A 62152-nucleotide genomic window follows, 5' to 3' on the forward strand; every position below is an offset into this window, starting at 1 on the left:
GTTTTTGGCAACAGTCGGTCTCAATCACAAGTCGCAAACAGTAAGGCTTTAGAACACACCAAACTTATAATTCAATAAATATTTGAGCTCACAATTTATTGACCATAACGTTTTTGGATTTAAACTTTGGTAAATGTTTTTTTTTAATAAATACTTTTAATAACCTACAAAAAATATATTTTACAAAAGACGAATAAAAACTAAAATAATTTAGTTATAATACCTGATCATCGCTGTAAAGTTTTCTAGAAGACTTTTTTGGTGAAAGCCTCGCGTGCTCGACGTTATTGGATCTAAGTAGGAAATGCGTTTGAGCGCGTGCATAAACAATGACAACAAGGCACAGCATGGTCTCGTTCTACGTTCAATTAAAATTATTTCGGTTTCTCTACAGTTTCCCGTGTGTCACTTGTAGTTGGTGCATTTTTAGTCAAGGAAACTACAAATGTAGCTAAATTTTAAATGAATATTAAATTAGGTTAAAAGTTAAAATAGAGTATTATTATTAAAAATTTTAACTGTTCAATATTACCCTACACATAAATTGTTTAGTGTAAATTAAAAGCGCAAATAAAATATTTTTAAATGTTCGATATTACCCCACGCATATTTTGTTACGTCTTAAAGCAATGCGTAAAGAAAAATATTGATTTGTCAAAAGTAGATAAATAATATTTTAATATTTAAAAATTCAGTATTATTAATTATATAAATATTTAAGCATTTATATTGTTTATTTGCAGTGTTGGCCACACTGGGTGCGCCATGTTCGAATAGAGCTGTCAAAGTATCGAACGGTTAAGCCTGGTTCCTCTTTGGCATTTTCACTATGGATACAACAATTAAGGAACTTTTAGACGCAATTGGGTAAAATAAAATAAGATACCGTTTCCCGAATATTGTTATTATATTAATTTTATTAAAATCAAACAATAAATGTATAAATTCAACAATAAAACGTTTGACAGTGGGATGAATACTGTGTTTATTTTATATTATTGTATACACCAAAATACTTTTAATGTGATTTATTTCTAACAATATTACTATAGTTAATCAAAAATTTAAATAAATCTTAAATGCCATACTTTTCTATTAATGTATTTATGTATAAACTGAACAAATGCTCTAGCTACGCAGTATAATTTAATATATTAATAATTAAGTAACTCATAATCTATAAATATACATTTAGTGACAAATGAATGACGTGTTATGTAAAATATTTTTTGTATTCCTTTAGATGTGACATATCACCGGTTATTATTTTTGAACACATAAAAAATAATCCAAACTACAACAATGATGTATATTCATCGAAACAAATTGCTGAGCATGTCGTCAAACTATCGCAGAAATCACCGAATCCTAAATTATTCCTTAAAAAATATGAAGAGATGAAAATCAGGAAGTATGAAATTGTTTCTCTGTACCATATTTTACGATTGAAATTTTAAATACTGTACAGAGTATAAATATATACTCCAAATAATTACTAATTTTGCATATGTATACTTATTATTTGATTAATTTGAGAAATTTCACTTTTAATACGTACTTAATGAGAGAATATATATACATAGATATGTCGTAGAATTTTTACTATGAATTGTATCTTAAATAATACTATTCGTACCGTTATTGTAATTTAGATTTATTATATCGTTTTAAATGATAACTATTGCGCATGTTTTATAATTAGCACATATATATTATTGTTGTAGTGTTGATTCTCTGGGTCCATTGGTATCACTGTTATACATCATTATATACGAAGAGAAAAAGATTAAAAGTCCCAAACCGAAACCAGCGCCAAAACCGACAATAATTGACAATAAGTTATTTATCACCAAAGAGGACTTGCCACAGGTAATATTTTATATATTACAACTTTATACAACATTCTATTGCTACTATCGAAAACATAATATGTTACAGATACGATCTAAAATCATGAAAGCTGTCGACGATGTTCAAAAAGCCAAAAAGAACAACGAAGATCTCATTTACGGCAGAAATGGAGAACAAGGACTCAATTTTCCACCTTGGTTCCTAGATAGAAGCAGTCTATCGTGGGATTTTAGAAATGAACAGTATTCAATCAATTCATCAATTGGTGAGATTTATATATTAAATATGAATCTGTTTAATTTAATAATGATTTGCTATAATGTTTATTTTAATTTATATTTTAGCCGCTATACCGAAAGCTTCTCAAGAAGCCATCCTAATTGATGATTTATTATATTGTTTGGAAGGAATACCTGGAAAATATATTGTACCTTTGCCATTAAAAGATTTTACTAAACCGAGATGCTTTGAGATATCTTCCGAAGTTGATGAAGCACTCCGACATATAATTCAACAACTTTTACCACTAGCTTCTCATTATTCCATAGTTAGGAGATTCATCGAAGGAACAACTTTCAACTCTGGTAGAGTTGTACATGCTTTAGTGAACGCTATAGAGATTCTCTTGAAAGATTATTATGTCAGTTTCATATAAGCTTTAGTATACATCATTGCTTTAAGTTTTTTTATATAAAAAAAATTGTTTTAGGTCGTTGTAGCACAGCTTGAAACTGAACATATCGCCGGAACGTTGAATTTACAAAAGTTGTGGTATTTTTTGCGACCGATTATGCAAACTATGGAGATTCTGTCCAATATATCGTCATCAATAAAGAAGGTTAGTGTTTTAAATATATATTTTTCATAAATATAGTTGTTAATATTAATTTAACTTTAGAATGAAGCACGCAGCGGAGCTGTATTGAGTCTCTTACATGACCAAACAAATGCGTTGTTGGGTAATACTAAATCGCAAGATGTTTGTCTATTCTTAACGCAGAAAGCTAGTGAACCTTATATGCAGATGTTACAGCAGTGGATATATAAAGGAGCAATCGATGATCCTTTTCAGGTAAATATTTTCAAGAAAACTGTTTAATTATTGACATTATTATGATAGTGCATTATTGACTTCAATGTTTTCTTAGTTGTTGTTCTTCCATGTTTTCTTAGTTTTCAATGTTGCTTTATGGGATTCAATAATGAGCTTTCTTTGATGTAATAACATTAGTATTTTCAACCAAACTGTAGACATAAGAATATATTCAAATTTTAACAAATATTTTTCAATAGCAGAAATCTGTGTTTGTGCATCAACGGGAAGGCTTCCTAAATCGATTTTTTTCAAAGCAGATCGCAAATGCTTCAAATTTAGAGCCACTGGTTTTACTGCTTCTAGCTGACTATTTTGTTCTAAATGTTGTTTTAAAATCTCCTATCTTATTAGACTTTCACTAAAATAATCATAAATTTGTTGGACAGTACTAAAGAAAGTTATTGCTTCTTTGCAAGATTCTGCTGAATTCACACCGATAGGATTTAAAGTATGATTTCCACAACCAGAAAATGTACAATTGCTATTTTCGCGCAAAACAACTGTTTGCACACTATTATACTTTCCTACCATATAAACTCCATTATTTTAAATTTTAAAAGTAGGCTAACAATTTCTTGACCCGTTTTATCAGAAAAAATATCAAAGCATATAAAAACGTTCTTCAATTAAAAATTTCAATTTTCTGAACTTTAGATGTAACAAATAATTTAAGTCATTTGTTTCTTATTTTATTTATTTAGATTAAATTAAGACCATCGTAACCTAATAGGTTACCCCAATACGTCACAATGGTCGTATAATTTAATACACAAAAAAAATATATACATAATTAATATAATACACAAAAAAAAGATAAATCCGGAGTCACATCTGCAATAATAGCAAAATATTTAACCTTCTTTACTTCATCAATGATTGCGTTTTAAACAAACGAACCGCAAATATTAGCACTTAACCGACGGGTGAGGTAGTCCCTACTCGTTAAGTTCGCTGATGGTAATTCACGGGACAGGTAGTATCTACCCGCAAAAACTAAAGCTTATTGTGCTGCCATCTATAGAATGAATACTAAATTAAACAAAATATTACAACTTTATTTTTTCTCTTAAATAGAGATCAAAGCGTCTTTATGTACACATAAAAATCTTAGAATAACAATGTAAATTTTAGTTCTCCACTTTTATTTTTAATTTTAATTTGACCCACATTTGCTGTTGTAACCCACCTAGGAACTGAAACTTAAAATGCTGTTCAATTTATTTGTATTATTTTAATAAAAATAAAACACATTTTAGATGACTCACAGATTACCAATACTACTAGTAAAAACTTTGTCTATTTTTTTTTATTATTCCTTTTAATTTAAAAGCTATTATATTTTTTCTTTTATCTTTGTTATGTAAGCGGCTAGACAATGACCCGTCGGCTAAGTTTTAAAATAATAATTTAATGAATTAAGTCCACGGAAAATATAATTTATTTTTAATTCATAATTCAACAAGTATTTAAAAAGTAGGAGTAGAAATACTTATGTAGACATCTATTAACTAACTTTAAAACTATATATAAACAATTATATATAATATAAGACTCAGTGATCTATATGGATCTGGGTGTTTCTTATATTTGTATATCTCAATAATTTTTTTGTATTACCAGTGAAGTTATATTTTTACTGGCGTTACTGGATAGATATTAATTTCTATTTTCGCTAGTTACTAGCGATAATTAAATTGATTAAATTATATGCTGCTCTTTAATGTCTACGAAACTCAATTTGACAACTGAAAAATATCTATTTGCTGCTCAAACCCAAACCTAGTGAAATTATATTGATACTTGTGAAAATATAACTGCACCAGAAAATATAAATTCACTGTAATACATGATTTTTAGGAATTTTTGGTAGAAGATAATGAAGTTATAAAGAAAGAAGACTTACCATTAGATTACTCTGCCGATTATTGGGAAAAGCGATATACAATTCAACGTGAATGCATACCTAAATTTTTGGACAGATTTGGCGATATAATTTTAAGGACCGGAAAGTATTTAAATGTGATCAGTCAATGCGGTACGTATTTAAAAAAAATATATATCATAATGTCAATAAGTTTTATATGATAATTTTTATTATTATTATAGGTAAAAGTGTGTCAGTCACAGACGCCGAAGAAATTAAATACACCCTCCGAGAACAAGAATATCTGACAGCAATACAAAGAGCTTACTCGTTTGCCAGCAAATCATTGTTAGAACTACTGATGAAGGAGCACGATCTGATGGGTCATCTCAAATCGGTGAAGCATTACTTTTTGATGGATCAAGGCGATTTTATAGTGCAGTTCATGGACGCTAGCGAACAAGAGCTTGTGAAGAACATAGATGATATAATTCCAACAAGGTTGGAATCGTTGTTAGGACTGTGTTTACGTTTGTCTGCAGCTAGTCATGATCCATACAACGAGGACATGAGAACAGAACTGTTGCCATATGATCTCAAACATCAAATGTTTAAAATATTGTCGATTCAAACGCAAGACGATAAAGATTATCGCCAGAGCAAAGATAAGTTGATGTTGACGGGTTGGGAGTCGTTTTCATTTGGAATAGACGTGAAGTGGCCCGTTTCGCTCGTTCTCAACAGGAAAGCTATAGCTTGTTATCAGATGATATTCAGACATCTGTTTTATTGCAAGCATGTGGAAAGGATGTTGTGCAAGTAAGATTTCTTCATTATTTAATAACTAGTGTAATATTTGTTGGAAAATTAATGGATAGTCTAATTGCAATGTATGTAGAGGTAGTATAGCTTAGAAGTATTAGAGACTAGCGATTGTACTGAACCTAGCCATGAGAAGAACGTTCTCATATTTCAAGACAATTCTGCCACATTGATAGACTGTCCTTGTGACATTTTTCGTCTTGGCGAAGATAACGTAAACTGGGAATTGAACCCACTTTAAACGAAAAGTCAAATCGCTGGGAGTCAATACGAATAATCACATATAATTTCACAATTAATAACATTCCGTTGTACAGTATGCTAAATCTAAATTCTTAGCAGCATAATAGGGCTACCAACCTGAAAGGTTTGTGGTGTATCAGGGAATTTTAAAATTCAACTTTACACCTTGTAGCTACTTCTTTTTGATTCATTATCATGTCATTTGAGTAAAATTATCATTTCAGACATTCACTTTAGTTGCGTTGACCTATAATTTCATAGCAGGACATTCTGTAAAAATTACTGTACCATTTGAGAACTTTTAATGAAACAGATTTTGCCATAATCTATGTGCATGACGGTTTGAGAACCCTGGTTTTAAATACCATGTATAGAAAATATATATTACACATATGTATAGACATAGGAAAATATAGATATTACAGTAACAATGATTTTATTAGTTGTTTTTCTATTTTGAAGGGTATGGCTTTGCAACAAAGTCGTGAAACGATTCAGCGAAGCTCGACAATATGGCGCTGCATTCGCTCTGAGGCAAAGGATGCTGACATGCTTGCAGAACTTGCTGTACTATATGTGCGTTGAAGTCATGGAGCCCAATTGGTGTGCTTTCATTTCCAGTCTCAATAAGGTAAAATAAATAATTTTAACAATTATACTCATTCTCAAGCATCATATAGGCTGATTAACTTACTGAAAAGTATTCAAAGCTATATAGTAAAGGTTTTAGTAAAACGATTAAATTAAAAATAATGTTACATTTATTTTAAGTAAAAAATACAAACTTGGAATATACATTGTAAAAAAATACTAATTATAAAAATTACATTATAAAAATATGTAAATATATTTAGTACTTGATATTATATTTAAGTTATTAATAATTCTTATTTCTATGGAAGTAAAATATTAAAATTATGGCATCAATTTCTTATAACCAAATTACGGACCTCTTTCAATTCTTTCATGAGTTCCTCCAACTTCATGTGCAGAACTTTAATATCATTATCTTCCTCATCGTCTTTATTAGCGATTATGGATTTAGCAGATTTCACGATTTGGTGTTCCATCTTGAGCTCGACACAAGTCTTTAAGCAGCTCTGTCCTACTTCAACGTTGTCTTCATTCATTTCCTCTTTTCGCATGCTTTCGTTCTTGGTTATCTCAACTTTCGACTGTTGATTGATTTTGATGCTCACTCGAGCCATTGGTAAATAATGCGGGAACAAGCTGATCTTCTCAGCTAACGGTCTGACGCAGATGAACCTTGACTTAATGCACGAATGACCCGGTAGCCAACAGCATCTGTTCTGTGCGTTTGAAACAGCATTCTTATAAGGTTGTGTATCTCCTAAAAGAATGCTTTCAAAATATGAGATTAATTGTATTCGAGATATGACACTGACTAATTCTGCGTTGTCTTTGATCGCTTGTGTGTCACTGACTGCTAAGCCGTTTAATAGATTGAATAACACAATTGGAATCATGAAGACGAATAGTATAAATATAAAATAGCTCATGACGGACTGCTTAAAATCAATGTCCGAAGCTTCCAATTCACCCGTCAGCATTATTATTGTTTTAAATAGTGACATTCCTGGATCTAAAAAGAAATTGTTTTCATCTTCCTTATCGGAGTTGTTTGGATCGAATGGTTTCTTTTCGTCAAATTCATCTTTAGTTTTCTTATTGACTGCTTTGAACAATGTATGGAAGCTCAGTGCAAATGCAATAATCAAAATGCAATACCATAATAAAAACTTGAAGAAGTTCCATGATACAGTTTTCAACATTACTATGTTAGTAGATAATGATGGAAATTGACCTATGAGTAATACCAATTCTGCTGATGATAGTAATATTGCTAATGCGTGAAGCTGTTGCTTTTGAAAGTAATTGTTAAAGAAAAATGTGTAACAAACGACAATCAAGATCACTTCTAACCAATTCTCAATACTTCTCCAGTATTTATTTGGCGATACTAGAATCTGTATGGTTTCTCTTATGGTCAAGAATATAATTCCTATTATTGTTAAGACTTTTAATGTCTGCATTAAGGCAGCTGGTGTAATAGTTGTATCGAATTCTTCGGCGCCCAATAATATGTATAAGTTTAACGATAACCAAAACAAAACGTAGAATAGAAGATTGAAATAAAACATACAACTGATTCGTTCCCATTTCATATATAGAAAGCTTGTAATAATTGGATGTTTTAATAAGCTTTTTAAGTTGGGGTGCTTTGACATGTATAGAAGAATGTCAGTTTCCGGTGCTAGAGTCTCGTTTTTGTTAATCAACGGGGTATCACTAGAATTTTTATTGACTCCAGTTTTAGGCGGAATGAGAAAACTATAATTAAATTGTATTTCATAATTGTCACTGTTTGGACGTTCATCATTAGTAGTCAGACAAGAATCCAGATAAGATTTTAGCGTTTTAGGTGATATGTCCGATAGAGGAGGTTCTCCAAATTTATTTTTAATCCCAAGATAAGCTTTGTTCTTCAGTAACTCCATTACTACATTTTGATCGCCATTTTTAATCGCATAATGTAAAGCCGTGTTTCCAATAGCACCTTTGTAATTTATATCCAAGTTTGCTTTATCAGATTTCAAAAGAATCTGAAGGCACTTTTTATAGTCGACGTTAGCATTCTCTTCTACCTTTTCTTCTCCTTTGATTGTAAACTGCAAGAGGGACTCACCGTCTACTGGATCGAATTCGGTCTTATCATTCGTTCCTAGCAGTTTTAATATCTTATAATATCCGCCACGACATGCGTACGCAACTGGTTTGATTCCATTACCGGGTGCTGTTAAATTTGGATCTGCACCTTTTTCCAATAACGCCTTAACAGCTTCATCGAAACCCTTCTTGCAAGCCCACTGAATAAGGGTGTACAATCCGTTATTTTGAGTCAATACACTATTTAATGTATCTTTTTTTATCTTTTTCAAATCTATAACGAAGTCATCTTCTTTTCCGTCTGATAAATGCGAAAATAGTTTATTTATATCTACAGCATCAAATTTGGAAGATATCGACGAGTGCTTGAGTAAATGAGGGAACGTTTCCTCTAATAGCATTTTAGCAGTCTTGTCGTTGTAATCTTCATACGTTTCTAAATCTACGGGTTTCTTAGAATAATCGAGTATATATTTTATGATATTTTCTAAACCTTGCTTAGCGGCTGAGTATATGGGCGTCACGCCTTTCATGTCAGGAATGTTTACATCTGTTCCGGCTTTGACTAAAACTTTAACGATTTCTTCGTATCTTCTTATGTTATACTCCCGATCATCATCCAAATCCTCTATTTCTTTAATCGCTAAATGTAAGGCAGTATTGCCTTTGCTTAAACAGTTCACATCTATACCTTCATCGCTAACCAATACTTTGATCGTTTCTACATCACCCGTCTCGGCGGCAAAGTGTATCGGAGCTTTGTGATGTTTTTCGTTGAACTTGTTAATATCAGCGTCGTTTTTCAATAATAGCTTAACATATTCAGACATTCCGGGCGTAGAACAGGCAATGTCGAGACATGTTTTGTTATACGGACTACTGTAGAGGTAGTTGGGATTGACTTCCACCAATTTCAAGAGTTTTTCAAACGATTCCTTGTTCCGTTGGCGTAAGGCAGAATTGAGTTGCGTCTGCACATCAGTTTTGAACAGGGAATTACCACGGTTAATCAAGCTCGTTGACTTCAGCTCATAGTCATTGTTCGCCATCTTTGCTAGTGTATCATTTCATCTGTAACAAAAACAAAAATTGGTCAATGTTTTATCAATAGAAACATAGAGCAAACAACTGTTATGGTAGATTTTCAAGAGGTTTAAAATACCAATTAATTGAAGACCTATGTGAATTGATCCGTTAAGTCGAGTCACCAAATATACAATACGTTCGATATAAATTTCTCAACAGCTGTATAATTATGTAATAAAAATTTAGACACTAATCCAATTAGGGCGTTGGACATTATCTAATTACATTGTTCAATCTTGTCAATTGAAATTTTCTATTTTCATTGAAGAAATTTATCTAACATTCTCGTGGTTTAAAGATTACTCAACATGGTAAAGTTAATCGCATTCCTCCACATTCCACTGGTGGTTCACATTAAATGCTATTTAGTAGTATCCTTGTGCCATTGTAATTTATGGTACTTCTAAAGTGAATACAAATTAAGCTACTTTTAGATATATTAACACACACCGACACATCAATTAAATTATTTCATAGACTATTATTAATTTTTGTTGTAAAAAATATATTGATATTATTTTATGTTTATTTACTAAATTAAATATATACATTTATGTTTTTTTATTAAGTCTGATGTAAAAAATAGACATTAATATCGCATTATATATATATTTTTTATACTTATGAGTAATAATTGAGCAGTGATAATTCAGATGCGATTGACTCACTTTGTTAATTTATTAAGTATTATGGCTCATATAATTGATGACTAAAAAATATACACTTACATTATTTATGTAAAATTTTGTGGCGACGACCGATTTAGTTTGTCATTTTATCATTTAATTTAAATTAATATTTATAAATAGTTATGAACAAATATTTTAACAATCCATAGGAAAGTTATATTTATCATCAAGATTTTACAGTTAACCATTACACGTCAAAATATCATTAACAGAATCTGTACAATATTAAATAACTGCTCATCCTTGTTATACACGACGATTCGATACTAGAGATTCATATTCCAGTTTATATTGCAAAAAAATGTTAAGAGTATAAAAGTAACAGATGGTTTATTTGGCAATCATAAAGAGAAAAAAATATATAATCTGTTTTATGTAAAAAAAATTGTCGCGCGATATGTTTTGAAGAAAAAAACTATGCGCGGCTTAGCAATTTGTATTATAAAAAAATATAGATTTTATTAAATAAATTCAATTGGCGTAGTGAAAATATTAATTTTAGTAATTTCATATTATAGCATTGCAATCCACGAATTATCGAGGTTTTACTGTACATCTTTGATTGCGTAGTCATAGAATAAATTCCATAATTCACATATATGAGATTACCATCACCGGATGCGTTCACGGCCATTTAACTGATGCAGAACGTCACGGTTTTGCTTTCACACTTTTTTGATAATTTCCAACTAAAGTTTTTTCACCAAAGCAAAGGTTTACGACCGCTACGTTGGCCGCATTCGCGGCTCGGACCAATTTTTCTTTTTCTTATGCTTTTTCCAGACTCGGAGGTAGTAGTAGTAGGTACATACATATTTGGAAGTAAAAAATTGTAGTTAATTACGGTTCTAATGTGGAGTTGGCCAATTCATACCATTCTATACGAGAGTCGTATGAAACTAATTGATTTTTAGTCTGTGTGATGCGCCTGACTGTATTATACTGTCAACAATGGATGACCACCATAAATGGACATGTTTGATCATTCGGACGCCTCCTCATGAAATTCTGACGAATACGTGGTATATTTTTACCTCTCGTTTAGGAAGAATATAGAGGTAAAGTTTAGTGAAAAATTCAACATAATTTAATATCGCCGCGATTATATTAATATATATTTCATATCTATACATATTATATAATATATATATGTATATATTATATTATAGTACAAGTACTCAAAACTCATTTACATTTTGTATAAATACAGATACTGTACTTGTATATGTTATAGTGAATTTATATTTTCACTAGTATAAATATATTTTTAATTAAATTGTATCAAAAAATTGATATACAATTTCACTGCTCTGTATCAGTAAATCTGTATTTGTTTTCAAACGAATGATTTGATACGTGTTTTTCTACATGATCAGAGATTCACAGAATTGTGGAGTCACATTATTCGACAAAATACTACAATATTTAAAATAAATTAAACCACACCCAAACTTAACCTCAACGAATTAACCCAATGAATGTTCTAAAACTAACTATAGTTTTTAAATCAAATTTGGTTTACTTAATTTGTTTAAGTGAGGTTTGGATTTGAACAGCATGTGTACGATTCACAACTAACCAATTAATTTTTATAGAGCAGCGTATAATTTCACTAGCGCCTCTCAGTTAAGTTATATTCTCGCTGATAGAAATATGTATATGTATATCTACCTCGAATCGGCTTCAGATCCAGACTTCACTCTCTCTCTCTCTCTCAAGTCTTCCTCTCGTCTATTTATTTCTTTCCCTTATATATGCTTTCTTGATATGTGATACAGTTTGTGGTTTTATCGTGTGACAATGTTGCACGATATACGGTGGTAAGATTAGTTATCACATTTACAATTGTCTTTTAAATGTCAAGTTTACATCATCTTAAAACAATATTATGATAGATATACTTAATATATACAAACGTTCATATGACACAATTCTTGTGGTTGACCATCTATAAGAATCATCTGATATAAAAATCCATTCTTCATATTTATGGATTACATATACATTATTAAGCAGAGTATATAACAGGTGATTCGGATATGATTTCGCTGAAACGCCAGTGAACTTGTAATACAAATTCTTTTTTTTTTATTAATCAATAAATTTATTTTTATATTATGTACCTACAAATGGCGTTTCCGCTGTGGGATACCAATTCAAAATAACTTAAAAATCATAACTTATGGTCACACGCGTGTTTGTTCGCGTTGTATCAGTACAGCAAACTACAGGGCGATTATCGAGATGTTTATTAATATTAGTTTCGTTACTTTTTATGACCGTAATAATTATCTCGCTGGTTTTTTCTACTAACAAATAATTAACTACCGTTGTATTAGTAGCTGAGAAGAAGGTCGAATGTCAATTTCAACATTCAGAGAGCGGTGCTTCATTAATCACACAACGCGGGCGTCGGTGTTTATATTGTTAAATTTAACTTTGCTGCAATTAAGGTGTTAAAATTTCAAAAGGAACATAATCGTTTCATTGGTTTTATATCCGTGACTAAACTGATACTTGTGTATGTTTCAATCCGCGTATAAATATCGTAAAATGTTTATTGGTAGCATCTGGCTATTTGGTACTTTGTGTATAAAATTATCATATAACGATCGATATTTTAACCTATGCTTTTATTGGTTTTTGTAGCTCTTTTGTATAGGATACGAAAACGTCGATATAAACATTTCTGTGGTTTGATTTTTCCATTGACGTTGGGGATCGTATGTGCTTCTTTCCGACATATTTAGATTTTGATCGAATTTGATTGATTTTATCTGTAAATATAGTGTTTTTAATTTGATGTCAAAGTATTTTTAAATGTATTTATGATACATGCATATATACATACATATGTCAAAGAATCGTTACAATATTGAAAAATCACATATATATTTATATCAATATGAAACCTCTGAGCTACTTTTGACTGCCACAAAATATTTTTTTTAATTGAGTCATAAACTTCATTAGTATGTACACTATAAAAAATGAAACGAAAACTAACCACTATTATTTTTTTGGGTATCAATAAATATTTTTTGATAAAGTTATACTAAAAAAAGTATCCAATGCCAAATGTATATATTATAATTCCATAATAGAATTATTTTTATAATTGTAAAAGTAAAAAAATAAAATGTTAATAGTATATTATATAATTAACGTTTTTAATCCCATGTTTTTTTGATATTTTTAAATAAAAATGCCGGGAATTATTCAGCCGCGTTGTGCGAATTTTTTGGTTTTTATGCACTTGAACTGATTTTTTATTTTTAAGATATTAAAAATGTATTTGGCCGCGCATCATTAATTTTTTCAAGAAAAAATGCGATGCATCTTTTTATAAATAACTCTTATTTGAAATGGGAAACATAACTGCGTTTAAAAATTTATTTCCAATATTTGAAAAAATTTTGTTAAATTTTACATCATGTAAAATAAAAATAAAAATGGTATTTTACTTAGGGAAAATCCCGAAGCAGATTTGATTGCGTTTTTTTTTTACTGCCATTTCACTCGATAAAGTAATTTATGAAAATAAAATAGTAGCTAAATTATGCCTACTAATTGTGATTTCTGAACAGAATAGTCAGTGTAATTATCACATTCAAAATTGAACAGAAATCTTTCTTGACACTGCAGGTCAAGTATGTAATATGATATTTCACTTGAAGACTGCGTGCTTAATAGTTTTAGCCGATCCCTAATTATATTTATAAAATGTTATAACTATGTATTTTTAATTAAAATTTAAGTAAATAATTATACAAAATTATGGTATTTGCTTCAATTATGATTTTTGAGTCACACTAATAACAAGAGAGCTATGCAATAAAAATGGTTCGGTGATAACTGCGCAAACGAAAATTTCCAACAGCGAAAATTCTGATTAAAGATAATCATTATAAACATATATGTATATTTGAGAATATGTAAAAAAAGTCTGTCTATATCACAGATGACAATATGATTTAAATTTAAAAATATTTTACATTTATATTAGTAATTTACAAGTAGATATTTATTAGTTACACTTACATTTCCTAATTTTACACAATTTTTTACTTAAAAATATAAAAAAATATGAAGCAGTTTGAATTAAAATTAAAATATATTTGACAATCAAACAATCATCTATGTTCAGAATTTTCGTGTGCGCAATTTTCGTTTACGCAATAATCCGGTCATCAATAAAAATACATATCCTAGGTCCAAAACATTCGCATAATATATTGATTGAACTTACACGATAGATACTAAAACTCTATAAAATATATTTGCAATAACCATTAAATGATGATTTTTATACACCCTATAGATAACTGCAATTGTGACATGAATACCTATTGCAGTCTCTCTTACTTTGTGTATGGGCGACTTCCTATTTGGCTACTTTAGGTGGACATCCGTTGAATGATTCGCCTCATTTTGCCTGTATGTAATATGTATTAAGTATGTGTATATATACATACATCATGAACAAAAGTCGCGCTTACACATCGCCATATTTGATTAATTCGAATTAATCCGAGCCACTTTATCGCCGCCGCGAAAAATCTACGCGAAACCAAATATCGCGTGTTTGCGATGGCCGTGTCCGAAGATAAGCATACGTTCTCAAACGTTCCAGTATTTGAAAACCATTAACATAAATTAAAATCACAATGACGCTCGTTGTAAGCGCGTTCGGTTTTCATTTGAAGTGGTTCGGTTATTTTAGAGTTTCGAGTGCCTCTTCGACCAACGAACGAACGTGTGAGGTTATTCTCTTGAAATTATTAAAAAAGTATGTATGGTATAACTATGTAATCGATTAATATTATGTCTTTATATATTAAAATAATCTATACCGGTTGTCATTTTTTTCTATAATATATTAAGATACTTAGACATCTGTAAATTAGTTGTATCTCAACGCTCACATCAAAAAGGCACTAGATACAAATATGAATGTGATCGGTACACCCTCTTTTATATATATTATATCAAGAAGAACTTCGTTTCACTATGATTCACTTTATAAACTAACGTACGATACAGAACGCAATCGCTAACAAGTTGTTAAAACTAGATTTATGGAACCCGTCAAATTGACAAGTTTCTGATTTGATTTGTATCACAGTATTTTTTACGCCGCGCTACGAAAAATGTTTTTTCTGAGTCTAAATATTAGGCCGCGTAGCGAAATAAATAAGCTTTTGCTCCATTTTTACATACATTTTATAAATAAAATATTAACATTTTGCTTTGAAAATTTCAATACGACTTTATAATAAATACGAATTAATAGAATAATTTTAGAATAGCTTTTAATATGGCAGAAATAATGATAAATTAAATTACGAACCACTAACATGATTTATAGTTTTGGTAGTCAATTATTTCTAATACCGTAAATTGGACCACTCAAGCGAAAATTTGCTCATTAGTCACTACGTTTATTCTATTATAAACATCGATATTTTTATTTGTAATGTATATTAAAAATTGTAACTTATATAGATATACTAAAATAATATGTGATAATAAGAAGTGATATTACTTTCATTAAGTGAAAATCCTTAATCTGTAATTCTAAAAAAGGCAATCGGTTAAAACAAAACCATTCATTCATGTATGGGTTATCTTGACCCGGAATTTTAAACAAGATTAAAAGACAAGTTCAATGGTTTGAAAAACAGACAACGTTATCGGACTAGTATCTTGAATACATAGAATCTTGAAACTCTCCGACGATGACTAACCAGAAAAATCGATATTTATTATCAACTGTATACATAACTGGTTATAATTTGTTTTTTTTGCGTAACATTAATGATTTTAGTTCTTTTACAAATTAGATGACTCACATTTATGAAAGGATTTATCTTAATAAATTAAAAATACCACATCTAATCCATTATATATGTGCATAATTATTTATTTTAATTTTATAAAGATAACAACTTTTGTGAATCACAATTAATTTAATATTTTTATATGAATAATAAATAATCAGGTGAGTTAATTTATAAATTAAATTTATTTTTTAATGAGATTTTTAACATAATCATATGTATGAATCGAAATGTATTAAGATTGCCGAATAGAACGGAAACATTAAATTCGAGGTGTATTCGATTTTTGACAGCCTTGGCGTTAAAATCTGGATAGAAATTCTAAATATTCCATAAAAAACGGTTATATGTAAGTAATTTATTCGATTGCGTACATAGTTTATGTCTTAATAATGATAAAAAACGGTTGAACGTAGAGTTATAAAAAATAAGAAAGATCTGGCTGATGAAGCAGCGATTACTCTAAATCACGAAGGTATTCAACATGTAGCACGGAAATGCCCAAAGCATTATTTTTTCATCATTTAGAACTACTGCACGATCGTGATAGATTGTAGAAAAAACGCCGTATATTTCTTCGTTTCGATTATAAGTATTTGAGGTTTTTGCTACGGTTAAGTTTATAGTTAGATAATCATTTGTAACGAGTAACTATTTTGGCCAACATTTGAGGAAAAAATCATTAACTGGCAAATCTATGTTTATTTGTAGAGTAACTGCTTCTTTAAAAACCCGATTTATTGAACTATGTCGGACTTAAAAAATCTTGGGTACCACAAAGTTTATATATAGAACTTTAGACTTATTTCAAATATGTCATTAGATTTATTTATAAGGAGTGGAATCATTGATATTTATTAAATAAAAATAATAATAAATCAAAAATTAAATAAATATTAATATTAGGCATCGTGTTTCGTACATTTTAGAATATTATTATTAATTATGATATACTCCGCGCTTTTCTTTTTAAATATTTACTAGTATAATTATTGTTTGTAAAATAGCGATAATGACGCATTGGGGAAACCTGTCAAATCAACGATGATCAGATTTGTAATAATAAATTTAAAAAATACTTACATATTAAATTCATTTTAAGCTGGGCTTTAAGCTATAGATAGTTACATAATTGTATCTTTAAAAATAAATAATTTTTATAGTTGTAATGATCAGGGATAGGCATGATATCGACTGCGTATATTTGATGGAATTTCCAAAAATATTAGTAAAAATATAAAACAAATTGCGCTGCTCGGCCACTCTTACTTATAAAAAATGATAATTTAGGAAAATCCATTGATAGTTTATTTGAAGAAAGTAACGGTTTTAACATTTAAATTACAGTCCAGTGATTGTATCTTGACATTTTATTTACAGAAAATGTGCATTTGATTCTGAAAATTATTTTATGAGAGGGAGAAATTTAATGTTCCACTACTCACTATTTCACCCCCGAGAACTAAAAGTTTGCCTATTAATGACTGATCTAATTTATTTATGTTTTTTAAATAAAGAAATAAAATTAAAACTGATTAATTAATCGAAAGGTATTCTTTTAAAGTTTTGTTTACATGGATCCTATTGTTTTCGTGTCACATATATGTCCATCTTGGAATGATATTCGATACGTTTTTTTATCGAAATCTCATATGTCGATGTTTCAACAAATCTGTTTTATTTAAATAATAACAGCGTGAGTCATTTTGTATTATATTAAATAATAAATCAATTTAGTTTTACCATGATAAAAAATAAAAATAGTAAAATACGTAGTTTCTATTATCAATTTTTGTTTTATCACGAATTTGCCGTTGCATTTTATTTATTGCAATTTAACATTTTTTTCGCAGTAAAAGGAATAATACACTGACTATGTATATTTGTATAATGAATCATTGAAATAAGCATCTAAAGACTCATACAGTCAATCGATCGATACAAAGCAGATATGATTCTACAAGTAGTTGTGCCGCTATTAGTCAATATATAAATCTTGGATTGTTTCACTATAAAACTGTGGTATTGTAATATATTTGTCTTGAAAGTTTTGGCAAACATTAAATCCCCTTATCTTGAAAAATTATATTATAATAGCTAAATACACATGGACCAGAGAAATAACAACGCCTCCATACTATCCCACGCCGACAGTTTGTATACGAATTGCCCGATGCGAGTCATCTGCTGCTATCTGTTTTATGGGGGAACACTCCAAGGGAACAAGTGTTCCAGGTCCGCCGCAACGTGACGTCATTACGAGCCAATTATCCGCGAAAGAGTGGAATCTTTGGTTCTGGAAACGATGTTTTTTGATATGGGCGTTTACTAACTTGCATAAAACTGCACTGTGCTAATGGCGTGGGAGATGTCCTCTTATGCCTCCTTCAAACTCCCACTGCTCTCGATGAAGTTACGAGCGACACTGTCGAAGGTCCGGGAGTTGGTCAGCGAGTGAGCGTGAGCCTGCTGATGGTGATTTTTGCCTCGACATATTCTAGTGCCGGCGCTACAGTTTCACTCGGATAATGCGTACACAGTGGCAACCCGATATGTGGCGTGTATCAAGAATGAGATATTGTAAAAAAATATCTAGTATTTTTTGCAATTGTGTATTTTATGGTCTGCAGCGACCACTTTTAAAATCATAAATTTGCTATTGAAGATCTCAATGTAAGTAGTACATGGTACTAGTAAAGCGTCAGTAAAAGGTGTTTAGCAGGTATATGATTTACGACAAGAATTTATAACCTCCGCCACAAATAGTAATCATTATTGACGACTCAGTAGTTGTTGCTGTCTTCGTATTGAAAAAATAACTTTTTATAAACACAATTCGTTTTGAAGCTGTATATTAATGGAATGCTTTTTAATTAAAAACATACTGTTTTTTTTTTTTTAAATTATAGGAAAATATAAAGATGCATTTGATCGCGCAGTGCAAATGTTTTAGATATTTCACTATATTTAATAATATAAAAAACTTAAATCGCACAGTAAAAAAATGTTTATAAATTAAATTATTAACAGCTTTACACCAATGTACCATGCACAGAAAAAAATATATATTTAAATACTAGACCACAATGAGTGCGAGTACCTGAACGAAAAATCAGTACTATCCGACAGATGCTTAAATAGTCGGTTTGTTGTACTCATTGGGGAGTTTTTCAATACTCTACCATATTAGTTCTTGCTTTGATACTTTAAACAATTGCTGGTAATTAAGTGGCACACAAAAACGAAGTTCTTCCTGAACCTCTGGTTTGTGTATGTTCCCTACTAACTACTAGTAAAGTGCTTTCCCAAGTACACTCGTAGGCGCGACTCCAAGGAATCATATAGATTATAGAAGGATGTGGGAAATAAAAATTAATAATATTTATGTTTTCTCATGTACATACAGCCTTGACCAAAATAATGGAGCACCGTAATAAATGTGCTATGTCTTAGTTATTATATGAGCAATACTAATACTAGCTTTTGTAGCTGCTTTTTGTTATTTTTATAACAATATACGACTTACTGTAAGTAAGAATCGAAGCTTATCTAAACCGAATTTCGACCAATAGGAGGGCGCAAAAAACAATTATCCCTTCTCAGAAGTCAAAAATCCACGTCAAAAGCAATAAAATCGTGTCGGTGCCGTCGCAGCGGGAACGCTCGTTAACGAGCGTTCCCACTGCGATGGCACCGACACGATTTTATTGCTTTTGACGTGGATTTTTGACTTCTGAGAAGTGATAATTATTTTTGCGCCCTCCTATTGACCAAAATTCAGTTTAAATACACTTTAACCAATATTCTCATATCAAAAGTCCGTAGTAATATCCGTAAGAGTAGCTATCGTATTTTTCTAACATAGTGTAATATCGAAGTACAGACAAACTATGGAACAATATGTGAGATGCGACGTCTGTCTGTGCTTCTTCTTCCTGAGCTGGCAAATTTTGTATTTTGGACTTGAAAATTCTAAAACTATAATTAGTTTTAAACTTAGGTTTACTTAATTCGTGTAGGTTCGGTTTGGGTTTGAACAGTAAATGTGCGATTCGCAACTGTCAAATTGATTTCAAACATTTTAGAACCACATATAATTTTAATAGTATAATTTTGCCTATCTGTTCAATTACATTTTCGCTAGTAAAAATATATATACTAGTGAAAGTGTATTGAGACTACATTTGCGAAAATACAACTTTCACTGTACCATTTATACATCGCATGTAAATTAATAATGATAAGTATATATATTTTACTTCATGTGGGAAAGTTGAAATAATATAATTTTACTAGTACCTGCCAGATAAATGATTTTTTCACTAGTAAAAATATATGAATATATCTACCGGTGAAAATGTATTTCGATATGATTTCACTAAAATTTCAGTTCGAAACCGTTTTTTAAAATTAGTTATGAGGGTTAATCCGAGAATTTCTGATTCAGATCCAGGTACGTCATTTCAGCTATTTTTTAGGGGAGGGGGGGGGGCAAAATTTGGCTAGTTAGTGGACGTTTTTTTAATATTTTTAGTATTTCATTAAATGCCACGCATTTTTCTAGGCAAATTAAAAGGGAGGGGGAGGAAAAATGCACCCACCTGCGCTCCCTAAATGACGTTCCTGTTTTTAAACCGATACCCTACTCTGACAAAGAAGACAAATTACTTTGTTATTTAAGTTAGTAAAAAAATATTTGCATATTCATTCTCCATTGATAACACAAACCTATTGTTCGATTGTATACTTTTAGATAAATGTTAACTGAAATACATTTAAAGCCACATGAAAATATTTACTTACGACTGATTTAGCTGATTGTTGATATATACGGTAGTAGTCTTTATTGTTGTTAAATCCCTAATCGCCACCAACTCAACAAATTTACGTTTTACTTATCTTCAAATATTGGTCTGATGATGCATACAGGCGCCGCTTTATCTAGTTGCCAAAATATAAATATTTCTGTATTCATTTTAAAATTATTTCCGACTATATATTTATAAACCATGTAATACTATCATTAGATCAATCACTTATTAAAATTTATATACCATATTATTAATGTTCATATTTTTCAGTAAAATAATGCATGAAAATATTAATTCAAAACAGTTTATATTGTTATGAATCTATATAAGCAGCACGATAGACCTGTGGTATAGTCAGTAACTAATACCCAAAAACCTGGGTTCTTCGAAAATGGTCTAATGTTTTTTCTCTTTATAAATGTATGCAATTATATAAAAAAATGGTAATCAAGTCATTTGTCTATATGTACATATTTTAACTTCCAAGTGTTGCCATATTTTTATTATTAAAACATTGATTCAGTTAACTTTTTTATATTATGTATTATACAATAGTAGTATATAGTGTAAGAAAATATTTATTACTATTATATATTTTTGAACCAGAACTATCCTGACTATAAAATATAAATTATATTATAATATGTTTTCAGGTGTCAAACGTAGACGAAGTTTTGAAGAAGCACAGCGATTTTTTGGAAGCGTGTTTGGAAGACTGCATGCTGACAAATCCACAACTCCTCAACACTGTCATAAAACTATGCCAAGTTTGCGTCCATTTCTGCCAATTTTTCCAAGTAATTATTTTCTATATTAAATTTAATCTTATTACTTTAAATATTATAAATAGCACACAATAAAGGTAAGAAAATATAAACTAATGTGAAAGACACGGAAAACACTATTACCAAATACACTTACCTCCTCTTTTTTTGCTGTAAAATTTAACCTCTTTCCATGGCATTTTAATGACTATATACAAAGTTTCCTATTACAGCATCATGATAGATATTTAAACGCTTGATCGATATCAAAAATAATCCTGACATATTGTTTCTGCAGGATTAATTCATTTTACACAATGCGTGAGCTTCTGCTTCTTTTTGAAACAATTTTGACTATGCCTTACTATATTTGACACACCCTTATTTATTAAAGTTTTCCCCGTCCTAAAAAATTGTTCACAGGAATTTAAAAAAAATTTTTGAAAACTTTAAATTGTTATTGCCCCACATGTACATATTTATTTAAGAAGGTATTCATACATAATTTTGACAAAAGCAATAAAATAGTAGTAACTTAATAATAATAATATATAAAAGCTTTATAAATTTATTATTTATTTTCAGATTCATTGACTGATTTTAGATGTATTTTAATGTGTATCTTTTTTTTTATAAACTTTAAAAGTTTTTTATAAGCAATTTAATTTTATTTTTAAATATTACAAATCTAATTTGTATGTATGTATATCATAAATATAGAATCAAATCTGTAAGAGTACCGCTACCATTAACCAGTACCTTGAGAAGAAAATTTTTAGTAAATCTATCTTTTCGTCGACAAGTTTTCACTGTAATCTGATTATTAGAGTATAATTTGTATTTATAAATTAATTAATTAAACCTAATCTTATCTCAAAATCTGCTGCTTATAAATAAAAAGGAAATGAGAAAGTATTTCGTCGACGCTGAAATGAACGGTATGATCGGTTCCGCTTACGAAGCGTCCGAATCTATTGAGGTATTACAATACAAAATCGCGTGATTCTGCGTCCGATATTTTATATCATCATCCTTTCAATTCTAGGGCCTCAGTCTCATGGGCGATTCAACGTATAATGCATCATCTTCGGAGAAAATAGCACCACCGGGCGGCAGCTTCGAACAGAACATAACTCGTTTCGATTTGTGCTTCACCGGAGCGCTGTTGAGTCTACTAAACATGATCAACAACATGGCCAAAGACAATAACACTAAAAAATTAGTCGACGTCATGTACCGGTAAGTTTGGTTTGTACTCGTATCAATCACTTGTCTTGTTGTATCATTAACATTGCGCACGTTTCAGGTTGAACTTTAATACGTTTTATTCGGAGCAACTGGATCGTTTATGTATGGAGAATTCGATGCATGAATCACACATTCAATCTGATGCTTCGGAGTAATCGTCATATGTATTAATCATTTGATTATTCTTAATTTATATGAAGATTTGAGTTTATTGTTAATTTATGTTAATATCCGGGACCAAAAAGATTGTCAATTTCACAGAATAATAAAGTATAGTCAACTCTCATTTCATAGTTGGTTATAGTTTTCCATATTATATACTTCTAATCCTGGGATTCCTGGGTGTGATAAAATATAGCAATATATTTAAATTAAATAAACTGTAATAGGAGTGGAGCAACTGATTATTTAAAATACAATTAGTTAATACATTTTGATTCGCGATTGGTATAAATTAAATAGTATTGGTGACAGTAAGTAATACAGAAATTGAACCAAATGAAAAACTTAAATATGTTTGATCATGTAATTTATTAAACAAACTCTCAATGGTTCTCTCAAAAAAATGTATGGATACTTCAAAAAATTCACTTTCTGCCAAGTGCTTCTTTAAGTTTTGTTGAAAATATGTTTGCTTAGTTGATTTAACTAGGTACATATTAAATCAAAATATAGTTTAAAACAATCCAGGATCCCAGGAAAGAAACCGAGAAAAATACACTTTTTATTCAGAATTATAAAGAAAAATTAGCTGTTAGCTAATATAAATTATTAAACATAGATTTATATACTAGAAAAAATCTTCACATTTACCTGTAATAGCAAGAGTTTTAAAAATGTAATTGTATTAAAAATTTGTAATCCGATAAATTTTTATATTATTTCACGTCAAGTTTTAGATATATTTTTTATATTAGGCTTCAATTATTTATTATTTTTAAAATAATATGTAATATCTTTTAACCATGTGCCTAACTAATAAGTACAAATTATATATTGAAATTATTTTCACAATAACCATAATACTGATATGTAAAAACAAAGGTTCCTCTTAATCCACCCTAAAATAAACACAATATATATTTTATTGCTAACAAAAATACATATTTTCAATATTCAATATATATTTTTAATTAATAATTATGTATGCTATTTACTTACATAAAAAAAAACATTGATCTGAAATTATTATGAACTCATAAATTTCTTATAACTTTACTTTTAAGTTTTATTGTATCAAATTAAACTGATATTTTTGCCTTTAATTTGTGATATTGTTGCCATTTTATTTACTTTTTAATTACAAATAATGTTTGTTGACATTGTTTTTTTATCACAAAAAAATGTTGATATTTTAAAAATTAATTACATAAGTATGTTACTCATAATATAATAGACTCATATTATATTTTAGAAATGCTCTTTAATATGTAATAAATTTTACAGCAATGAAAAATAAATCCTTACTATTATAAAGCTTATATTATTTTAACGCCTCAAGCAATAAATATTTAATATTATTTTATATTGTGTTAAACAATCGTATTATAAATGGGTATAATAATATAATAAATCGCAATTAGTGATAATTTACGAATTAAATTATATATAAAACACATAGATGTCTCTATAAACTTTATGTATATTGCAATATTCATATTTTTTAAATTGCTTATTCAAAATATATGTTATTGTATTTATTATTAAACCACAAATTTAATAATATTTGATTATGTAAAAAAAAACACATTCCATATTTTTTCCGAAGCGGGCTGTGTATTAGATTTTATTTAACAATTAGACCGGTTTCACACGTGCCGGATGGATTTGCCCGGCACCGTGTAGTAGGGGTGGTTTTGTATGGGCAGCGTCGGGCCGGCGCCGGATGGATTCGTCCGGCACGTCTGAAATGGTAGGCACTAGCCCATACAACACCATCCCCACTACACGGCGTTGGCCAGGTGCCGGGTGAATCCATCCGGCACGTGTGAAACCGGCCTTAGAGTATTTAAAATATATTTTTTTAATTATCAACTATTATGATAGATTACAAGCAATAAACGTCACTATGCATGACCTAGTTCAATTTTATTTATAATTATTCATCCGTGAGATTAGAAAAATATAGAAAAATCTAATTTGTGATGATCGATACAGATTATAATTATATAATAATCATTAATACTGATACAATATAAATTGAAAAATAATATGGTACATATAGGATTCAAACCCAGGTCTTTTAGGTATTAGTCACCTACTTATACCACTAGTTTGTCGTTCTGGTTTTGTGGTATTTGATGGCTTTTGATGGTAATTCATAGCTTTCGAATCTGCGTGACTAAAGTGCAATTCTGAGTGTTCTTCCGAATTCTAATTTTTATTGTTGAGCCAAGCCATTGTTGATGTGATAATTTCTAAATCCCATTGTTGAAACAAACTAAGGAACAAACATATCATCGATTCACTAAAATATGAACCTTCATGTGATTTCTTATACTTGTAGCTCAATAAAATTTAATGTAATGAATCAGTTTTAAAGTCAAAATTAATACGGAATAAATATTGCTGAAGCGCGATTACAAATCTAATTTTAAACTAAACACGATATCTGCAGAGTTACTTAATTCAATTATCGATAATGAATTCCTATTTTATAACAAAAATATTGCACATTTTTAATCAAATTGTGTGAACTAGAAAGATCATTCAGTGATCTAAAAAGGACTATAAACTTTCTATGATCGTCAATGAGTCAAGAGTGACTAAATGCACCGGTGACCTTAAATTTTAATTATTTAAAAGTTTTGGATTAATAAGGGAATTTTAAAGTGCTAAATAATAAAAGGCTTCAAAAATATAAATTTCTCGTCCCATAAGTACATAAAGAAAATATCTTTTAAAACATCTTATTAATAAATCTAGTTAAGATTATTTTAAACTTTATATATTAAGATTAAAATATGTATACATAATAATGTGGATGTTATACAAATAAAATATTACGAGTAAATTATTTATACATAACGCATGTGTTGTATAAAATACAGAGTACGTAGGTTTAGCTCTGAGAACGATAGTGAGTCAGCACAGCCAGGTGAACCACCAGCTGACTTGTGACCATATATGGAGACAACATCTCACCAGGTAGCCAAGGATTATTCGAGACTTTGGTGTTAACTGAATGTGTTCATGGTGGTAGGCAATTTGGTGTATATTCACAGTTAAACGAATCTTTAATGAATATTTATATTCGACGTTTTATTTAATATTAACACTTGATCAGATTTATATACCAATATTTATAACCACGTGCTGGTTTATAGTTAAAAATTAGTATAAATAAAATTTTATGTTATAGGTATTGTTGGCTTTATAAATATAATCATTTCGCTGCACAGCTTGATTTTGACATTATACAGAATCTACATTATAAACAATTAAAAGTAAATAAAACGAATAAGTTAAATACAATATTATTTCAGGGTCTGTTAACGATCTGTTTCCTGGCGTTTGTTTGATGATCTGTTTACTGGCGACGCAATTCAATGGTGCTTACAAATAATTAACTGCTAGTAGTAAAAAGTGTGGACTCCAAAGGCAATAAGTTAATTTGTATGTCAACAGCAGGTTACTTTATTTGATTACTTTTTCAAGCAGCTTCTTTTAAGTAGTATTTTTAATTATAATAATGCCATATACTTAAATCAGCTTTCTCGACGTTACTATAAATGGCAGTTGATGTTGATGCATGGTAATTGCTAGGATGTGAAGTTGCTATTGCTGTCATAGATAAATGTAATTAAAAGTATAAAATCACGTATTTCATTATTGTCTAAATATCTGAGAGCTTGTATTTTTTATACAATTTATTGCATTAGTAGTAAAACACAACTATATGTTTAACTAAACCTATTTGACTGTTCTATTTTTAAACTCTTTTGACTCTATTTTGTTTATAGCAATTCTAGCATGATTAAAGCGTTTCTTTACGTGAAAAAATGCTCATTAAACGTTCTTCTTCACTTTTTTAAAAAACGAACAATGTTGTATCATACATCGCCAGCCGAAGAACAAGTGCCACTCAACCTATAGAAGTGAAGTAAAAAATTCAGCTAGCGTTACTTTTATACACATGACTATGAGTTAAATTTAGGCATCGATAAACTAAAAATGCTTTGTGAAATAACTGTTATCAACTTTCAGAAATGTTTAATCATATATTGCTCAATCGTTCTGAAATTAATTATCAAGTTTTTTTATAATTAAATTGAAGCGTTCTATAGACATGTACATACATTTGGTTTGATATTCTGGTAGTTTATACAGATTTATAGTACACATTATTTGTGCCCGGTTACGCGGACCTTCAACCCGTTCGGTGGGTATCCTTTGACCCAAAAACAGCAAGGTTGGGTAGCAGATTTGTGCCCACGCTTCTTGCGACCTCAATGCAAAACTGCTTTATAAAGGTACCAACACACGCAAACGACAATTACAAACGTACACACCAGGAAAGTTGCGATCCCTATTCTTGAAACGCCTTCTTCGTCGGTAACTCCGAATCTACGTGGGAAGACCTGAAGAACAACCATATATTTGAAAGCAACCAAACATTAATTCTAAAACAGTTTCGCACCTAATGAATCTATAGTCTGTCCATCGTCAATCAATTAACCTGCTTCAAAGTGTCAGACTGGACGTGACCGTTAAATTGATACTCCTTGACTTAATGGAGCTCGATAAAAAAATATTGCCTCTTAGCATTGTTAAAATCTATCCCGTTTACTCGTTAATACTATACATATTTTTATAAATGCAAATTCAATACTGGATCAATAAATTCTAATTAATGCACTGAAAGCACATTCTAAGTAATTCAATTGAATTATAGATACTTTAATGCAAATCTTAAAACAGGTTAAGAAATATTTATTATACATAATCTTAGTAAGATTAATTTTAAGTTTAATTAAAATAACAATCAAATTTAATTAAAACACGATCAATAATACCTGAGAGTTAGATACAATTATGTTTGTTGACATGTTTACAATTACTATTTTAAGTAGATAATATTTATAATTTTTTTTATAAAATTATACAACAACAATAATCATTTTGTATTGCGTGCAGATTAAATTGATTCATCTCGTTTAACATTCACTTTACATTATAATTAATAACCTGTTCTGTTACTACTATTTGTTAATATAAACAAAATGGTATAATAATTATATTAATCTTTAAACAAGATCGCTCTGATCCAAATAATATCGTGTGCGTTATAATTTGGTAAATATTTTATATTTTGTAAATTGATCATAATAAATTTATTTATAGATAAATATATTTATTTTGCTGTACATAACATTAAAATATGTTTATAAGAAGTTACAAAAACAATCAAACTATAAAAAATAGTAATGGGTAATATATTAATAAAAATCTAACTTTAGATTTGTAGTTAAGTTATGTGTGTTACAAAATTAATCTTACATTAAATCATAAAATGCAATAAAAATATATTGTCAAAGCAATTGCTGAAAAACGATTAGCAGACAATGAAATCGATATCTATAAAAAAAACATGTACATATATATAATATATTGTAAATATGCTACAGTGAATGAATATTTTTCAGTAGTATAAATATAATTTCAATGTTTCAGTGAAATCATATCCGAATAAATTTTTACTGATAGATATATTTGCTGTTTAGACTCAAACATAACTAAAACGAATTAACCAAACCCAATTTAATCTAATGTTCAAAAAATGTAGTTAAGTCTAGTTCAGCTAATTTGTTTATTTAGGTTTGGGTTTAAACAAAAAATGGACGTTTCGCAGCTGTCAAATTGAGCTTAAAAGACATTTTAGAGCATCGTGTAATTTCATTAGCGCTTTTCAGTTAAATTAAATTATCGTTTATGTATCTACCGGTGAAAATGTATTTAAATATGATTTCACTGAAATGCCAGTAAACATATATTACAACTAATAATTGTTTACAATTCTATATATGTACATATACATATACAATAAATCGAATTATTTTATCTTCATGGAAAATTTTTTATATATAATAGTTCTGTTTTATAAATATTTTTCGACTACTGATAAATCGTCAATATTAACAATTAGAATAATTGGAGCAGTTAATCATAGTTTACATTTATCAAGAGGTCAAAATATAACACCTTATTTGATAAATATTTATTTTAAAACCATATTATTTTATTTATATATTTACTATTATGTAATACAATATGTTTATTTTTATTAAATCAAATATCTATTGAATGCATGATAAACATTATTATTGGTATATTTTATAACATACCCCAAATAAATATTATAAATAAAATATAAAAAACATACTACGCTAATAATATTATAATGAAACTAAAAGGCACAGATTTTTGGTTCGTCATTGATACAATTTAATCATAATTTAATATAATATTTATTACTAACTTGTTTCTATTAGGTAAAAAATGCTATTAACATAGGAACATGTAAAATGATCTTACTTTATTATGAGAGATGTTGATTTTTCCTTGAGAGTTGTGTGAGGTCGCAAATGTCATTAAGTCACAGCAACATCCATAAAAAATATTATAAACAATCTCATTGAACATATGTATGTATTAAATACTATTACAATGAGAACACAGGTAGTTTATATATCAACATTGAGTCTTGTATTCCGGGAATTTATTGGAACATAATTTTTATATAACCTTTACTTTTTTAATACCATATATTTATGTTTATACACATTTGTAAGCCTATCTCACTTATTTATTTATCTGGGTTAAAAAAAAGGTTAAACAAAGGCAATAATATATTATTATCAATAGAGACCGATCAAAACAATCTTTTTTAAAATAAAACACTATGGTAACCAAATAATAATATACTTCAAGCAATTTTTAAGATATTGTCTTTGTCAGCTTCTGTAAGTCTTTTTTAACAATCGCTTTAGAAATTATCAAGAAGATAATAATTTGTCTGTCATTTGAAATCTGCAAAGTGCTTATAATTGCACAATAGCCACGCAGGCTTTCGAAAACCACCATTTACCACTAAAAGTCATGAAATCCTTTTCATAATAAGCTTCGAAACTAATTTAGAAAATATTAATGCCCTTAAATGAACTTAAATTTGCATCATTTGATATGATCGACTCCTACAAAACACCTCCAAAAATCCCCGCGCCAGAAAACCTTTAGAGAAACATTAACGGACTCGAGTAATGGTTGAAAATTTGGAGAATAGAAAAAATATGACAAAATCAAGGCATGCAATGCTTGCACTACACTCTCTGGAAGTTGTCCGAACCGAAGTTCAACTGAAGTCGGCCGAAACCTACGACTTCTGAGTAAGCGACCACATTGTCGCAAATTTCATATGCCGTCCGGACGGCGGCTTCTGTCACGTACAGCCGGCATATTTGCGCGCGATCGAAAAAAGTGCCAAATAATCGCAATTTTCAAATTGTCATATTATTAAAATTACGCCACTGATAATTATAAACGTTTGTTTGGGCACTCACAAATACAATATCAATGAAAACTTTTCGGTCGTAAATATTCAATTTACGCAAAATCTTTGTCGGCTTTTGCAAAATGCCATAAGGCATAACAATTATACTTCAGAATACGAACACCACATCTGTGACTATCCTAAAATTTGTTGCCATCGATTCTAAATAAGAATTCGTTATGGTGTAACATTTATATAAACCGATCTAGGAAAATACATGAGGATATTCGAAACGATTTTTTTAACAAAATCAAGTACCACTAATTATTTTTTAATTATTTAATTTTATATGAAAAAAATATATAATAACGACATCTGTTAGAAGAATATACTATCAAAAATATAATTAATCTTTTTTGGTGCGCTAAAATATTCAAAGATGTCAGTAAGAGTCTGTTGAAGTCCCCGATAAGCATGTGGTATTACAACTTGACCACGTGATCACGAGCAGCGCTTGTCATGCGTGTTGACCATAGGACACCTACGCGCATACTGAAATTGAACCGAGTTACTCGTTCTATCTCAGTTTCCGAAAAACCATATTATTATCTTTCTCACTCTCGTCACTTAACACGCGAGAGAGCGAAAGGTGAAGTATTTCACCGCTCGCGCTCGAAAGAGCAGCTCTGACTTCGGTCCGTTTGCCGACAATGTTCGGAAGCTCTCAAAGTTTGCCAAGTCGACTAAATTAACCCCACTTTACCTCCCGTTCTCGGTAACCTCGGACAACTTCCGAGAGATTTTAGACCAAACTCGACCGAAGTAACCCACTATATTCCCGTCCTTGGCCAACATTGGCCAACTTCCAGAGAGTGTAGTGCAGGCATAACGTTCATATTTAATAAAAAGACCTGCCCAAATGTTTCGTTAAATCGTCAAATATTACAACAAAAAGAAGTGGTACCTGGGAGTATATCTGGACAGAAGGCTCACATGACGGAAACATATATTTACTAAAAGAAAACAACTTGGAATTCAACTTTGAAAAATTCACTGTATGTTGATGAAGAGATGATCTCAGGTGGCACTCGAAAATAAATTACTAATGTACAAGTCAGATATCAAACTAGTACATATTGACATACGAAATTCAACTTTTGGGTAATGCCTGTGCCACCATCGACATCAATCATCCAGAGATTTCAAAACATGGTTCTACGAATGATCGACGCTCACTGGTATGTTCCTAATGATAATACATAATGACCTTAAACACGTCAAATACACGACATACAGAGACAAACTAAAACTCCACCAAACAAAATGGCAATCGAACTATGTACTTGACTGTAAATATGACGACACCAGACGACTAAAACGATTTAGACCATCTGACATATCTGACAGACATGATAAATAATACAAATAAATTAGTAGTAAATAAAATAAATTAGATTTTGTAATAATAAATATGGAGAGGCATCCAATGGGATGTTTTCTTTTCATGCCGATATCATAATCCAATAAATAGTGTATTCGACTCTCACTCGTAATATTGTTATAAAAAGTCTTAATATAAACGCTTGATAATTGAGTGCTTTAACCGCAATGGTACAATTTTATTGTTTTTGACCTGGACTGGAAATTTACTATATGGCAACACTGAGTAGCAAAGATTATCAAGTGAATATTATGAGCTGATGTTTTTAATAATTTTGAATGCCTAATTAAAATATTTTGAATAAAATATGATTTCAGAAAATATGTCGCAACGGTGGTATTTTTATATTTATTTGTAGCATAGAAAGGGTCAACTCGTACCTATTATTATTTATTCAAGAAATTATTTTTATCTAGAGGTCCAAAATCATTGTTTTTCCAGGATCCGGACTTACTCTCAACGGCCCTAATTATAATACGATTACACACTAGCCTACACACCCAAACATCCAAACACATTTATGGCAAGAACTTGTTAACTGAGTAATGCAACACATTAATGTCGTAAATGATATATGTATTTGGCTTCTATAGAAAAGTACAGTTAACATTGTCTAAACTTGTTGGTTCTACACATGTTTATTTAAATAGCACACAAATCTTTGTATTGGGCCTTAAATTTTTGAGTTCTTGCCCTAATTGAAAGGGAATCCCTTCGCGACCAGTGTCCAATATGACTTACTATTACGATATCACGCCAATATATTTTTAGTCACAAGTCCTCGTCTCGATTTGGCTATTGTTTCTGTACACTGTATCCAATGGCGTGTTTGTACGATGAGTGCATCGCGTGGCGTATCGTGGGCGACATTCGACATTAGTTGTTTCTCATTCGAACGATACTTTCCGAACGATCAGCACATTCGACAACGAACGACGACGCGCACCGGTCGCGTTCTGAATACACTAAAAACATAAACATAAACCATAATAATAATAATAATCAAAAAATAACAATTAAATAAGTGTTCTTACGATCGACTTTTACGTAACATTTTCTAATTCGGATAGGATACGATTGAAACGCAAGGTCAGTATATGTCTCATAATATTATTATTATCATCATCCTCATCGTTTCTGTGAAAATAAAATATATATAATGATTTGTGTAAATTTCGTTATACATTTATTTTATGCTAAATAACTTTTATTGCGGCAGAACTATGGCGCCTTTCCATATATGGGCGCTGTTTCTAACTTGTTATTTTTCTCATCTTTATGGTAATACATCATCGTCTGCGAATTTTGCAAATTTTTACAACAGACATCTCTGACGCGCGTTAATTAGTCATTCATTTAGGTACAGGTGATGTTTTTTTGTCTATTGCAAATATTTATTTTTTGTGTATAAATTTCATATTCGAGATACTTTTAAATAATGTGTTGTTAAGTAGCAAACTCACTCAAGTCAATTGATAAAAACAATATTACACTTTTGGGTGAAAATGATTTAATAATATCACTTTGCTCCCATCATTCTCAAATCTCACATCTTCAAAAGAGCAAGTAATCATATGAAAAAATCACAGTTCCATTGTCACTGAAAGTAACGCTTAAATCTCTAAATATAGCAAAAAAGAAAGTGTTCATAGATTATCAGATAAAAAAATCTGCTTGTGAAAATAACATGAAATAGAAAAGAACTAGATAAATTCATAAGATCTTACTATTACTTAATTTTAATAAATGAAAGTTAAATAATTTTAGGCCTTGTGTAAATAAAAATAAACGAACTTAAGTTTTAATATCTAATCTTTGTAGACGGATGTATAAAGAAAGTTTATTTACACGAGAAAAGATCAATATCTCGATGACCTGGAAACATTGACTTGTGTTAGTTTGCTATCTAACGAAACATTGGTATTGAATTCGTTTGTGATTTTTAAGCAATTTACTTAGATACTTTTTTTATTATTCATCCTATACTCAGATGAATAACGACTTGTGTAACAGTAACAGTTACGCAACAGTAAGTATGTTATAGTGAATGGATTACAACGTAGTAGTTTCTCATTTTGAATTGGATTTTTTTGTAGTGTTATTTTTTCGAACATGTAATAATTATGATTTGTTGTTTTTATAACGTAGTTTTTGTTATAATTATCATATAACATAGCGCCATATAATAGGAAAATTTAAGTATACCTAAACTGAGGTAATTGTTAAAACATAATCATATTATTAATTATTGTGTCAGTGCATATAAACATTTATACATAAGACATACATACATACACTAAATATTCAATTCCTTTATTAAATCGTAATTGCCTTACCAATATTTCAACCCACTGAGGTTCTAATGTTACCAATTACCAATTATCTGCCTATACTTGCATCTACATAAATATTAATAACAAACTAGTAAAAAATAGCGTAGGCTAGACAATAACCCATATTGTGGTATTGTATTATAAAATTGCACATTGTATCATATATCAGTGGTGGCAAATCATTTTAGATTCAAGCTCAAATGAGTTTTTTTAATCTAATTTTATATAACCTTAGTGATTGCTTTTTATTTCGACACCCGACACGTGCAAAAATTTCACTAGCCTAAAATTTTGTTTTTAAAAAATGTCTATACATTACTTGTGTTTAAATTATTAAAATTATGAAGTTGCTGATATGTTTCAGTAGCAGTTTTTACTTTTGCTTTCGCGGGGTAGGACTAATATCTGACACGTCACATGTACCCTAGCAGAAAATGCTACTATTCTTACTAACCTTAATAACATACTGCAATGTCATTAAAATTCTACTGCATGTCACGAATCACCAATTCTACAGCACGCAGGTCATATATTCTCAACCAATGTCCTATATAACGCCTGCATTACGAATGCAAATTATTTTTAGAAATGCCATTTTTCTATAGAAGCATTTTTCAATTTATGGTCAATATGTGCATTGCGTAATGCTTATTTCGAATACAATACGTCCGATTAAGAATCAACAAGAAAAAAAAATACCATATTTGGTCATCGCTCTTTCTTACTATTAACACCGTGCAGAACATTCCGGATGTTCTTTAAAGTGATTTATGAAGCATCGCACATTATAGTTTCACGGGCGATTGATACTTAAACATCACATATTATCTGATATTACATGTTTTCAGTAGGGTTATCAACCATGGAAGTTCGTATTTAGGATACCGAATGATTGCCCTTGAGTCGAACAGACTATCAACATCATAAAAAGTTTTCGTAAATGTTAGTAAGCTATTAAAGTTTTATGGGTAATTATATTTTTCTTTATTTTAGTTTTACCCATAAAGCAATATAATAAATTGTATTTAATAATACGATATATGGGCGAAAATGTTACGACCCACACACCAGTCGGGAATCATCAGATAAATTTCGCTAGAACTCAATTAATGGTGTATAAACTCCATGAGTAATTATTGGATAACGATTTAACGACATTTTAAACTAGTTTGACCCACGCGTTTACCATTTTTGAAAAAACGGGCACATATAATTCGAACGCGGACCTCAGATTTTACGGTCTTTTGGTAAACTTGGAAAATTTATGGGGAAACGGTACATACACACGTATTGTCAATAAAAATCATATGCCATGCTAAAAATCACATTTTATATAGTTATATACATACATATGTTTTATTTTATATAATCCTCGCCTTGTACTCGTGTATTTTTTTTATTTTATGAATTTATAAAACTATCTTTTGTTTATTTAAAAAATATATTTTATTTGTAATAAGTGTTCTAACGTGATTTTTCCGTGTATGTGTTTTTGTGCACCGATTATTAAAAAATGGAGTATATCAAATAATGTCATTGTCAGGGCCGCCGAGAGCCCTGGGAAAACAATGATTCCGGACCTCATGACAAAAATGGTATTTTATATATTTTTTAACATCGTAATATAATTTATTGAATAGATAATAATATGTACAATGCTACAAATAAATATAATAATTAGTCACCGTTGCGACATATTTTCTGAATCAAAATTTATACAAAATATTTTAATTAGGCACTCTATAAATAAATATCTACTTATAATATTTACCTAGTAATTAGTCGTGTTTTTTTTGCTGCTCAGTGTTGCCATGTAGTGAATTTCCAGTCCAGGTCAAAAGCAATAAAATTGTATCATCGCGGTGAAAACACTTCATTATCAAGCGTTTATATTAAGACTTTTTATAAAAATATTACGAGTGAGAATTGAATAAAGTACATATAAATCAAATTTTGACCAATAGGAGAACGCAAAAAACAATTATCCCTTCTCAGAAGTCAAAAATCCACGTCAAAAGCAACAAAATCGTGCCGTCGCCGTCGCAGTGCGACGGCTCCGACACGGTTTTATTGCTTTTGACGTGAATTTTTGCCTTCTGAGAAGTGATAATTGTTTTTGCGCTCTCTTATTGACCAAAATTCGGTTTGAATATACTTCGATTAGCCCTCTCATATTAGAAGTCTAATAGCTATCATATTTTTAAAACATATATCGAAATGCAGATAAACTATGGACCAATATGTGAGATGCGATGTCTGTCTGGACTTATTCTTCCGCTTATTTTCCCCTGAGAGATGAATTAGCTTAGTTTGTATTTTGGACTTGACCTTATGAAAGTTCTAAAAGTATAATTAGTTTAGGTTAGGTTTGGGTTTGAACAGCAAATGGACATTTCGCAACAGTCAGATTGAATTTCATAGACATTTTAGAGCAGCACATTAGCGCCTATCAGTTAAATTATATTTTCACTAGTAGCAAAAATATAATTTGGACTTTACTAGTGAAATTATACCTTTACCAAAAAATACACGTTCACTGTAACATTTATAAATCGGATGTAGAAAATACTATATATAGAAAAATTTAAATCATATAATTGTACTAGTACCTGACAGATAAAAATATATATCTACTGGTGAAAATGTATTTCGATATGATTTAACTGAAATGACATATTTAAAAAAAAAATTTTCGGAATATATTTTTAAGATTTTATTTTCGGAATAGTCACATGAAACTGAATCTATTATTTATTTATTTTGCTGCATTAAATCCAGTTGTCAAATTACTGATAATACAATCTAAAAAAACATTAAATTTATATATTCATTTGGCGCTGTTGATTTTTCGTTATTTCTTAGCTTCATCCTTATAAAAATTCAGATCAAATACCTAAATTTACATTTGTTAAATATTTCCTCTAATGTCAAATATTTTTTAAATGTTCAAAAACCAAATAAAGTCAACAATAATTTGCAGACAAATTTTAGCACAAGTGGAACCGCGTCAAAAACTACAATCTGTCCCTTTGAATAATATTTTTATTGTGTATGTACTACCTAGAAAGTGAGTGCTTTTGAAGGCAATGTTCCGCTCTTTTTATTTCTTGTATGTATAAAAAGTGCTGAAGGAACTTATACCTGAAATACATCAGTACATACATTTAAAACGACTGTAGTTTAGTTCAGATTCATTATTTGAGGTCGGTTTTTACTTTTTTTATACGTATATTCTCGCTATGATTTTTTCCAGAGTCAGATTTGGAATTTGTCCCTTCTCCCTTCCCCCTCTCGGCAGGCCTGGTCATTGGTATATGTAATTTATATATTTAAAAATAAAAAAGTGTATATGAAATTGTATATACATATTTAATAAACAATGCCGCAAAATTATTTCAACAACTAAAGTTGACACATAATTCTTAAATATGCACCTTTCACTAATCATCTGAAAAAAAATATTTTATACATAAGGTTTATAACAAAATTCTTTATCAAATAGAAAGATTGCATATAATACATATATATGTACATATACTTTTATGTGTAATATCCTTATGTATTAAGAACGAGTTACCGGAATATATAATATTTATAGTAATAAAATTACGTCATTCTGCTATAATACGATTGATAAACGAAGTGATTTATCATAAACGTTAAATGACACACTTATTCAATTGAGACCTTTAAGGTCAAGTTCGTATTACGCTCTAACGAGCAAATAACGATATCACTTCATCCTGAAGATTTACGTCTACGTGGAATTCTCTTTGTCTATAACTCCGTTGGAATTCAGTCCTATTTTAGGCGTTGCCAACGTAAAAATACCTGGTTGCGTGTCTGCGGTTAACGGTGAAGATATTTTACAAAGTTCGCGATATCGATCCTCTTTCAGGCGATTCTGAAGCTCTAGGTGGTGACGGAATTCGTTACGGTACCAGACGGAGACAGGTCTTCATACAAAACGATGCAAAACTATATGCATAAAGAAATATCGTTGTATCTGTGTGGGCTGCTTTAGAAAATTATTTCGTATATACATACCATTTCCTACTAAACACGATTATTAGCATAATAAGTTGTTTTCAAACTATAAACCAGCCAATAGATAAATGTCTCAATATTGCAATGCTTTAACTATTAAAAATATATGTAGTATTAGCAATGATTATAAATAAAGATAAATTACACAAATTTGGCATATGGCGTTCTAATCATCCATTTTAAAAAAATATTTTTTATTGTGTAGTATACATATTACAAATCTTAACATCATGATTTGACAGGTTGCCCCAATGCTTTTCGATGGACTTTGTATAAAAACGGTTTTATTGCACATCAAAATTAGATGATCCTCGTTGAAAAGCTGAGTGTTCCATGCAAGAGGAGCGTTTTCAAGCGTTAACGACCTGGCCACAACGGGCAAGGATAAGGGACGCGATCGTGACTATATAGGGCACTCTAAAACTCACAACCAAAAGTCACCGAGCATTGACGGCTTGTCGACACCACCCCTTAGCAACATTAAAATCCGAATTTGTGAGAACACAAAAGGCCATCAGCATATAATAAATATTCCGAGTTATTAATTACCGCATATATGTCGTTTATAAAGAGCAAAAAAATCAGAGGACCCAAATTGGTTGCCTGTGATACTCCAGAATGATCAAACTACTCATTAGAGCAGCTATTTCTATAGCTCATACACCGACCATGGCAACTTAAGTTACTCGAAAAAATGAAATTACTTAACTTCATAAGAAATAGCTTATGATAAACTCTGTCGAATACTTTTTGATAGTCGATATAGACTATATCCACCTGAATTTTAAAATCGAGAGATTTTGTCACCGCCTTAAAAAGGTACAAGAGGTTAGTGACCGTGAAACGACGAGGACGAAACCCGAGTTGTTGATTGACTAGTGATTGTGATAGATATTAAAGATTCTGATTTTTGAAATTCCAGGATTCGATACATTTTTTTTCAAAATTTCGGTGCAACATTATCTTTGTGTTAATTTTTTTTATAATGATAAATACCTTATTAAAAGTTTTAAAAAATATGTGTAGATATATTCTATAAATGCTTACGTAATTATGTAGTCTTAGTAATATGCATTTGTGTAATAAAAATCCATTAAAAATAATCTATATCTAAAAGCCTGCATCTCAGTTTTTGTAATAGTATTTCATTCCGTAAACGTAGGCTAATCGATGTTAACGTTTTATTCAAACGTTTTATGTTCTGTGTACGTGATCCATTTGAACCCAATATTTTTATTATATTTTTGTGCAGTTCAGCTCCTTGTAAGTACACGATAATCGTTACATTTTATTTCTTATAGAATTTTCATCAGCGATTTATAAATCAAAGGTAAAAAAAATAATGAAATAAATTATAGTTGTTTTTTGCCTGATAAAAATATAAATGAAAATGTAAGTCATTACTATCATTCCACAAACTTTAATTTTTATTTATATCTCTTTAAATATTTGTTTTAATATTAGGGAATTTATATTATTAAACCTCAACATCATTGTAGCGACTATGTGCTTTAATAACAGTTTTCATTGAAGTACGTGTAACTAGAATATCAATATCATTGTAACAAATTTATTATTGATACGTTTTAAAATATAAGTCTCAAGAATTTTTTAATGAATATATTTTGGTTATCGAGACTGCATTTTTGTTTAAATTTTCAGAAAAATTTCGATCTATAATTCAGGGGACAGAATCCCTAATATGTATATTATATATATGTATACATATATATTTTACTGGAAAAGTCTAAAGACCAATTATTAAATTATTTGTAATTAATAAATCTACGATATATAAGAAATCCTAAAATTTACTGCTCTTTCAAAACTCCGTAGTATAATTTATATATGTATTTTAAAGTGCAGCATTAAGTTTTTATGATGTAAGTCTGATTGTTCATATAATTGATTCAACACAAGTAGTTTATCATTATATTCTTTTTTTGATATCCGGTTATTTTTACACTAATTTTATTCATATTAATATCAATTGTTAAAGTAAGTAGTTCTTCCTGTATTTTTTGAGGCGTTTCCACATCTACTCAGATATGCTTGAACAATCTCAGTTGAAGCATATCACTATTCTTTTGCATACAGTAACATAAAGATCCAAACATTTACATATTCATAGAAATTGATTGCTAAACTACATAACATGTATTTATTATTAATTTATACATTAAAATTAGCAAAAAAAATGCTTCCATTATACAAAAATATCTTGAATATTAAAATAAATACATAATTAAAGACCATTATTACAATAAACAATAATCCTTATTATGTGTTTCTTTTTTGACATACAATTTTCTTTTAAATTAGTTTTGTAACATCTAATTAATAAATCTTATGTTTAGAAATTTGAATCATCACGATTTAAAAAATGTAATAATTTTATGGTACAATTCCTAGCACCTGCTTATATTTTTTTGATCTATAAAAAAATCATCAGTATTAAAATGAAGATTTTTTAATAAAAATATTAAAGTAAATATTAAAAACAACACTTATCTTGAGATCTTAAAATATTTTAACTAATATAATTATAATTTTCGGTGTTTTTCTTCATGTCGGAAGATTTACACATTCGAGCTTTGTATCACGTCGGGATGTCAATACTTTGACTTTCGGGTTTTCAGATAAAAAGGTGTGTGACTTTGCAGCCAAGTAGAAAAAGCCAGGAAAGTTGGTAACAGATATTTTATAAAATATATAGAGAAATGTGGATGCCACTATTAGGCGGTGGAGTTGAAATGGCAGGTCATGGAAGTCGTGCGGAGTTGTATTAGTGTCGATTGTGATTTCGGTGGAGCAGCTGTGATCTGTAGTGATGTGTTCTCGTGATGTTCTTTGAACCATTCGTTGATGTCTCTCATGTCCATGAAGTCTCATGGCTCGTCTCTGCTGCTGTGATCCCATGAAGTCTCTCACTCTCTGTGACTAAGAGTCACATATTTTATACTACTTCAAAAGAGCTCTTGTGAATCACAGATAAGAATGATTGAGAGTCAATTGCATCACTTCTTGGACACGCCTCTGATATGTGTTCACGGCTTAAGAGAAACATCTAGATGGTAACTCCAACGATCGGTAACCAAGAGCTAGAAGAACAATAGTATGTGCGCAGGGTAGAATGTATTGTATATCGCGCGTCCTTTCCCACAAAGAATAGTTTTTAGGCGGTACTTATAGGCGATTGGCGTCTAGAGGCGGATGTGCTAGGTGGTCCGTGCAATATTTCAAATTATTGACGCAATTATTAAGATATCTCTTCCGTCGCGTGTGTGGCCTCATTTTCGAGACGGGTTGATCGCTCTTTTCGTTTGCTCGAATAGTCGTTAGAATGACCTCTAAATTGTAACAAATTATGCAGATGGTTGAAACCCCTACAAAATCAATGTTGAACTAATAAAATCATAGAATCGAATCTTCAATTACACATTGCCCACCATAACTTATTGTTTCCCAACCATTAAACCGCTGATATGTAGGATGAAACTTAAATGGCTATTACGACATAACTTTGAATCCAGCAAATCTTATTCAATCTGATCATAAGTCGGTTCAAAAAGCTACTTTACCATAAAACTGAAGTATAACTGGAAATCTAACGCTACATAACATGACCAAATCTAGAAATTATTCCACTTTTACTGGTTGACGTGACGGAATACATATATTTTTATCTAAATTGCACGTATTTTACCGGTCAATTGCAACACCAGTTTCTGCACCTCTGTGCTATTTACTATATTTAATATATTTTTTGTTTTAGAAATGGGGGGAATGAAGCAAATGCCGTGGACCCCAACGAAAAGACGGGGTCCAATCGCAGCCGAGAGTAGCAGCCCTGGTCCTGCGGCTGTTGCTTTGCCTTCTTTAATAGGTATGTATTATAATATTGTATTATGCGAATATTCAAAAATGTAGATGATCATGTACATAAGGTCAAACACGCGCCGCTTCAATCATAAAACTTCTAAAGAGCAAAAAAATGACAGATGACAGCTTAAAAAAAAGTGTTCTAAAAAAAAGACTACGTGACTGGTTATTAAAAAAAAGAAATTCCTACGTGTCATAAATATAATATAACGGTACCATAATGTGGTGTTTCTTTGACATTTATACTTATTGTAACTATACCAAGAAATATCAATTTAATACGAATTATCCTGCTAATACGTACGCTACTTATACAATATTTAATTTTAAAGTCTGGAAACATTTATAGATGCATATCTTGCATTTTAGTTTACGTTCAGCTATAGCGATGTATGTTATGAAAATGTCCATAGATTATCCTCAATCATATGCAGACTTAACAAGTCTTATCTCACTGGACGAGGTCGGATGGTTGGGTCCTACGCAGTAATCTTGTTTTGTCAGCAACAGCCTCAGCATTCCTATACGCAGCTTTTGCTCGCATACTTGATTCCTAATTTCATTTTGACAGTCTTCATTTTTGAGTCAAGTCTGTTTGTATTATATGTATTGTATCGCGGCGTCTTCACGGCGCATCACTGTTCTGGAATTTCTAGACGAAATCAGTGTGTATTTTAGTATATTCTGATTAACTGGACTCGTAGTGTTTTTCGAGAAGCAGGTACAATCTTCCAAAGCGGTAATTTAGTTATTTACGTTTAGTTATTATGTCTTCGCTTCATTGCGTCCATAGTCATGCTGAAGTACTTCGCGATATTGGCATACGATATGACTTTACGGTTGATCGTTATTGGTAACAGATCGATTTTACTATTTGTAAAATTGATATGCTGAGATTTAGTTGTATTCTGATACATCTTGGTCCACTTACGCAAATGTAAGCAACGTGGTCTCAGCACACAACCTTTAGGTAATCCAGGTTTTTCTTAGCGGTGAAAGTGTGTCTTTTGATTGACTGATAATATAGTTTAGATATAAGTTTTCTTATTTTGAATACGAGCTCTATGTGCCATATCTTATCAAGGGCTTTAACTTATTTTATAATATATTTTAAATGTTCCACAGCTTGCACTTTTCTTGACGTCGAAAGTAAAATTTGATAACACAGATCTAAATAAATTGCTCCTAGTATACTATTAACACTTTCTAATAACGATACTTCTCTATTAGATAATTAATTATATAAAATATCTGCAAAGATTTTTTTAAGTTTGTAATTAGATTTTGTTTGAACGAAAAAAATTCTACCATACGCTTTAGGTTTGCCTACATAGGTGCACTAAATCACGCTTCCTTAGCTTAATTTGTTTACGCGCGAAAAATTATGATCGGAAACTTTTTGAATAAACCTAGTATAAATAGAAAAAAAAATGTAGATGCCGCTATCAAGCGTGTAATTGCAATGCCATGTCTTGGAAGTTTAGGAGTCTTTGATGGCATGTTGAGTTGTATTATTGTCGGCTGTGATATTGACGGAGCAGCTGGTATTTGTCGTGATGTGTCAATGCAATTTACTGGCTCGTATTTGCTGCTGTGACCCTTGTAGTCTCCCCTCTATGATCAAGTATCACATGATTTATGTTACATGACAACTCTGGAGAATCTTAATTGAACGTGTTTGCGAGCCAATTGCATTACTTCTTGGTTACATCTCTGAAATAAATAGTCCAGATAGCCACTCTGACGATTGTAAAAGAGTAGCTAGCATATGTTCAAAACAATGAGCAGTTTTTCAGCGTATGTTCTATTTCTCGGGACGAATGTTCTATTATGAGGTCCAAGCAATATTTATAATTAACAACGCAATTATTTAGTCACAAGATCTCTCTTTTATTGAGTTGTGAATATACTGTACATGACTCCACTTTCGAGATGGTTAAAAAAATGCTAAAAGATTGTGATCTTTAATTGTTTTTGTTAGTAAATAAGAAAGCTTATTTAAAACATTTTTGAGCAATAAATTGTGTGTTACTTGATATGCACTAATGGTAAGATTTTAAAAGCCTGAAAATAATAATCTAATTATCCTTAAAAAGTTTTATTTAAATTTGTTAAATAATCATATCCTTAAAAAAATTAAAGATTTTATGAACTTTAGTACGACCTCAATTTTTCTATACAGGAGAACAAAAAATAAGATATTTAACAGCTAGATTTAATAAAGTAAAAATTTATTTATTCTTACTTTTAGAAGTCTAAATATATGTATAATCGATGTGTAAATTATCTTCAGAATGGTCAACTTTCTAGTACAAAAAACTGTGTGGTTTACTTTTATTCGTTGAAATTAAGTCGTACTCACATATTTTAAATTCATCTCATGCTATTTTCACAGACAAGATTTTCATCAGTTCATCTAATTATCATTCTTTTCTGACAATCAACTAAAAAATCATGAAGTTATTTTTAGACATTTTCTTGAATTATTTAATATTTTATATAAATGAGATATGAAACGATTTATTGTGTAAGGTTTATACTAGTACTTTTAAATGTTTAAAATATTGTGAATTATATAATACATTTTAATTTCATGTTAAATTAAAATTAAAATAAAAAATATTCTAGCAAGATTTAGTATCTGTAATATATCAAAATTAACTTTGGGAATATATTATATTAAAAGAACGATTTTTAGTATGTGTAAATCGCATATGATTAGAATATCGAAGTAGCATGAAGTTCATGTTTTAATTTTTACTAGTTGTAAAATATATTTGTGAACTGTATTTTATTTTATACAAAAAAACACAAGACAAAAATAAAAAAACTAGCTGATTATGATTTATGTAAGAAATAAATATGAATTCATTACTTTTGCCTTATATGACTGTCCAATATTTGAATCATCAATCGCGATTGTCGTCTAAATACTGACTGAGTTGTAAAGCCATATCTTTTTTAGCAATCACATATGTTTCTAAACGAAGTCACTCAAAAAGTCACGTAGCTTGAAAGACGTGAGTTAATGATGCCATTTGCAGTTTGTGTGGAAACGAGAGACAAATTACTCGATTACGTAATGAGAGCATCGTTTTTTTTATTTTTCAGGAAAAACGCCAAACGAATCGAATAAATCTAGAGCTCCAGCTTTCACATTTGGCGGAAAGCACTGTAGCAACGATAGAGCCCTTGGACCTGGACCTGCATCTTACAACACCGAAGGAATGACGTCCAAAGGTAATAAACTATCCGAACAAGTCCACACACTGCTTCTGTACCCAAATAAAATACTAATATAATTGGAGATTTTCAAATGAACTTTATATGTGAGTCATGATGTAATACAGAGTGGTTTATAAATCGATTTACCATTTGAAATATTTTTTTTATAATAGCGAATCTCGTAAATAGCACTCAACTTTATGTTTCACAAGCATTCTTCATTATGTACAACTTTTTACTGAAATGTTCAAGTTATCAGCCTTCAATTGAATCAAACCAATAGGAAAGTCAATTAAAATATTGTCATATAGACAGAATCAACATTTTATATTCTGAGCTTTCGAGAGTGTCTTTGTTACAAGTGCAATAATATCTTGAACATAATCTCCTAATCTGTGATTTATAATTCAATTAACTTTATAAAAACAGAAAGGATTTTATCAGCACTTATTTTTTATTAAAATGCTATTATTATTAATTATATATAAAACTAAGCTATAAAAAGTACATCAAAAATCTCTGAATCGTCATATAGATCCATATAAAACTACTTTGTTATAATCCATTCCTTACTATATAATTGTTATAAAGTAAGTATTTTACCAAATTGCATAAAATGTTATTATTATTAAATGGCAAAACGATTCATGAATCATCCTATAGCAGAAGTAGGTGTTATAGCTTCTCCTTTTCTGATCATGGGTGACTGACGCCTACCAAACCAGACAGATGGTCTCTGCCATTACTAAATTTGGTCTCAGACAATTTCGAGCGTTTGAGAATCTCCATTTTTTCCCCGGATCGAAAGTTTAACCGACTAATTGATCAGCTTTTTTCGTTATACGCATGCGGAAGTAGGCAAAGCAACTCCTCCAGCAGTCTCCTTGCACGCCAGGCCTAAAGATCCTAGAACGATAGTCACACCGGCGCCTGGGGATTACGAGGCACAAAATGCTGAAAAGGTGGTTCAGCAGGCGGCGCCAAAGTATTCCTTTGGCACAAAACCGACCATCACAGGAACGACTCACTCGCCGGGTATGATTGACGCAGATTCTGACGAGGAAGTTTAATATTATAATAGAAAGGCACGGCGAGGAAGTTGTGCCCACGTTGACGAAGAGAGAAAAAACTGGTTGTTGAGAACGACCTAAGCCTACGCCGATCTTGAAATCGTTTTGGGACATTTGTGGGCTTCGCAAGGACACTTCCTTAAACCTTAATCTTGATATATCGTTAATGTCAAAAGTTATCGCTATTTTGGTATTGTTATGGTGAAGTGAAATGGAAACAAGGTACCATAAAAAATTATGGGGAAAGTTGAAAGTATGCTAATATGGTGGAGAGATTTTTCTCTTCAACGTTCATAAAGTCAGATTTTTTATGATCATTTGTATGATGTATGCAGGCTGCTATTCTATTGTAGAAAACATTAATCAAAATTAATCCCTTATTAACACCTAATAAATTTGTTATTCAAATGTGCTCAGGGTTTCCTGATATCTCACCTATATACGTTACGCTCGGTCTTTTTATTTTTAATTTTCTAATTATCAATCGATATTTTTCCTTCAAATATGTATATCTTCACATATAAGTTTTTAGATGTTCCACTCGTGTCATTACAACATAAAATACACAATGAAAGAAGCATTCTTCTCTCAAGTCAATTCTTATTACACAGAGTCCGCATGAGTTATTTATTGTCACAGCGAAAGTAAAACAAATTATAAATTGAAGTGACCCAATACTAAAAGGCAAATCCTTATGATTCTATTTGCTGTTTACTTTCCTAATATATTTTTCTTCGTTCATATCTTGTCAATTGATTAAATACATCATATTTTGAATCAAGGATAGATACTTCTTTATTCGGTTATGAAGCAATTCATCTTATGTTAAATTATATGATAATATAGATTCAGTTTTTAATATAGCTTTTCATTTTATCTGAGTCCTTATGTTTTTTAGATGTCCTATATGTGCTGCTCAAGTCATAAGAGCTTATGACATTTCCTTGCAAAAAACATATTCTTTATTGCTAAAATAGATTTTTGAAGAGAAGCAATAATTTCTCCAATATACTGACCAAATAGTACAAATCTGTTACATTATAATACATGTATAACTTTTGATTTGCTCCATCTTATCCGGGAATTTTGTACCTTATTTTTCAATAGAATTATATAGTCTTAAAATAAAGTGAAATACTCTTAAGCAGAAGAAATATTCTATGTAATTTTTCAATCTTTGATTAAACGTTTCAAAGTCTAAAGTGATAACTTTCGGCATTATTGATGTTTGAATACATACAAAATACTACTCTTTTATATTACTAAAATATATTCTTTCTTTGTTACACAGCTCCAAACGTGTACCACGTGAATGGAACTTTAGGTGGTGGAGCACCCGCTTATAGTATGGCTGGAAGAGCAAAGGAGTCTCAACCGGCAGCTGCTGCTCTTCCAGGACCCGGTGCCTATGAAGAGGCTCGTGGCGATGCCATCAAACGTAGACCTCCAGCGTATACAATGGCAGCTAGGCAAAAGAGGGTAGATAACACTTCGGCACCAGGACCAGGAAATTATTCTCCAGAAAAGGTAAATATATAAAAAATAAATCCAAGTTTCAAACCTTTGATATGTTTAGTTATAACACTAAAGATGTCTCTAGTATTAGATCGTTTCATAAATGTGATGCGAAACAGTTTTTAACGCTATTATGGGCATGCTCTTATAATGGAATGTTTGTTATCTATTTTTATTCTTTAATAATAATGCATCCCATTTTATTCTATACTAACATTTTTTATCCTTACTGCATCCGCTTTCTCTAACATGGAACCAGGTGGATGTGACACAGAAGTCTTCTCCGGCTTACACCTTCGGTATCAAGCATTCTCCTGTCATTGGCACCTGTAAAGCTGACTTACAAATCGAGGTTGATCTTAGCTAACTCCAACCCAAAAGGTTGGTCTCAACTCGTACAAATCCTATGCTGTGAATTGTTTAATTAATAAAGACTAATTATAAATTATATATAATATAATATATGAACGCTTATAATTGTATAGCAAAAAAAAACACATTATCACACTTGGCATGTGATACAATATCAGTTTCAAAGCTTAATCAAACAGCATTCACTCCACAATAATCACTCATTATTATAAGCATGAACTGATGTATTTAACATATAGACTGTTGATTAGTGATTAAGTTAACATTGTTATTTAAAATATTACATTAATAAACTAATGCCGTTTTTATTATATTAATGTGTTTTTATTTTTTTGAACCATAAAGGCCGATAAGATAATGCTAGACCATTCCCCAAAATATTCTTTCGGAACCAAGATTTCAACAGAAAAACCTATTGACACGCCGGGGCCTAATGCGTACGCTCCAGAAAAGGCAGATAAAGTCTTTGACCACGCCCCGATGTATTCATTCGGAACTAGAGGTCCAAACGACAAACCAATCGACACTCCTGGTCCGAATGCTTATTGCCCAGAGAAGGCTGATAAAGTATTACACGAAAATACCCCATCATATTCGTTTAGAGTCAAACCACAAATGGGAAAACCAAACGATTCGCCAGCGCCAAACGTATACGCCCCAGAAAAGTTTGATAAGATAATGGACAACGCTCCTAAATACTCGTTTGGTATTAAAGGACCGAACGATAAGCCCATAGATACACCGGGGCCAAACGTATATTGTCCTGAAAGATCAATGCTCGATAATACACCTAAATATTCATTTGGAATCAAAGGACCCGATGGAAAACCTATTAACAATCCAAGTCCAAATGCTTATGATCCAAGCTTATCAAACGGCACACCAAAGTATTCTTTTGGAATCAAAGGTCCAGATGGTAAACCAATCGATACTCCAGGTCCGAATGCATATTGCCCTGAAAAGGCCGATAGAGTATTGATGGAAAGTTCTCCATCATACTCATTCAGGCCGAAGATACAGCACGACAAACCGAGCGATACTCCAGGACCAAACGTTTATGACCCAAATTTATTAAACGGTACACCAAAATATTCATTTGGAATTAAAGGACCAGATGGCAAACCGATTGACACACCTGGCCCTAATGCATATGATCCAAATTTATTGAACGGTACACCAAAATATTCATTTGGAATTAAAGGACCAGATGGCAAACCGATTGACACACCTGGCCCTAATGCATATGATCCAAATTTATTAAATGGTACACCAAAATATTCATTTGGAATTAAAGGACCGGACGGTAGGCCGATTGATACTCCGGGACCAAATGCATATGATCCGAATATGTCATATGGTACACCCAAGTATTCATTTGGAATTAAAGGCCCAGATGGTAAACCGATTGATACTCCAGGACCGAATGCATATGATCCGAATTTGTCAAATGGCACACCAAAGTATTCATTTGGAATTAAAGGCCCAGATGGTAAGCCAATTGATACTCCAGGACCAAATGCATATGATCCGAATATGACATATGGTACACCCAAATATTCATTTGGAATTAAAGGCCCAGATGGTAAACCGATTGATACTCCAGGACCGAATGCATATGATCCGAATTTATCAAATGGCACACCAAAGTATTCATTTGGAATTAAAGGACCGGATGGTAAGCCGATTGATACTCCAGGACCGAACGCATATGATCCGAATTTGTCAAATGGCACACCAAAATATTCGTTTGGTATCAAAGGACCGGATGGTAAACCAATAAATAATCCAGCACCAAATGCATACTGTCCTGATAAAGCAGATAAAGTCTTGTTGGAAAGTTCTCCGGCGTATACATTCAGACCGAAAGTTCAACACGATAAACCGAATGAAAATCCAGGACCAAATGCGTACGATCCACACCTATTTGAAGATACTCCAAAGTACTCATTCGGAATTAAGGGACCAGATGGCAAGCCGATCGATACTCCAGGACCTAACGCGTACTGTCCCGAAAAAGCTGATAAGTTACTATCAGAAAGTTCACCGTCTTACACACTTAGACAAAAATGTACTCACGAAACACCAAACACTAATCCAAGTCCCAATGCTTACAACCCCACAATCACCGACGACACTCCAAAATATACTTTTGGAATAAAGAGTATGTGTGAAAAGCCATTCGAGACTCCTGGTAAGATATTGTAGATTATATAAAAAAATCATTTATTCCACAAGCATTTTCAAATGACATGTTTTTTAGCGCCGAATGAATATAATATGCCAGCTATATTGAACACACCTCTGTACTCAATATCTGGAAGACATAAATTACCTATTGATGAAAGGATCAAAGTTCCCGGACCTGGAAATTATTCACCAGAAAAATTCGTATTAACTTTCTCGCCTTCATATTCATTTGGAATTAAGATACATACAGAAAGATTTTCGGATGCTCCTGGTGAGTGTTAAACATATATTGTATATATAATATATATTTTTTTGTTGGATTATATTATTAATAATATGATTTTCAGCTCCTAATGAATATAGAATACCATCAGTTTTGGATACTCCTATGTATACGATCTCTGGCAGACATAAAGTTCCTGTAGATGATAGAGTTCGAGTTCCTGCACCGAATGCGTATTCACCTGAAAAAGTATGTACAGTAAAACTATGAGATTGATTGGTTTCTTAATTATTATTATTGTGGCACAATTTATGAATTACATTTAGCTTGTGTAATTACTATAAATACTTGATGGTCACGTAGCCTTGTTAATGTCTGTAAGGTACAGTCGTTTTTGAATATTGGGTTTAACTCTGGAGTTCCAAGTGTGAAATGAAGATAGAAGCGGCTGTTTTTTCAGTTTTGGTCCATGCTAGGTGTGAGTTTGGTTGAACTCGTGTGTTATAAATCGTGAATAACTGGTATATGTTATTGATTAAATTTCTTGTTGGAGGTGAATGATAATCATTACATATGATAGAGGAGGTTTTTTCTCTGACTCCGTTCGACATAATAGCGATAATTTGGGGATGGAATTTAATTTATATATTTCCGTCTTATTTTTTATAAGAATCATTGTATAGACATTTAAGTTTGAGCAAGTGGAGATTCAACCAGATAATTAGCACAACCGTCGTCCAGCTGTTGACACCTGTTAATGCTATATAGTATTTTGTGTTTGTAAAAGCACCTAAAGGTGGTTGTTATGCATTTAATAGATCTCTAACCGTCGCGTAAAATGCACTTGACGGCATAATAATTGTATTTTTGTTTGTCGCACTTTTAACGCACATATGCAACAAATCATTTTCTCATGGTGAATGTGTCTTTGCAATAACTGCTTTGAAACTAATTCATAAAATATGTGATTACTTAATACTATTTAATACATTTTATGTGATTTTAGATGATTGATTCAAAACCAGCCCCTACTTTTGGCATCCGCCATTCGCCGTTCATTGGACAATTGAGAGCAATCACAGAATACGCCCACACAACTACTGATACTCAAGAAAATTTAAGTAGATCTACTCAAGTTCAAGCTCAACAAACCAAGAGCGAGACTCATACTACCATTACGAATGGAGTAGCACACAACGAAAACCTTAACTCAACGAGACAAGTTAACGGAGAAGCACACCAATCCGTTACTAAAGTTCAGAACCAAAATGGTTCTACTAGTGGATCTACCACAATCACTCGCGTCGTAGAGTCGACGGACCCGCAAGTGAAGGGTACGACAACTCGCATCCACGAAACCATAAAAGATGGAAAGGTTACTCGCGTAGTCGAAACTATCCCGATGCTGAATTGGACCCAAACCGATCCCGGAAAGAGCCAAAGAGTTGTTAAAAGCGAGACTACATACACTACCCATGTTCTACCAACAGAAACTGTGACCACGACTCAAAAGCAGACTAAAACTCAGTCGACCAAAGCTCAAGTTAAAGGACAGACCAACGTACAGACAAGTCACTCGCATTCTCAAAAGATGATATGCACTTAAAGAATGGTGCTGTTTAAAAAAACAATTTTATTGAGCTATGATACTCTAACCACAATACACGCATAAGACTAATATATCATTTACTCATAGATTTTCATAAATATACAATTGATTGTTAAAGTATGTATTTTTCATATATGCAAAATTATGTATTAGCATTTTCACGAAAAAATGAAGAATTATAATAAAATTCTATATTTTTTAAATTGAAAACATATACATACATAAATATATATACACATACTAATATGATAGTTTTAAAGCTTAAGACTTATAAATGTAAAATGCAATTTATTTAGTTACTAATAAAAGCTTTACGACTCGTTTTTGCTTGTTTTATTGTCGGAATGTATATATTGATTGCAATGTTCTTTTTAATGACGCAGTTATTTTTCATCTCTATAGATAAGAATAGTTTCCACTTCTATGGAAATGTTAAATGATATGGGTCAAATGATAACTGCACTGTTGTTTAATACATTTATGGAAAAACCATTAGTATTTATATTTTTCTATTATAATATATAAATAATTGTGTCAGCGTGAGGAGAGTGAACAAGAGAGAGGTTCAAAAAACTCGTCATTAATTTACTAGACATGTGTAATTTCTTTTCAGCTTCTCTCTTTCTTTTCCTATCTTTTGCTCCTTTTCGTTTTTTTCCTAACATAGCTGAACAAAATATTTATCACGGAAGTAACAAATTTTTTACTCAAAAAACATGTTAAAAAAACGTCTTTATACTTTGAAAATATTAAATCAATTGTCAAATTAATCATTAGGCCAAAAAAAGTTGAGTAAAAATATCTTTCTTAAAACATTGTATTAAGTTAATTAAAACCAACTTAAGTAAAATGTAAATATAAAATAAGCCTAATATATGTATATTATAAAACAGAAAATAATGTGTCTGTCTGTCTGTTACAATAACTCATTCCAAAAAGTGAACAGTAGCGACGAGACATTTGCACACGTCATTCTTATGCAATTGCAATACCGACTTAAAAAGACATTCAAATAAATTTGTCATGAGCTACTTATATATAAGTTAAGAAACTTAGATTTCTCAAACGGTCTTGTTTGATTGTTTCTAGTGACTTAAATTGCTGCCGTCAGTATGTGAGCTATGAAAATCATCGTTTCAATGAGTATTTCGTTCTTTCTGGAATACCATAGGGATTCAATCTGAATCCTTTGATCTTTTGCTCTGTATCAGCAGTATAAATGCTACAATTGAATATTTATTATATGGAGATGACCTGAAAGTGCTTCAGAATATTCGCACAAATGCGAATTTACTCTTTTTACAGAAAGACATGAAGTCACTGTGTGGTCGAGACAATTGACCACCTTTTAGAATTGTCAATTTTTAGATGTTCTTACCCGGTGGAATTCTCTTACATATAAGTTGGGAAATGTTTCAGACTGAAATGCTTCCGTTGATTACTTGGGAGTGACGTTCGAGCAGGATGAAGAGTTATGTGGAGTGCATGTAGCTTTAATAATTTATTGCCAATTCACATTCTGTACGATACGGTAGTTCGTAGCGTCCTCGAATTGCCCGCGTCCGCGTCCAAGTGAAGCGATTATTGTTATTTATACTTTTAAAAAGTCTTGGCGTGCTGCAGAGCAACTATAGGCCTCTGGTTACTCATAACTGATTTAAATAATGTTTTTGAATAAAATCTCAAACCACTCTCACAAAAAAATCAATGAACAATAATCGTGATTTTTAATTCACAGAAATGTGATGTAATTTAAATTCACAGAAATGCGATTGTTCTTAATACAATAGCAAAGTGTTAATAAGTGCAGTTATATCACTCGGACATTTCCGTCAATTGTTTTGTTATCTAGCTATAATTTGAATAACTCTGGACTGCCATTGACATATCAGAGCTAGATTTTAAAGAAGAAACATGGCTCGTCTCGACGTTTTTGTAGTAGCTCTTGTATCTTTGGCTCTTTTTAATGTTATCGCCGCTGGTAAGTACATTTCTATACTATAAGACTAATAGTTGATTTGACTGGAGGGTCTGAGGATATTTGGATATATTATAGACAATATTTTTTCAAATTGCTTAACTATTTTATTTTTCGAAGTAAGTGAAAATATAGTAGATCTATGCGACATTTTGTGGAATTTGCAAGTATAATAATGAAGTACATCCAGCTTGTATTCTTTCTTAAATCGTATTTTTAAAACATTTAATATTATGGGTAAGTCATAAATAATCAAAACACGTTGTATGTGTATTACCATGGTGATGAATATTTATCGATATATAGACTATTAAAACACGATATATCATACATGATCATTGTCAGGACCGGCTCTAAGGATGTGACGCCCATAGGCCATTTTGACTTTCCCATATGACAAAAAAATACATTTTTAATTGTTCTTTTTATGTTACTATATATTTATATAATACATATAATCTTGTATTGTATATATACACCAATAAAAACATTTTAAGTAAACGAGCTAATTACAATAAGTAGACAAAGATTAAAACCCAATAGAGTTATAAATAAACGTAGATGAAATAGTTTTGTACTTTGTTTTTATAATGCTTAACAATTTTAAATAGAGGATTAGGTTTTACATTTGGTATATTTACGAAAATCGTCGTTAAATTAATACTGTTGCGACCTCTCCCCTTTGGAGATGGCCGTCTTTTCTTCTCGAAGGACCACCGTCTCTCGACGGAATTAAACGCCTCTAACTATAGAAATGCTTTATTCTCAGAGTTTACATCCTCAGAATCCTTGCTGACGCACGACCATACGCCGTGACAGCCGAAGAGCCTTCAGGTTATTTATACACAAAAAACCACGCACGGCCATAACACACTTTTATTCGGCCATGCATAAATATATGTAAACTTATCGGAACAAATACTTTTCTGATTTTCATTATTGTAATTATCCAATTTCTTTAAAACATCATCTTTAATTGCTAACATACTGAGCCATAGAAGATTTGAAATATTTCCATTCTTAATTAAAAGTTACATTTTTCTAAAAGTCCACATAAAAAATGTGCCAAAAAACGAGTTGGAAGTTTGCCGCAAAATATTTTGAATAAGTTTTATCGCAAAAGCATACCACATACGGTATGATAATAATAAGATAAGATGATTCGATGAGAAATAAATAAAAATTAATGTCAAGCATCTTGTTTCGAACATTTTAGAATATTATTGTGTTATTATATTAGCAACTATGATACAGGAACGAACATATCAGAAATAAAGAATGGTACAGAATTATTATACATATGATATTACCACATAAACTAAAAACAAAATACAACGATAAAAATAAAAACATTAACAAAAAGTTCAATTCAAGTTTATTTTTGTTTTGCTGTAAAAACACTTTCATCTATTGTATTTTTTAATCATATCAGTGACCTATTTGTAATGAGAACTATTTTATGCTATTAAATACATGTTAATATATTTTAATATAATATATGATTTACAGAATCATTGACAAGCTATTACGATGGACCCAAAATTTATCCATCTGGAGAGTACGCCGTTGTTAAGAGTGGAGAAAACATAACTTTGAGATGCAAAGGAAAGGAACCACTAACATGGGATTACGGTCGCTTAGAAGACTATGAAAAAAACATACACATATACGTATCCAATACATCGGACGAACACTACCCTTATGGAACCCTTCTAAATATAGTAAATGCCACCGTTCGCAACCTCGGATACTACTCGTGCATGTACAACCGTACTGATTACCATAACATGACAAAATTTCAATTAGAGCAATTGGAACTAGAGAGACAATCCAAACGGATTTATCTATTTGTAAATGGTATTTTATTTTGTCAATCAATATTTTTTTTACATTTTTATTGCAAACTTATATTTCTTATTTTACAATTGATACAACTTTAGATTCAATCGAGCTAATTAAGCACGGGATGGATGCAATAATTAGCTCAGATGAGCATAAAAACATAATAATTCCTTGTATTCCAACTTCACCCGATGTGGTTGTTACTCTGTATTTGGCTAAAGAAAAGGTATATCAAAATATTATATTAAATTTAATATAGATGAGCTTAAAGATTTGTTTTCATTTGTATATAATGGATGAGGCGCGAATATTGCTACAAGAAAAAATGTGTCCTGTTGTTTTTATATGCGAAGGATGTCTAAAAATTTATAGAATTTTTTATGCTTGATATATAAACAGATTGATAATTGTTTTCTTGTGCTCCTCCATTAGACACAATTCGATTAGTACATATAATTGTGTTTATAATCGTATTAATTTTGTTTTTTATTAATATTATTAATCATGGTTAGTTAAACAAAAAAAATATATTTAACGTTATTCGTTCCTTATCTTACACATATTTACATACATAATACAATTAGTATTTAGTACATATAAAAAAATGTTCCTTTTCAAATAGCATTTATAGTATTTTAAAACTTGTTCTCAAGACATGGCTTAGATTTGTACATCTCTTGGTTACATTATCCATACATTTTTTTTAATAACACTGCCTATTATCTTCCTGATAAAATTTTGATTAGCTGTCGATGAATCTTTTACTAAAGAAATTAAATCATCAGCTTGGAGTATATTACTTGTTCCCCTCTAATCCAGCGTTCTCACTACGACGGCGAGTTTGTAATGTGAACGCTCGATAAGCGGACGTTCACACTACGACGGCGACGGTGTGATTTTATTACTTTTGACTTTTGAGAAGTGATAATTGTTTTCTTCCGCTCCCCTATTGGACACAATTCGGTTATAATATACTTCGTAAGTCGTAGCGGGAGTGGTCGTTTAGCTCGTGGTATAATTGTGTTTTTAATCGTATTAATTTTGTGTTTGTTATTTATATTATTAATCATGTTTGGTTAAAAAAGCAGATATTAACCGTTATTCATTCCTTATCCTATACATATTTACATATACAATATGTACATTAAAAAAATGTTTCTTTACTATCCATAAAATCATATATTTGCCATTTAATGAGATAATAATTTAGATAAAGCCTAGAAAGTTATACATTTTTAAATTCACATTCTATATATTATGTTCAGGTGATACCAAATCAAAAAATGAAGATACTTAATGATAGAAAAGTGACATATAATAAATACAGTGGTTTCACAATACCCGATGCGCACGTTCAAGATGGAAATTTTCTGTATAACTGTACCGGTACTCGACAAGCATCTGATTCACAATATTTTTTTGTGGTTGTACAGCGTAGGTCTTTTTTAAACATTAAAATTGCTATATTAGTCGTTGGATATACAACTTATTAAATTCAATTTAAAGCAAAATATATATTGAAGTAAATCAATTTTCAATTTAAAAAAATATATTTGAGTAATATTTTAAATCGTAAAATAATGAAAAAATAATAAATTCACGAATGTTGAAAACAATGAACTAACTGTTGAAGATGATTAAGGTAATTTATTTAAATATATTATGTTAATTATACAAACTCTTTCTTTGAAAATGGATTTAATCAAGTTTGATATCTAATGACAAATATGTATAATATATATGTACATATACAAATAGCTTGTGTGTAAATATATAACTACCATTTTGAAAAATAATAGATTTTGAAAATATCAAAGGACCATAAAAATAAGTTCACCTGGGAAATTTTCGTTCATTTTAGTAGTGTTGCGCGAGGAAATAAGTCACATCAGACAATTTTGTTCGGGAACAAAGAAGGACTAAATTTTTTAGAAGAACTCACAATTATTTAAGTTTAATGCTTATACACCACCCTATACAAATAAACTAAATTAACATATTTTTCTGCAAAACTTTTGGGGGGAAAATATCTTTTGCTATTGGAAGCTAAAAAAAGGTCATCTCGGACATTTTTGTTTGTATACGTACTGGTAAACGAGCAAAAATATCTGCGGTGACCTTTTTTGTTTTAGCTCCCAGCAGCATCCGTAAACAAGTTTTTTAGCTCATTTTCTTAAATTTCATTTTAAAAATATGACTTTGTTCGCGGGCCGCCAATTGCACAACATTGATAAATATTATGAAAATGAATATGGTAGCTTTATATATTTATATACATATACATACATATGTATGTACATAATAGCTTCTACTAAATCCTAATAATAACGAAGTATATTTTCATAATATAATGATGTAAATAAAAATGTGATTATAATTTCCAAAAAAATAAAATAATAACCTCTCTGTCATTTGGTGCACAGTCTTGATTATAACTTTTCATTTAGAACTAAAAATTCTAACAGCACGCTGTATTTTCTGTATGTATGTATGTATATACTATGCATCGTTTAAATGTATCTTATAAATGTTATACAAAATTTATGTGATTTTAGATAATTAACTAAAACCAGCCCCCCACTTGACATCTGCCATTCGCCTAAGTTCAAGCTCAAGAAACCAAAAGCGAGACTAATTACGAACAACCATTACGAATGGGGTAGCGCACAACGAAAAAATCAACTCAACGAGAAGTACACCAATCCGTTACCAAAGTTCAGAACCAAAATGGTTCCACTAGTGAAGCGCTGTCCACTTATTTTTTAACTTTTTACTTAAAAAAATTATTTGGTTCGCGGGCTGCAAAAATAAAGGGCAGAAAAGTGAAGGGTACGAAAACTCGCATCCACGAAACCATGAAAAATGGCATATACTACATACTTACATAAATATATTATTATATACATACTAATATGATAGTTATGTAAAATGTAAAATGCAATATATTTAGTTGAAAAATTTAGTTAAAATGCAATATATATTTTATGTATTCTGTATATATGTATAATATATATTATTGTCCTTTTTAATGACGCAGTTATTTTTCATCTATCAGATAAGGATAGCTTCCACTTCCATGGAAATAAAATAAAGTGGGTTAACCGCATTGTTGTTCTATAAATTTATGGAATTAAAACCATTATAAATGATATGATAATAACTATGACACATGAGTTGTTTGCACCTTTGAACGCCTGATATTATCTTCTCATTAATCAGTTATTCGATTATTTTTTTTAAATATATGTAATATATAAAAACCTTAGTGCAAAAGATGAAGTGAAACAGTGAAAATCGAAAAACTGATATCATTGTGTATTCGGCAATGTGGTTTTCGACAAGATAATTTTTGCAGTTGCTTAAAGGCTGTAAGTAATAGTTCAAATATTTAAATAAATAATACCTCTAATGCCTTCACAATAGTAGTTATACAATTTTCATGACTTTTCACTAACTTGAGCTTCCTGAATGCTTCGAGGAGCAGAAATTGATGTCGTCATTATTATCACAAGTATGTAAAGTTTCGAATGAATGCTTTTTAATTAAGTAGAAAATAGTATGCGGTATCATTTATTTTAATTTTATTATTTACAGGCGTAGGTGCAAGTCCAAATGTAAAATACGCCAAAGGGAACCATAAGAAAAGCCCAAAAGCTGCGAACACCGACGAATCGACAATTCCGGGTCTTTGGAAACACTTTCACTTACAGCGGCAATTTTAATGCACGGGCTTTACCCTATCTCCAACGCTTCCAGACTCTTTATTTTTTTTTCACTACATTGCTAATTGTTTGCTTAGTAGGACAATGAAATTTACCACAATCTTCCCGTAAATTTCGATGCACAGTTCGTACAGACTTATAACAATCGAACAATTTCAACGCGTTAAGCGGTGGTTAAACAATCCATTTTAAGAATGTGTTGTTGCAAACTAAAAAAATATTAGAAAAAAAATATAATAACCAAATCTCTGATGAAACTATAATTATATAATGATCGGAATAGAAATTAAAAAGCAGTAGGGTTCATGGGAAATTTGAACGTAGATATTTTAGGCAATAAGTCACCGACTATACCATTGGATAATCGTGCTGGTTCTAATAAATAATAATTTGGTTGGTTAAAACGTTGTTTATTTTTTTATAATTCCTAGTTTTCTAAGGCAAAATTTATAAAAAATATAATAATAATGTCTTTCGTAACTCTTAATTTTATATTAGATATATAAAACATAGCACCATTATGTTAAAATCTATATTAAATTAAATGAATGACTTGCAAATATTTTTTTGTAAGCTTTTCTAATTTATTTTTTTATGTATTCTAGACCTAGCATTTAAATTTAATATAAATCACCCATCCCACATAAGCAAATCCAACATTAAAATTTATCGCATTTACTCACAATACTATCATGTAGTACACTTATCAACATGCTATTTCATATTGTAAACATGTGTGAATTACAATCTGTAATGAGATATTGATTATTATTATCATATTTACCAGCTACCTTCCCATTTTCCATTTTTTTAAATAAAATAATAAAAAAGTTATGTAGTTAAATATAATATATAATGCATTTATGTATACATTTTATATGTCAATCCAATTTGTTATAGATACATTTCAGTTGCTTTAGTACATAAAACTAATTTATTGTCATCACTATATCGTTTCAGTTATGTGTCTAGACTACGGTATATATGTCCAATTATTATAGTTTTATTACTCCAATCCATTATCCTTATCGTTATCATCTGTGTGAGAACATTATAATATGATATAATATTATATGAAACTTCTATAGCTTTAATAAAAATATTTATTGTGTTATTCTTAATAAAATAATTCAATAAGTATTGTTTAAATGTTTTTTGTAAGTCTACATTTATCATAAAACATTTGTATTATAAAATAAGCACACTAATAATTTCATTTATTAAAAAATATTAACATAATAAAAATATACTGTAGTATAAAAATAATAGTGTGCAAACATGCTTTAATTGTAATTGATTTTGGGATGTAAGCCAAACTTTGGTTACTAGACCACACCCATTTGGGTGATTATGGTGGATTAAATATGACACACATTGTTCGTCGAAATAATCAGGAACACCTAGTTTTGTTTTATATATATATAAATATATATACTAATTAATTAAAATAATGGAATATTTTCATACAATTTTCCCTTAATTCTATGTAATTTCTTAAAATGTAGTATGCGTGATATTTAAACGAGCTTTAGGCTGATTTATGATTATTTTTGTATTTTTTTTAATTTCCTAATTGATAAAATATTTCCGTTAAAACATGATTATTTATCCTAAGCTATAATGACATTTTGAATAGATTTTTTGACCTATTGTGTTTGTTAACCCTACAACAATATAGGATATATGTAGATAAGATTTTTTACATGCAGTTACATAAACATATATGAAGCATTTCTCTGAAATTCTATTGTACTACTTTTACTACTGATTATTTTTATCATATACCTTTTTTCTAGTCGTGTTATTGTTTACATAGCTGATGTTTAATACCGACTAAAGATTGTGTTATTTAATAATAAAAAACTATGCATTTGATATAGTAAAACTGTTAACAGTTTTGGAATTAAATTAATAGGTAGTATGTATTTTTAAATTATGATCTAGCAGGGTAACATGCGTCACGATGGGCAAAAATAATATTAGGTATACTCTTTGTTTGGAAAAGATGCGCATTAGGCAATACGTTCTACCCTGTGCATGATACTATTGTTTTCTACATTTGGTTACTGATCGCCGTCTGAACTAATTAAAATTCAATGCAAACATCCTCATCTGAGCTGTCTCAAACCAGCATTATAAAATATGTGACACGTGGTCACAATAGAAGAGACGCATAATACAAAAAAAATATTTTGTAAGATCCCTTAGAATCTAA

General features: G+C 30.4%; 3 protein-coding genes and 1 long non-coding RNA gene across 5 annotated transcripts; 3 read left to right on the forward strand and 1 right to left on the reverse strand.

Annotated features, from left to right (window-relative positions):
* The first annotated feature begins 739 nt into the window (after positions 1-739).
* Positions 740-24478, forward strand: LOC148237873 (gamma-tubulin complex component 2-like). Of its 2 annotated transcripts, XM_088205603.1 has the most exons (14): positions 740-867; positions 1244-1411; positions 1725-1869; positions 1939-2116; positions 2196-2491; positions 2561-2689; positions 2750-2923; positions 4805-4982; positions 5054-5630; positions 6339-6507; positions 21644-21787; positions 22656-22733; positions 22800-22993; positions 23061-24478. In XM_088205603.1, the coding sequence occupies exons 1-14, from the start codon at positions 830-832 to the stop codon at positions 23155-23157; spliced, it is 2565 nt and encodes an 854-aa protein (XP_088061729.1). In that variant the 5' UTR covers positions 740-829; the 3' UTR covers positions 23158-24478. The 2 variants fall into 2 exon arrangements, with proteins under 2 accessions (XP_088061729.1, XP_088061730.1); XM_088205604.1 differs by lacking the exon at positions 22656-22733.
* On the reverse strand, positions 6620-18723 carry LOC148237874 (transient receptor potential cation channel protein painless-like). The gene is made up of 2 exons (XM_088205602.1): positions 18513-18723; positions 6620-9635 (listed from the first exon to the last, which is right to left on the reverse strand). Exon 2 carries the CDS (start codon positions 9611-9613, stop codon positions 6800-6802), a length of 2814 nt encoding a protein of 937 aa, XP_088061728.1. The 5' UTR covers positions 9614-9635; positions 18513-18723; the 3' UTR covers positions 6620-6799.
* Positions 24479-32850: 8372 nt separating the features above from the next.
* On the forward strand, positions 32851-52718 carry LOC148237875 (uncharacterized). The gene is made up of 8 exons (XM_088181553.1): positions 32851-33021; positions 42088-42198; positions 45306-45434; positions 47781-48016; positions 48722-50567; positions 50637-50834; positions 50911-51035; positions 51793-52718. The coding sequence occupies exons 2-8, from the start codon at positions 42090-42092 to the stop codon at positions 52390-52392; spliced, it is 3243 nt and encodes a 1080-aa protein (XP_088037679.1). The 5' UTR covers positions 32851-33021; positions 42088-42089; the 3' UTR covers positions 52393-52718.
* Positions 52719-53898: 1180 nt separating this feature from the next.
* LOC148237876 (uncharacterized) lies at positions 53899-59244 on the forward strand. Its single transcript, XR_015808905.1, has 5 exons — positions 53899-54376; positions 55883-56230; positions 56314-56441; positions 57481-57649; positions 58771-59244. It is a non-coding gene; the product is annotated as an uncharacterized LOC148237876 (long non-coding RNA).
* The last annotated feature ends 2908 nt before the right edge of the window (positions 59245-62152 follow it).

This window comes from Plectrocnemia conspersa, unplaced genomic scaffold (genome assembly GCF_051122295.1).
Source record: "Plectrocnemia conspersa isolate PC_06_02 unplaced genomic scaffold, ASM5112229v1 ptg000002l, whole genome shotgun sequence".
In the NCBI taxonomy this organism is placed as follows: Eukaryota; Metazoa; Arthropoda; class Insecta; order Trichoptera; family Polycentropodidae; genus Plectrocnemia; species Plectrocnemia conspersa.

Coding starts and splice junctions, on each gene's coding strand:
- LOC148237873 (XM_088205603.1), top strand. CDS start 830: ATGGATACAACAATTAAGGAACTTTTAGACGCAATTGG. Junction 2,492..2,560: donor TTCTCTTGAAAGATTATTAT/GTCAGTTTCATA, acceptor AAATTGTTTTAG/GTCGTTGTAGCACAGCTTGA. Junction 2,690..2,749: donor TATCGTCATCAATAAAGAAG/GTTAGTGTTTTA, acceptor ATTTAACTTTAG/AATGAAGCACGCAGCGGAGC.
- LOC148237874 (XM_088205602.1), bottom strand. CDS start 9,613: ATGGCGAACAATGACTATGAGCTGAAGTCAACGAGCTTGATTAACCGT.
- LOC148237875 (XM_088181553.1), top strand. CDS start 42,090: ATGGGGGGAATGAAGCAAATGCCGTGGACCCCAACGAAAAGACGGGGT. Junction 45,435..47,780: donor CGAAGGAATGACGTCCAAAG/GTAATAAACTAT, acceptor TTTGTTACACAG/CTCCAAACGTGTACCACGTG. Junction 48,017..48,721: donor GAAATTATTCTCCAGAAAAG/GTAAATATATAA, acceptor TGAACCATAAAG/GCCGATAAGATAATGCTAGA.